The sequence below is a fragment of the Scyliorhinus torazame genome, chromosome 12 (assembly GCF_047496885.1).
Source record: "Scyliorhinus torazame isolate Kashiwa2021f chromosome 12, sScyTor2.1, whole genome shotgun sequence".
NCBI lineage: Eukaryota > Metazoa > Chordata > Chondrichthyes > Carcharhiniformes > Scyliorhinidae > Scyliorhinus > Scyliorhinus torazame.
Genome location: NC_092718.1, coordinates 86,647,375 through 86,719,063, shown reverse-complemented (window position 1 = coordinate 86,719,063; position 71,689 = coordinate 86,647,375). Strand labels below are relative to the sequence as shown.

The 71,689-nt window shown below is 53.6% G+C and overlaps 1 protein-coding gene across 3 annotated transcripts; it reads left to right on the top strand.

The window, feature by feature from the left end:
• The first annotated feature begins 36,844 nt into the window (after positions 1-36,844).
• LOC140386538 (ICOS ligand-like) lies at positions 36,845-56,161 on the top strand. Of its 3 annotated transcripts, XM_072468954.1 has the most exons (6): positions 37,128-40,742; positions 40,901-40,986; positions 41,332-41,384; positions 50,936-51,295; positions 52,072-52,359; positions 54,596-56,161. In XM_072468954.1, exons 3-6 carry the CDS (start codon positions 41,333-41,335, stop codon positions 54,712-54,714), a joined length of 819 nt encoding a protein of 272 aa, XP_072325055.1. In that variant the 5' UTR covers positions 37,128-40,742; positions 40,901-40,986; position 41,332; the 3' UTR covers positions 54,715-56,161. The 3 variants fall into 3 exon arrangements, with proteins under 3 accessions (XP_072325053.1, XP_072325055.1, XP_072325054.1); XM_072468952.1 differs by lacking the exons at positions 37,128-40,742; positions 40,901-40,986 and adding an exon at positions 36,845-37,027; XM_072468953.1 differs by lacking the exons at positions 37,128-40,742; positions 40,901-40,986 and adding an exon at positions 41,017-41,186.
• The last annotated feature ends 15,528 nt before the right edge of the window (positions 56,162-71,689 follow it).

The window sequence follows — 71,689 nt, the reverse complement described above, 5'->3', positions numbered from 1 at the left end:
GGCCCTAACGGACATCACATGCAGGAGGAGACTACGGTTCAGCAGGGAAACGGTCGCACATATATGCCAGCTCGTGGCGCACCTCGCACCACGTGGAATGGGAGGAGGACATGCGATACCAGTCTTTGTCAAGGTGACGGTGGCCCTAAACTTCTATGCCACCGGTTCCTTCCAGGCGCCGAGCGGGGACCTCTCCGGGATATCACAGGCATCGGTCCACAGGTGCATCAGGGCCATCACCGACGCCCTGTACGCCATCGCGGACAGGTGCATTCAATTCCCCGAGGACCGAGCACAGCAGGAAGCACGGGCACGTGGATTCGCCAAGGTGGCTGGGATACCGATGGTCCAGGGTGTCATCGATGGTGTGCATGTCCCCATGCGCCCACCTGCAGACAACAGGGACGTGTTCATGAACAGGAAGGGCGCATACTCCATGAACATTCAGGTGGTGTGCGACCCCCACATGAAGATCATGCACGTGTGTGCAATGTACCCCGGCAGTGTGCATGACGCCTACATTCTGGCACAGTCGTTCATCCCCGCAATGTTCGATGGATGCCCCCCCCCCCCCCCCCCCCCCCCTGGTTGAGGGGCTGGTTGCTGGGCGACAAGGGCTATCCATTGAGGTCATGGCTGCTGACGCCAATACGGAGGCCTCACACCAATGCGGAGAGCCTATACAACGAGGCACATGCAGCAACCAGGGGTGTGGTGGAGCGGTGCTTTGGGCTGCTGAAGATGCGCTTCAGATGCCTGGACCGATCAGGAGGGGCCCTGCAGTACCGGCCCGACAGCGTCGGTCGCATAGTTGTAGTCTGCTGTGCGCTGCACAACATTGCCATGCAGAGGGGAGATGACCTGGTGGAGGAGCCGGAGGGAGGACCCGACGGCACCGGAGCCAACGCAAACGAGGGAGATGGGGAAGAGGAGGATGCGGAGGATGAGGATGATGGGGCACATCAGGGTGGGAGGAGGGGCGCAGGACGCAGACACTGCCCGGCTGCTCGATACGCCCAGGAGGCTGCGCGACGGCACCGCCGCGGACAGCGGGCACGCGACGCGTTGGTGGCCGCACGGTTCACGCACTGTGGGGGTGGGATTCGCTGAACACTGCCACTTGCACCGTCACTCCTGTACACGGGCACCACACAGCGCCCACCACCTCCCCCCCCCCCAACCCCACCCCCCCCCCGCCCCCGCACCCCCGCACCGCGTTCACGGCAACAATTCCACATCAGTGATGATTGGGTAAGCGGGTGTGAACAGTGCCATGTTGAATGATGACAGCCCGCTCTGCGATGAGCTGTGTGCTCAGATTCACCAGCCGAGGTCTGACTCATGGCTGTAGCTGAACCATGCACTCCGGTGCTCACAGCCTTCGTGACGGATATTTCACCACATGCCCGTGGGGTGGCTGGCGTCGGTGTACCGAAGACAACGGTGTCCGATTATGGGGGGGGGGGGGGGGGGGGCGGGTCAGCACATCCGGAACAGACCTTGAACGGCTCGTATACCACTGCGCCAATCGGGCACCCTCACGAGCCCCCTGGCACCGGACATAGCACACAGTCTTACAAGTCAGATTTAACAGTTTGTTTATTCGTGTGGTAAACATAGGTGCCGTACCCACTACAACTAGACTGTGCCCTGCACCCGTGCGAACTTCTTACGTGTCTAACGACTTTGCCTTATGGGCCCTACCACTACGTCTAGGTGTGTTCCCAGATGGTACAGCAGGAGTGGAGGTGGACTGCTGTGAATCACGGCCTTCGACATGGCTCCCCGTCAGCACACGTTTCCTGGGGCGGCCCGGCTTCGATGGGCCAGGCTGCTCTGCGGGCGTGCTGGATGGCGTGGTGCCACCCTGACCTGCCCGCTCCCCACCAGATGCGCCAGGGACGGAACGGGGGGAGGCCAAATGTACCGGGACGTCCCTTGGTGAAGCTACCGGGACGGGCCCCAGAACCTCCTCCTCCCTCGGGGAGCCCGGTGGCCCCCGGGCCTCACTGTGGGACGGAGATGCGCTCGGAGACATGCCCCAACGCACCCCCGACACCTGGCGCTGCCAGTCCTGGAGGCCTGCAGCGGTATCGACCACGGTCCGAATGTTCGCCGAGACGGGGCCCAGGGAGTGCCACATTCCTGCCAAGGACTGTGCGATCTCGACCTGTGAGTGCGCGACGCCATCCATCACGTGCGCCGGGCGGTCAATGCTCTCCTCGACCGACTGCTGGGACTGAGCCATCGCTTGCTGGGACCGGGCCATGACATGGTGAGACTCAGCCAGGGCCCGGAGAGCGGCGGCAAGTCGTGTTGGCTCTGGCGCATGACTACCTGTGAGAGGGCAGCCCGCTCCTGGGCCATGGATGACGCGTGCACAGTAAGCCCAACGCCTTGCAGAACCTGACCTATGGCCAAAACCCCTTCACCCATTGCCTCCACCGCGGACGCCACCCGTGCAGTGTCGGCCTGGGTGACTGCGATGAGCGGCACCACTCCCTGCTCCTGGACGCGGATAGACTCCTCCAGCTGCGTGTGCAGGTCCTGGAAGATGGCCCTCATTCCGTTACTCAGTCCCTGGGTGTCCACACGCATCGGTTGTCCGGGTGGGCCAATTACATCCAGGAACCCGGGAACCGTCTGGGTGGCAGCTGGTTGCTGGGCCTGGGCTGCCCTCCGACCGTCCAGCCCCTCGGCTGCTCCAAACTCCACCTGCTGTACCGGCTCGGCTGTGGGGTGCGCACCAGACAGTGACCCGGGAGCCTCATCACTTATATGCCCAACCGAGGTGAGTGTCTCTGCGATGGTGAACGGTGTGGGAGACAGCAGTGCCGCAAGCTCGAGGTCATCATCTGTACAGAAGTCTGGTGTGTACTGGTCCGCCTCATGGCCCGGCCCAAGCTCCATGCGGGCCATGTCGTCTTGAGTTTGATCCAGCGGGTGTGTGGCCGTGATGTGGGCTTCGGCATTACTGTCCACCCTGTGCCCCTGACTAATGTCTGTCCCGGTGGTCTCAGCGTCCCGGTCCTGTGTCCCAGACTGTGAGGTCTGCCCTCCTGTCCGACCAACTGCCAACCTCTGGCGTGCGTCCCTGGGTGCAGTTGCGGTGGGCGGCGTTGCGCTGCTTTCTGGACGAGACGTCCCTGAAGGTTCGGCGGATGGCCCTGGGGAACATAAAAGATTTGGGGTTCGTTAGACACGGTGGCCCGGGTGTTTGGTGGTGGTGGGTGCACAGTGTGAGGGGGGATGGGATCGGGGGTGCAGTGGACAGAGTGTGGGGGGGATGGGATCGGGGGTGCAGTGGCCAGAGTGTGAAGGGGGCGATGACGGGTTGGAGGTGGGGAGGACATGCAGGGTTCTCTCACTTGCTTCTGCGCCTCCGACCTGGCATGGCGCGACCTCCCGGGTGGCGGATCCCCCAGCGAGGTCCAGGGCCCTCTGCTCGTGAACAGTTAGGGGGTGCAGGACCGGAGAACCCCCTTCACATGCGCTCCCGCTGGTTGTGCGCTGTCTTGTCCTGGGGGGGGGGCGGTTGGATAGAGCATCACCATTAGGCGGGTATCATCAGGGCATGCAGATGTAGACAACATTGTTGCTGGTTCAGGAGACAGCACGCCATGGCTTCGCTCCAGGGGGGTCCCGGGGCTCATGTGGGCCGAGTAGATAGTTGGGCACCGTGACCCCCCCAAAACCCCCCTGACCCCCACAACATCGCCCCTGATGCCCCAGTCCCCCCCAAAACTCCCAACCCCCACCCCCACCCCACTCCCCCCCGTGCTGGGGGGGGAGCCTGGGGGCACCCTCATGGCACTTACCCTGGCAGCCCGGGTGAGGTCGTGCAGCTTCTTGCGGCACTGCTCCCCGTCCGGGGGGTCTGCCCCACAGCACTGACTGCGGTACCCACCTCCCGCCAGCCGCGCCTCACCGCGCTGGATGGCTGGCGCTGCCCACGTCTTGGGCAGAGGGTGTCCCTTCTCCGCTCCACCTCATCCACCAAGGTGTCCAGGTCCGTGTCCCGGAGCCTCGGTGCGGCTCTTCGGGGCTCAGCCATCTCCTCTGTTCTCCTCCGGGTCCTCTGTGCGCAGATCGCGCAATTTATGATGCAGCGCTGCGTCATTCGGGCGTCGCGCAGTGACGACGAGGCCTTCGCGGCACACCCCCCTAAGGTTCTCGCGGCCCCGATCTTGCCCATTTTCGGGCCCTGAATCGGTCGAAATCGGGACCGTTTCACGCCGTCGTAAACCTCGACGGCATTCACGACGGCACGGCCACTTCGGCGTGGGAGTGGAGAATCGCGCCCAGGATCCCTGACAGAGAGACTCCCTCTTTAAACAGGGTCCCTGACAGAGAGACTCCCTCTTTAAACAGGGTCCCTGACAGTGAGACTTCCTCTTTAAACATGGTCCCTGACAGAGAGACAACCTCTTTAAACAGTGTCCCTGACCAAGAGACTCCCTCTTTAAACAGGGTCCCTGACAGAGAGACTCCCTCTTTAAACAGGGTCCCTGACAGAGAGACTCCCTCTTTAAACAGGGTCCCTGACAGTGAGACTACCTCTTTAAACAGGGTCCCTGACAGAGAGACAACCTCTTTAAACAGTGTCCCTGACCAAGAGACTCCCTCTTTAAACAGGGTCCCTGACGGAGAGACTCCCTCTTTAAACAGGGTCCCTGACAGAGAGACAACCTCTTTAAACAGTGTCCCTGACCAAGAGACTCCCTCTTTAAACAGGGTCCCTGACGGAGAGACACCCTCTTTAAACAGGGTCACAGTGTCCCTGACGGAGAGACTCCCTCTTTAAACAGTGTCCCTGACCAAGAAACTCCCTCTTTAAACATGGTCCCTGATGGAGAGACAACCTCTTTAAACAGTGTCCCTGACCAAGAGACTCCCTCTTTAAACTGGGTCCCTGATGGAGAGACTCCCTCTTTAAACAGGGTCCGTGACGGAGAGACAACCTCTTTAAACAGTGTCCCTGACCAAGAGACTCCCTCTTTAAACAGGGTCCCTGACGGAGAGACTCCCTCTTTAAACAGGGTCCCTGACAGAGAGACAACCTCTTTAAACAGTGTCCCTGACCAAGAGACTGCCTCTTTAAACAGGGTCCCTGACGGAGAGACTCCCTCTTTAAACAGGGTCACAGGGTCCCTGACGGAGAGACTCCCTCTTTAAACAGTGTCCCTGACTAAGAAACTCCCTCTTTAAACAGGGTCCCTGACGGAGAGACAACCTCTTTAAACAGTGTCCCTGACCAAGAGACTCCCTCTTTAAACAGGGTCCCTGACGTAGAGACTCCCTCTTTAAACAGGGTCCCTGACGGAGAGACTCCCTCTTTAAACAGGGTCCCTGACGGAGAGGTTCCCTCTTTAAACAGTGTCCCTGAAGGTGAGCCTCTCTCTTGAAACAGGGCACCTTGCGGAGCAACTCCCTCTTTAAACAGGGGCCGGGGTTCTCCCTTGCTCACGCCAGGTCGGAGAATCGGCGGTGACGCCAAAAATTCCCGCCATGCCGTTCCGACGCCGTGATCTCAGGCGTCCAGAGAAGCAGCAGCAGTCGCCCGCGCGCGGTCAACACGGCACCAGTTGGGGGCTGTTGAAATAGGCCCCCGCAACGTTTCTCTTCAGCTGATCGGCCGGGATCCCGCTGAGTTCTGCCGGTGTGGTTCACATATGGTGACACCCGGCGGCAGCTCGGACCTGCGGCCCTGGTGGCCGACCTGCTGGGGGTCGGGGCGGGGGTATCAGACTCCGGGGGTGGCGGACCTCCACGACTGCCAGACCCGTGATCAGGGGCACCGATCGGCGGGTGGACGATCCAGCCCGCTGTGTCGCTACGTCATGATGCGAGCGCCGGCGCGGAAACGGCCTGCGCGCGCATGCATGGACCCGCGCCGGCAGTGCAGGGCCGCGTATCGGCGCCAGATGCTGCATGGAGCACTCCGGCATCGTGCTTGCCCCCTGTGGGTAACTGAATCGCTGGGCCAAGAGACCCGTTGACGCCGGCATGAAACTCTCCGCGGTTTACGCCGGCATCAGCACGTAGCCGGGATTTTGGAGAATCTCGGCCTCCCTCTTTAAACAGTGTCCCTGACAGAGAGACTCCCTCTTTAAACAGGGTCCCTGACGGAGATACTCCCTCTTTAAACAGTGTCCCTGACAGAGAGACTCCCTCTTTAAACAGGTGTAGCGCACAAAGACTCCGTGAGACGAATAGAGTGAAGTCGATGAGGCTTTATTAAGCGTGTCTGTTCCCCCGCAGCTCGATAGTAAACTGGCCTGCGGGGGAAGACTCCGGCTTCTTATACTCCGCCTTCAGGGCGGAGCTAGAGGTCAACGGCCAACCAGGACCCGGGATCTGTCAGCCAATGACATTAGGGCTTCCAGTCCCACATGACCCCCAATACATACTACCACATTCACCCCTTGTCAAAAATGAACCCGGCGGGGTGATGCTTCATATGGTGGTAAGGGTTTACAGGGCTGGTCCTGGGAGGAAAAAAAACATTGACATGGCAATACAGTATTGTACAATTTTGTCCTGTTGCAACTATTTACAGAGGGTATAGGAAGAAAAGCAAAATGTTCTTGTGAAAAGTCCATATTTAGTTTTAGATCGATGCCACGAGTCGGTCGGGTGGTCTGGTCGTCCGTGTCGATCGCCTCGGCCCCGGTGGTGGTGGTGCTTGTACCGGTGTTGTCGCCTCCAGGAGCCTTACGGTTTCAGCTTGGGCTTTATTCTTGGTCGGTGCTGAGGGGAGGGGAACCGATCCTCCTGGGAAGGGGGCGGTCGCGGGGTGCGGCGGTGGCAGGAAGGGAGGGGGTTGGGTTGATGGTGTCGGGGGGGGGGTGCGTGTTGCCGGCGGGCGCCAGATCCCGCAGGGAGACCGTGTCCTGTCGGCCGTCGGGGTACTCCACGTAGGCGTACTGGGGGTTCGCGTGGAGGAGGTGAACCCTTTCGGCCAACGGGTCCGCCTTATGTGCCCGCACATGCTTTCGGAGCAGGATGGGTCCTGGGGCCGCCAGCCAGGTCGGCAGCGACGTTCCAGAGGAGGACCTCCTAGGGAAAACAAGGAGATGCTCATGAGGCGTTTGATTAGTGCTCGTACATAATAACGACCGGATGGAGTGGAGAGCGTCCGGGAGGACCTCCTGCCACCGTGAAACTGGGAGGTCCGTAGGTGACCGTAGGGCCAGTAGGACGGCCTTCCAGACCGTGCCGTTCTCCCTCTCTACTTGCTCGTTCCCCCGGGGGTTGTAGCTGGTCGTCCTGCTTGAGGCTATGCCCTTGCTGAGCAGGAACTGGCGCAGCTCGTCACTCATGAAAGAGGACCCCCTGGCGCTGTGGACGTATGCGGGGTAACCGAACAGTGTGAAGATGCTGTTCAGGGCCTTAATGACTGTGGCCGCGGTCATGTCAGAACAGGGAATGGCAAAAGGGAAGCGGGAGTATTCGTCCACCACATTAAGAAAATATGCGTTGTGGTCGGTGGAGGGGAGGGGCCCTTTGAAATCGAGACTGAGGCGTTCAAAGGGGCGGGAAGCCTTAATCAGGTGCGCTGCATCCGGCCTGAAAAAATGCAGCTTGCATTCCGCACAGATGTGGCAGTCCCTTGTGACTGTACGGACCTCCTCTAAAGAGTATGGGAGATTGCGGGACTTGATGAAGTGGTAAAACCGAGTGACCCCCGGGTGGCAGAGGTCCTCGTGGAGGGTTTGGAGGCGGTTAATTTGTGCGTTGGCACATGTGCCGCGGGATAGGGCATCGGACGGCTCGTTCAGCTTTCCGGGACGATACAAAATCTCATATTTGAAGGTGGAGAGCTCGATCCTCCACCTTAAGATCTTGTCGTTTTTGATTTTGCCCCGCAGTGCATTATCGAACATGAAGGCTACCGAGCGTTGGTCAGTGAGGAGAGTGAATCTCCTGCCGGCCAGGTAATGCCTCCAATGTCGCACAGCTTCCACTATGGCTTGGGCTTCCTTTTCTACTGAAGAGTGGCGAATTTCTGAGGCGTGGAGGGTCCGGGAGAAAAAGGCCACGGGTCTGCCTGCTTGGTTAAGGGTGGCCGAGACCGAGACCCCGTTTGTGACGCCAAAAGGGACCCGTAGGAAATGGTATAATCGCCCGTCTGCCTCGAAGGCTGTATACTTGCGGTCACTTGGGCGGATGGGGAGCTGATGGTAGGCGGACTTGAGGTCCACGGTGGAGAAGACTTTATATTGGGCAATCCGGTTGACCATGTCGGATATGCGGGAGAGAGGTTACGCGTCTAGTTGTGTGTACCTGTTGATGGTCTGGCTATAGTCAATGACCATCCTTTGTTTCTCCCCTGTCTTCACTACTACCACCTGCGCTCTCCAGGGACTATTGCTGGCCTGGATTATGCCCTCCTTTAGTAGCCGCTGGACTTCGGACCGAATGAAGGTCCGGTCCTGGGCGCTGTACCGTCTGCTCCTAGTGGCGACGGGTTTGCAATCCGGGGTGAGGTTCGCAAACAAGGACGGGGGTTGCACCTTGAGGGTTGCGAGGCCGCAGATAGTGAGTGGGGGTATGGGGCCGCCGAATTTGAACGTAAGGCTCTGTAGATTGCATTGGAAATCTAATCCCAGCAAGGTGGGGGCACAGAGTTGGGGAAGGACGTTTAGTTTGTAGTTTTTGAACTCCCTCCCCTGCACCGTTAGGGTAACTATGCAGAATCCCTGGATCTGTACGGAGTGGGATCCTGCAGCTAGGGAAATCTTTTGTGCGCTGGGATAGGTGGTCAAGGAACAGCGTCTTACCGTGTCGGGGTGTATAAAGCTCTCCGTGCTCCCGGAGCCGACTAGGCATGGCGTCTCGTGGCCGTTTATTAGCACCGTTGTCGTCGTCGTCTGGAGTGTCCGGGGCCGAGCTTGATCGAGCGTAGTTGAAGCGAGACGTGGTTGTAGTAGTGGAGTGGGGTCAGTTGTTGCCGTCCAAGATGGCGTCGGGGATGGACAAAATGGCCGCCCCCATACATCGCAAATGGCTGGGGGGTCACAAGATGGCGGCGGGGGTGGACAAAATGGCCGCCCCCATGCGTCGTACAGGTCTGGGGCGGTCCAAGATGGCGGCGCCCCTCCTCCCCTCGTGGTGGCCGGGACCCAAAATGGCGGCGTCTGTGGGTCGCACATGGTGCGCTGGGGGGGCTGGGAGCGCTAGGACCGCGAGCGCTAGGACCGCGAGCGCTAGGACCGCGAGCGCTAGGACCGCGCCGAGCTCCCTCACCGGGGACAGCGGTGGTCGGGGCCCAAGTAGGATGCACCGGCGGGTCAGGCGTGGGGCGCGGGGTGGGGGTTAGGGGGGCGTTAGGGACGCGCAAAACTCCCTCCTCTCCGTGGAGTGTTGGCCGGGACCCAAAGCGGTAGCGCCGGCGGCGGGTCATATATGGGCTGCGGGGAGGGGGTTGGGGAGCGTAAGCGGCGTGCAGGGCTCCCTGTTCTCCCGGGACCGCGGTGGTCGGGAACCAGAGCGGCTGCGCCTGTGGGTCGTACATGGCGTGCTGGGGGGGTTGGGGCGCGTAAACGGCTTGCAGGGCTCCCTGTTCTCCCGGGACAGCGGCGACCTCGCGGGACCGGCACACAACCGCATAATGGCCCTTTTTCCCGCAGCTTTTGCAGATAGCTGCGCGGGCCGGGCAGCGCTGTCGGGGGTGTTTCGCCTGGCCGCAGAAATAACAGCGGGCGCCCCCGGTGCGACTTGGCGTTTGGACCGCGCAAGCCTGTGGGGTGTCCGGGGGGGGGTAGGGGGTTTGCCGCGACGGGTACGTACGGGGCCCAATGGGCTGCCGCGCGGTCGGGGCCGTAGGCGCGGTAATTACGCGCGGCCACGTCTAGGGAGGCTGCTAGGGCCCGTGCCTCTGAGAGTCCTAGCGACTCTTTTTCTAGAAGTCTTTGCCGGATTTGGGAGGATTGCATACCTGCCACAAAAGCATCGCGCATTAACATGTCCGTGTGTTCGTTTGCGTTCACCGACGGGCAGCTGCAGGCTCGTCCCAAAATCAGCAGCGCGGCGTAGAATTCGTCCATCGATTCTCCGGGACCTTGCCGTCTCGTCGCAAGCTGATAGCGAGCGTAGATTTGGTTAACTGGGCGGACATAGAGACTTTTCAGTGCTGCGAACGCCTTCTGGAAATCCTCCGCGTCTTCGATGAGGGAGAAGATCTCCGTGCTTACCCTCGAGTGCAGGACCTGCAGTTTTTGGTCTTCTGTGACCCGGCCGGTGGTCGTTCTGAGGTAGGCCTCGAAGCAAGTCTGCCAGTGCTTGAAGGCTGCTGCCGCATTCACTGCGTGGGGGCTGATCCTCAGGCATTCCGGAATGATCCTGAGCTCCATAGTCCTTTTTAGGCACGCTTAATAAATTGTAGTGCACAAAGACTCCGTGAGACGAATAGAGTGAAGTCGATGAGGCTTTATTAAGCGTGTCTGGTCACCCGCAGCGCGATAGTAAACTGGCCTGCGGGGGAAGACTCCACTTCTTATACTCCGCCTTCAGGGCGGAGCTAGAGGTCAACGGCCAACCAGGACCCGGGATCTGTCAGCCAATGACATTAGGGCTTCCAGTCCCACATGACCCCCAAAACATACTACCACAACAGGGTCCCTGACGGAGAGACTCCCTCTTTAAACAGGGTCCCTGACAGTGAGACTAACTCTTTAAACGGGGTCCCTGACAGAGAGACTCCCTCTTTAAACAGGGTCCCTGACAGAGAGACTCCCTCTTTAAACAGGGTCCCTGACAGAGAGACTCCCTCTTTAAACAGGGTCCCTGACAGAGAGACTCCCTCTTTAAACAGGGTCCCTGACAGAGAGACTCCCTCTTTAAACAGGGTCCCTGACAGAGAGACTCCCTCTTTAAACAGCGTCCGTGACGGAGAGACTACCTCTTTAAACAGGGTCCCTGTCGGAGTGACTCCCTCTTCCCTCTTTAAACAGTGTCCCTGATGGAGAGACGCCCTCTTTAAACAGGGCCCTGTCAGAGAGACTCCCTCTTTAAACAGTGTCCCTGACGGAGAGACTCCCTCTTTAAACAGGGTCCCTGACTGAGAGACTCCCTCTTTAAACAGTGTCCCTGACGGAGAGACTCCCTCTTTAAACAGGGTCCCTGACAGAGAGACTCCCACTTTAAACAGGGTCCCTGACAGAGAGGCTCCCTCTTTAAAAAGCGACCCTGACGGCGAGACTCGCTCTTTAAACAGAATCCCTCACAGAGAGACTCCCTCTTTAAACAGCGACCCTGACGGAGAGACTCCCACGTTAAACAGGATCCCTGACAGAGAGACTCCCTCTTTAAACAGTGTCCCTGACAGAGAGCCTCCCTCTTTAAACAGGGTCCCTGACGGAGAGACTCCCTCTTTAAACAGGGTCCCTGACAGTGAGACTAACTCTTTAAACAGGGTCCCTGACAGAGAGACTCCCTCTTTAAACAGGGTCCCTGACAGAGAGACTCCCTCTTTAAACAGGGTCCCTGACAGAGAGACTCCCTCTTGAAACAGCGTCCCTGACGGAGAGACTCCCTCTTGAAACAGGGTCCCTGTCGGAGCAACTCCCTCTTCCCTCTTTAAACAGTGTCCCTGACGGAGAGACTCCCTCTTTAAACAGGGTCCCTGATGGAGAGACGCCCTCTTTAAACAGGGCCCTGTCAGAGAGACTCACTCTTTAAACAGTGTCCCTGACGGAGAGACTCCCTCTTTAAACAGGGTCCCTGACAGTGAGACTCCCTCTTTAAACAGGGTCCCTGACGAAGAGACTGCCTCTTCCCTCTTTAAACAGTGTCCCTGATGGAGAAAATCCCTCTTTAAACAGCGTCCCTGATGGAGAGACTCCATCTTTAAACAGTGTCCCTGACGGAGAGAATCCCTCTTTAAACAGCGTCCCTGACGGAGAGACTCCATCTTTAAACAGTGTCCCTGACGGAGAGAATCCCTCATTAAACAGGGTCCCTGACAGAGAGACTCCCTCTTTAAACAGGGTCCCTGGCGGAGAGACTCCCTCTTTAAACAGGGTCCCTGACAGTGAGACTAACTCTTTAAACAGGGTCCCTGACAGAGAGACTCCCTCTTTAAACAGGGTCCCTGACAGAGAGACTCACTCTTTAAACAGGGTCCCTGACAGAGAGACTCCCTCTTTAAACAGGGTCCCTGACTGAGAGACTCCCTCTGTAAACAGGGTCCCTGACGGAGAGACTCACTCTTTAAACAGGATCCCTGACAGAGAGACTCCCTCATTAAACAGTGTCCCTGACGGAAAGAATCCCTCTTTAAACAGAATCCCTCACAGAGATACTCCCTCTTTAAACAGCGACCCTGACGGTGTGACTCCCACTTTAAACAGAGTCCCTGACGGAGAGACTTCCTCTTTAAACAGGGTGCCTGACAGTGAGACTAACTCTTTAAACAGGGTCCCTGACAGAGAGACTCCCTCTTTAAACAGGGTCCCTGTCGGAGAGACTCCCTCTTTAAACAGGGTCCCTGACAGAGAGACTCCCTCTTTAAACAGGGTCCCTGACGGAGAGACTCCCACTTTAAACAGGGTCCCTGACAGAGAGACTCCCTCTTTAAACAGGGTCCCTGACAGTGAGACTAACTCTTTAAACAGGGTCCCTGACAGAGAGACTCCCTCTTTAAACAGGGTCCCTGACAGAGAGACTCCCTCTTTAAACAGGGTCCCTGACAGAGAGACTCCCTCTTTAAACAGCGTCCCTGACGGAGAGACTCCCTCTTTAAACAGGGTCCCTGTCGGAGTGACTCCCTCTTCCCTCTTTAAACAGTGTCCCTGACGGAGAGACTCCCTCTTTAAACAGGGTCCCTGATGGAGAGACGCCCTCTTTAAACAGGGCCCTGTCAGAGAGACTAACTCTTTAAACAGGGTCCCTGACAGAGAGACTCCCTCTTTAAACAGGGTCCCTGTCGGAGAGACTCCCTCTTTAAACAGGGTCCCTGACAGAGAGACTCCCTCTTTAAACAGTGTCCCTGACGGAGAGACTCCCTCTTTAAACAGGGTCGCTGACAGAGAGAATCCCTCTTTAAACAGGATCCCTGACAGAGAGACTCCCTCTTTAAACAGGGTCCCTGACGGAGAGACTCCCAACTTAAACAGGGTCCCTGACAGAGAGACTCCCTCTTTAAAAAGCGACCCTGACGGAGAGACTCCCTCTTTAAACAGAATCCCTCACAGAGAGACTCCCTCTTTAAACAGCGACCCTGACGGAGAGACTCCCACGTTAAACAGGATCCCTGACAGAGAGACTCCCTCTTTAAACAGTGTCCCTGACAGAGAGACTCCCTCTTTAAACAGGGTCGCTGACGGAGAGACTCCCTCTTTAAACAGGGTCCCTGACAGAGAGACTCCCTCTTTAAACAGGGTCCCTGGCAGAGAGACTCCCTCTTTAAACAGGGTCCCTGACAGAGAGACTCCCTCTTTCAACAGTGTCCCTGACGGAGAGACTCCCTCTTTAAACAGGGTCCCTGATGGAGAGACGCCCTCTTTAAACAGGGCCCTGTCAGAGAGACTCCCTCTTTAAAAAGTGTCCCTGACGGAGAGACTCCCTCTTTAAACAGGGTCCCTGACGGAGAGACTCCCTCTTTAAACAGGGTCCCTGTCGGAGTGACTCCCTCTTCCCTCTTTAAACAGTGTCCCTGACGGAGAGACTCCCTCTTTAAACAGGGTCCCTGATGGAGAGACGCCCTCTTTAAACAGGGCCCTGTCAGAGAGACTCCCTCTTTAAACAGGGTCCCTGACCGAGAGACTCCCTCTTTAAACAGGGTCCCTGTCGGAGTGACTCCCTCTTCCCTCTTTAAACAGTGTCCCTGACGGAGAGACTCCCTCTTTAAACAGGGTCCCTGATGGAGAGACGCCCTCTTTAGACAGGGCCCTGTCAGAGAGACTCCCTCTTTAAACAGTGTCCCTGACGGAGAGACTCCCTCTTTAAACAGGGTGCCTGACGGAGAGACTCGCTCTTTAAACAGGGTCCCTGACAGAGAGACTCCCTCTTCAGACAGCGTCCCTGACAGAGAGACTCCCTCTTTAAACAGGGTCCCTGACAGTGAGACTCCCTCTTTAAACAGGGTCCCTGACGAAGACCCTCCCTCTTCCCTCTTTAAACAGTGTTCCTGACGGAGAGAATCCCTCTTTAAACAGCGTCCCTGACGGAGAGACTCCATCTTTAAACAGTGTCCCTGACGGAGAGAATCCCTCATTAAACAGGGTCCCTGACAGAGAGACTCCCTCTTTAAACAGGGTCCCTGACGGAGAGACTCCCTCTTTAAACAGTGTCCCTGACGGAGAGACTCCCTCTTCCCTCTTTAAACAGGGTCCCTGATGGAGAGACTCCCTCTTTAAACAGCGTCCCTGACGGAGAGAATCCCTCTTTAAACAGCGTCCCTGATGGAGTGACTCGCCCTTTAATCAGCGTACCTGACAGAGAGACTCTTTCTATAAAAGAGGCCCTGTTGGAGACACTCCCTCTTTCAACCAGGACCCTGATGGAGAGATTCCTTTTTTCAAAGGCTCTCTGACATTATTGCATGTTTAAATTATCTAATTATCTGTGGGCATCATTTGGTAAACAGGTTGTTGGATTAATCTCTGGATCAAACCGTGGTCTTTGAGCACACAACCTTATGAGTACGTCCTTCTTGCTCCTACGCAATGATGTCCTCTGTCAGTGATCAGATCATCATGTGCTGAACTTGTCAATCTCTCCATTTCATTCCGACCCATCAAAGGATTTCGAGCTTTTATTTTTACTGTCACACTCCACTTCCTCTTTCTCAATATCAACAGAATTGATTCAGTATGTGCAGACCCGGAACATACCCAGACACACCCCAGACATACTCCCAGACTCACCCCAGACACACACCAGACATGCACCCAAACACACACCCAGACACACACCCTACAAACACCCAAACACACCCCAGACATACACCCAGACACACACCCAACACACACCCAGAGACATCCCAGACACTCACCCAGACACACGCCCAGACACAACACACAGACACACACCCAGACAAATCCCAGACACACACCCAGACATACACCCAAACACACCCCAGGCATACACCCAGACAAACACCCAGACACACACCCGGACACCCCCCCCAGACACACACCCAGACATACCCTAGACATACACCCAGACAAACACCCAAACACATCCCAGACATACACCCAGACACACACCCAAACACCCAGACACACACCTGGACACACATCCAGACACACACTCAGACACACACCCAGACACACCCCAGACATACACTCAGACACACACCCAGACAAACACCCAGACACACACCTGGACACATATCTAGACACACACCTGGACACACATCCAGACACGCCCCAGATATACATCCAGACACACATCCAGACACACACTCAGACACACACACTGACACACCCCAGACATACACTCAGACACACACCCAGACACACACCCAGACACACACCTGGACACACACCTAGATACACACCTAGACACACACCCAGACACACCCCAGACATACACTCAGCCACACACCCAGACACACCCCAGACAGATACTCAGCCATACACCCAGACACACACCCCAGACGCACACCCAGACACACACCCCAGACACACAGCCAGACATACCCTAGTCATACACCCAGACACACCCCAGACATACACCCAGACACACCCCAGACATGCACCCAAACACACACCCAGACACCCCCCCCAGACACACACCCAGACATACCATAGACATACACCCAAACACATCCCAGACATACACACAGACACACACACAGGCATACACCCAGACACAAAACCAAACAAACACCCAGACACACACCTGGACACACATCCAGACACACACCCAGACACACCCCAGACATACACCCAAACACACATCCAGACACACACTCAGACACACATCCAGACACACCCCAGACATACACTCAGACACACACCCAGAAAAAAACCCAGACACACACATGGACACATATCTAGCACACACCTGGACATACATCCAGACACACATCCAGACACACACTCAGACACACACACTGACACACACCTGGACACACATCTAGACACACACCTAGATACACACCTAGACACACACCTAGATACACACCTAGACACACACCCAGACACAACCCAGACATACACTCAGCCACACACCCAGACAAACACCCAGACACACCCCAGACATACATTCAGACACATACCCAGACAAACACCCAGATACACACCCGGACACACATCCCAGACACACATCCCAGACACACATCCCAGGCACACACACAGACATACCCTAGACATACACTCAGACAAACACCCAAACACATCCCAGACATACACCCAGACACACACCCAGGCATACATCCAGACATACACCCAGACAAACACCCAGACACACACCTGACACACATCCAGACACACACTCAGGCACACACCTGACACACATCCAGACACACACTCAGGCACACACCCAGACACACATCCAGACACACACTCAGGCACACACCCAGACACACATCCAGACACACACTCAGGCACATACCCAGACAAACACCCAGACACATACCTGGACATATATCTAGACATACACCTAGATACATACCAAGACACACACCCAGACACACCCCTGACATACACTCAGACACACACCCAGACAAACACCCAGACACACACCTGGACACACACCTGGACACACACCCAGACACGCCCCAGACATACACCCAAACACACACCCAGACACACATCCAGACACACACTCAGGCACACACCCAGTCACACCCCAGCATACACTCAGGCACACACCCAGACATACACCCAAACACATCCCAGACATACACCCAGACACACACACAGGCATACACCCAGACACAAACCCAAACAAACACCCAGACACACACCTGGACACACGTCCAGACACACACCCAGACACACCCCAGACATACACCCAAACACACATCCAGACACACACTCAGACACACACCCAGACACACCCCAGACATACACTCAGACATACACCCAGAAAAAAACCCAGACACACACCTGGACACATATCTAGCACACACCTGGACACACATCCAGACACGCCCCAGACATACACCCAGACGCACATCCAGACATACACTCAGACACACACCCAGACAAACACCCAGACACACACCTGGACACACATCTAGACACACACCTAGATACACACCTAGACAAACACCCAGACATACCCCAGACATACACTCAGCCACACACCCAGACAAACACCCAGGCATACACCCAGACACACCCCAGACACACACCCAGACACACACCCAGACATACATTCAGACACACACCCAGACAAACACACAGACACACACCTCGACACACATCCAGACACACACCTAGACACACACCCAGACACCCCCGAGAATACACCCAAACACACACCCAGATACACACCCAGACACACATCCCAGAAACACACCCAGACATACCCTAGACATACACTCAGACACACACCCAAACACATCCCAGGCATACACCCAGACACACACCCAGACACACACCCAGACATACACCCAGACAAACACCCAGACACACACCTGACACACATCCAGACACACACTCAGGCACACACCCAGACACACATCCAGACACACACTCAGGCACACACCCAGACACACCCCAGACATACACTCAGCCACACACCTAGATAAACACCCAGACACATACCTGGACATATATCTAGACATACACCTAGATACACACCTAGACACACACCCAGACACACCCCTGACATACACTCAGACACGCACCCAGACAAACACCCAGACACACACCTGGACACACATCTAGACACACACCTGGACACACATCTAGACACACGCCTGGACACACACCCAGACACGCCCCAGACATACACCCAAACACACACCCAGACACACATCCAGACACACACTCAGGCACACACCCAGTCACACCCCAGACATACACTCAGGCACACACCCAGACAAACACCCAGACACAAACCTGGACACACATCTAGACACATACCTAGATACACGCCTGGACACACACCCAGACACGCCCCAGACATACACCCAAACACACACCCAGACACACATCCAGACACACACTCAGGCACACACCCAGTCACACCCCAGACATTCACTCAGCCACACACCCCGACATACACCCAGACAATCACCCAGGCACACACCCGGACATATATAAGAACATAAGAACTTGGAGCAGGAGTAGGCCATCTTGCCCCTCGAGCCTGCTCCACCATTCAATGAGATCATGGCTGATCTTTTGTGGACTCAGCTCCACTTTCCGGCCCGAACACCATAACCCTTAATCCCTTTATTCTTCAAAAAACTATCTATCTTTATCTTAAAAACATTTCATGAAGGAGCCTCTACTGCTTCACTGGGCAAGGAATTCCAGAGATTCACAACCCTTTGGGTGAAGAAGTTCCTCCTAAACTCAGTCCTAAATCTACTTCCCCTTATTTTGAGGCTATGCCCCCTAGTTCTGCTTTCACCCGCCAGTGGAAACAACCTGCCCGCATCTATCCTATCTATTCCCTTCATAATCTGAAATGTTTCTATAACATCTCCCCTCATCCTTCTAAATTCCAACGAGTACAGTCCCAGTCTACTCAACCTCTCCTCGTAATCCAACCCCTTCAGCTCTGGGATTAATTTAGTGAATCTCCTCTGCACACCCTCCAGTGCCAGTACGTCCTTTCTCAAGTAAGGAGACCAAAACTGAACACAATACTCCAGGTGTGGCCTCACTAACACCTTATACAATTGCAGCACAACCTCCCTAGTCTTAAACTCCATCCCTCTAGCAATGAAGGATAAAATTCCATTTGCCTTCTTAATCACCTGTTGCACCTGAAAACCAACTTTTTGCGACTCATGCACTAGCACACCCAGGTCTCTCTGCACAGCAGCATGTTTTAATATTTTATCATTTAAATAATAATCCCTTTTGCCGCGCCGCCAGGTCCTGCCGGTAAGAGACCTACTCTGATTTATGCCTGCGGGACCGGCATAGAACGTGTGGGACTTCGGCCCATCGCGGGCCGGAGAATCCGGACAGCCACAGGACCCATTGAGTCACGCCGGACTCCGCCATGCTCCGAGGCGGGCGGCGCGACTCACACTGGGCCAGTTTTTGGGGGGCCGGAGAATTGGGAGGACGGGGGGGGTCGGGATTCACGCCGACCCCCGGCAATTCTCTCACCCGGCGGGTGGTCTGGAGAATCCCGCCCAATATCCCACACACACGTGCACGCACAAGAACTCACACACGCACTTAGACAAACACACAGGCATTCACACACACAGGTGCGTGCACTTACACATGCATTCACACACAGAAGCATACCGGCATTCATGCACACCCACACTCGCTCATGTGCACTCACACACACTCACACTCATTCACACACACACTCACACACACACTCGTGCACACTCATGCACACACTCACCCATATACACACACACACACTCATACATGCACTCACACTCACTCACTCACACTCTCACATACACACCCTCACACACAAACACACACTCGCATACTCACTTCACTCACACACACATACACTCATTCATACAGACACACACACACGCACTCTCACACACGCACTCTTACACACACACTCACTTACTCACATGCATACTCACTCACAAACTACTCACTCATACACTCTCATACACACTACTCACTCATACTCTCACACATTCACTCACACACACTCACATGCAATAACTCACACACACACTCACTCACACATACTCACCCATTCACTCACTCGCACACTCACCCACACACTCAGTCATCCACCTCACTCTCACACACACTCACTCACTTGCACACTCACTCACTCACACATTCAATCATACACTAACTCACGCACATACAGTCAATATACATTTTATATTCCGCACTGATATCCGCCCTGTCAGTCAGTTTAACCCAGCTGCACTATCAGGAGTTGTGAATACGTTCGCTCAATCTGCCTGGGAGTTGACCCAACTACAGAACATGTTTACGCTAAAACTGTTACTAAACTGAACTTATTGACTCCTTGAGCTTGCTCCCCCTCTCAATACAATCATGGCCGATCTTCTCCCTCGCTCCACTTTCCCATCCTATCCCTCAGCGCCCATAAATCTCTCAATCTTGGTCTTTAATAAAATCAGTGACGGAGCACCCACTTCTCTCTGGGGGAGAGTGTCGTGTTGGGTGCTCTGCTACATAGACGAACCAACACGGTTGCGGATGGTACAACTCAGTTTTATTACTAACAATAACAACATCTGTAAACTGGTTACTGTGGTTCGTTCATTACCCTCTAACCTGTGGACCCAGCCCTAACACTATCTTGGAGAGGCACTCAGCACATGGTGAATGTCTGAGTGGCTTGCTGTGAGCTCTGTGCCCTGAGCTGTCTCCTGCTGGAATGAGCGGGAAGTGTCGTGTTCCTCATTTTAAAGTGTGTATGCTCTTGCCTGTGATTGGCTATGATGTTGCGTGTGTATTGATTGGTCTGTTGATCTGTCCATCAGTGTGTATGAATGAAATGAAATGAAAATCGCTTATTGTCACAAGTAGGCTTCAAATGAAGTTACTGTGAAAAGCCCCTTGTCTCCACATTCCGGCGCCTGTTCGGGGAGGCTGTTACGGGAATTGAACCGTGCTGCTGGCCTGCCTTGGTCTGCTTTCAAAGCCAGCGATTTAGCCCTGTGCTAAACAGCCCCTATGTTTGCATCATGATGTTTATCTGAATATCATGACAGAGAGAATTACAAATATTCCACACCCTCTGAGTGAGCCAAAATGGCCGACTCCTTCCCCTGAGACTGGCCATCCCCACATTCTTGACAATTGCTTCCAATTCTCAATAGCACTCCGATCAATTCAGAGCCGATTCACCTTGAACTGTAATTAACGTGACCACAGAGTTATAATATTTCCCAGGGAGTGCCAACCCAGTTCACAGTGAGTGTCTTACTTCCATTCCATAGAATTTACAGTGCAGAAGGAGGCCATTCGGCCCATCGAGTCTGCACCGGCTCTTGGAAAGAGCACCCTACCCAAGGTCCACACCTCCACCCTATCCCCATAATCCAGTAACCCCACCCAACACTAAGGGCAATTTTGGACACTAAGGGCAATTTATCACGGCCAATCCACCTAACCTGCACATCTTTGGACTGTGGGAGGAAACCGGAGCACCCAGAGGAAACCCACACAGACACGGGGAGGATGTGTAGACTCCGCACAGACAGTGACCCAAGCCGGAATTGAACCTGGGACCTTGGAGCTGTGAAGCAATTGTGCTATCCACAATGCTACCGTGCTGCCCCTTACTCAATAGCTGTGGTGAGATATCGAGGTCCAAGGTCTATTGCAGTCATGTCGGAGCAGGTTCAGAGCAGTTAATCCTCACAGGGCGTCAACAGACGCATTTTCTGCCTTTCTCAAACACTGAAAGTACACAAAGTGCAAAGGATCACGTGTGCGCTGTTGTGTAACATGTGGGCGGTCATGAGGGTTCTGACGTGAACACAACAGAATAATAACAGTGGCAGTGGGCGCGGGATTGTACAATTCCCGAATCATACAGGTCTGCATAGCGCGCTGGGAACCAGTAAACAGGCGAATAACATCAAACGGGCCCCATCGGTGAAAAGCAATACCAAGGGTTTCCCGACCGTTCCACCGGTGGGGGTCTTCCGATCTCACCAGAGGAGACCCCCTCTGTTACCCACCGGCGTTCAAACAACGGGCAACCCCGTTAACAGCGGGACTGGCTGATCCCACTGCCAGCCAATAGCGCTGTTGGAGGGAATACCCCGCCCCTAAACCTATGAACTGATTCCATCCGATTTCATCGTGCCCCCATTTACAAAGTGCCTCACAGAAAGTGAATCCTCCAAATCCAGTTGGTGTTTTTACCTTTACAACGACCAGATAAGTGACCCTGTTTCATCAGCTCCCCTGCCTTACCCTAAAGAAGGAGGTCAAAGGTTCACATACCCAGGTGCCTGTGCGATAACCACTAAGGTAAATTCATCCATGCAGGCGCCACGCTCCCCCTTATCCCCCCAGGCCTGGCCTTGACCACTCAATCCTTTAATTCACACGGAAATATAAAACTATTGTTCCCCATCACCCGGGGGTGGGGGGGTACCCCTCCCTCAGGGGCGCTCACAACATGTGCTAGACACGGATTGGCTGCTCCCTGCCCTGGTCAGTTCTAGGAATGGTCCATGGAATCCCTACAGTGCAGGAGGAGACCATTCAGCCAATCAGGCCTGCACCGATCCTCCGAAACAGCACCCTATCTCAGCACACTCCCCCACCCTGTCCCCGTAACCCCACCAACCTGCATCTCTTCGGACACTAAGGGGCAATGTAACATGGCCAATCCACCGAACATGCTCATCTTTGGACTGTGGGAGGAAACCGAAGCACCCGGAGGAAACCGACAGGGTGGCACGGTGGCACAGTGGTTAGCGCTGCTGCCTTACAGCTCCTGGGACCCGATTCAATTCAGGGTTTGGGTGGGACTGTGTGTGTGGAGTTTGCACTTGCTCCCCATGTCCGCATGGGTCAGTACTGAGGAAGTGCCGCACGGTCAGAGAGCCATACTGAGGGAGTGCCGCATTGTTGTAAGGTCAGTATTGAAGGAGTTTGGAACCATCGGAGGGTCAGTACTGAGGGAGTGCTGCACTGTTGGAGGGACAGTACTGAAATAGTGTGGCACTGTCAGAGAGTCGGTACTGAGGGAGTGCTGCATTGTCAGAGGCTCAGTAAAATTATAGAATCATAGAATTTACAGTGCAGGAGGAGGCCATTCGGCCCATCAAGTCTGCACTGGCCCTTGGAAGGAGCACCCCACTTAAGCCTACACCTCTACTCCATCCCCCCACCCCAGCAACCCCAGGCAACCCTTTTGGACACTAAGGGCAATTTAGCATGGTCAATCCATCTAACCTGCACATCTTTGGACTATGGGAAGAAACCGAAGCACCCGGAGGAAACCCACAGAGACACGGGTAGAACAGGCAGACTCCGCACAGCCATTGACCCAAGCCAGGAATCGAACCTGGGACCCTGGATCTAAAAAGCAACAATTCTAACCACTATGCTACCATGTCCCCCATATTGAAGGAGGGCTGCACTGTCAGAGGTCAGCACTGAGGGAGTGCTGCACTGTCAGAGGGTCAGCACTGAGGAAGCACTGCACTGTCAGAGGGTCAGCACTGAGGAAGCACTGCACTGTCAGAGGGTCAGTGCTGAGGGAGTGCTGCACTGTCAGAGGGTCAGTACTGAGGGAGTGCTGCACTGTCAGAGGGTCAGTACTGAGGGAGTGCTGCACTGTCAGAGGGTCAGTACTGAGGGAGTGTGGCACTGTCAGAGGGTCAATACTGAGGAAGTGCTGCACTGTCAGAGGTCAGTACTGAGGGAGAGCTGCACTGTCAGAGGGTCAGTACTGAGGTAGTGTGGCACTGTCAGAGGGTCAGTACTGAGGGAGTGCTGCACTGTCAGAGGGTCAGTACTGAGGTAGTGTGGCACTGTCAGAGGGTCATTACTGAGGGAATGCTGCACTGTCAGAGGTCAGTACTGAGGGAGAGCTGCACTGTCAGAGGGTCAGTACTGAGGGAGTGCTGCACTGTCAGAGGTCAGTACTGAGGGAGTGCTGCACTGTCAGAGGGTCAGTACTGAGGGAGCGCGGCACTGTCAGAGGGTCAGTACTGAGGGAGTGCTACACTGTCAGAGGATCAGTACTGAGGAAGTGCTGCACTCTCAGAGGGTCAGTACTGAGGGAGCGCGGCACTGTCAGAGGGTCAGTACTGAGGGAGAGCTGCACTGTCAGAGGGTAAGTACTGAGGGAGTGCTGCACTGTCAGAGGATCAGTACTGAGGGAGTGCTGCACTGTCAGAGGGTCAGTACTGAGGGAGAGCTGCACTGTCAGAGGGTCAGTACTGAGGGAGTGCTGCACTGTCAGAGGTCAGTACTGCGGGAGAGCTGCACTGTCAGAGGGTCAGTACTGAGGGAGTGCTGCACTGTCAGAGGTCAGTACTGAGGGAGAGTACAGGTGGAAGTGTAAGGGATGGGTTGGGTTGTGGGGAAGGGGGAGTTCTCCCCGGTGACTTGCGGACAATAATTTTCCCTCAACCCACATCATTAAAAAAAATCAGATGATGGATCATTCTCACATTGCTGTGTGTGGAACTTACTGGGCTCCAATTGGCTGCTGCGGTTCCTACGTTACAGCAGTGAGCGCGCATGGAAAAAAACCCTTCATTGTCTGGGAAAGACCTTGGGATCATAGAATTTACAGTGCAGAAGGAGGCCATTCGGCCCATCGAGTCTGCACCGGCCCTTGTAAAGAGCACCCGACCTAAGCCCGCACCTCCACCCTGTCCCCGTAATCCCATCTAACCATTTTTAGACACTAAGGGTAATTTAGCATGGCCAATCCATCTAACCTGCACATCTTTGGACTGTGGGAGGAAACCAGAGCACCCGGAGGAAACCCACGCAGACATGGGGAGGACGTGCAGACTCCGCACAGGCAGTCACCCAAGCCGGGAATCGAACCTGGGACCATGGAGAGACACAAGGCCTCTCCTTCTGTATCTTTATTACGTCCCCGTTCCTGCCCAGCATTCTCTGCTGGAGGTTAGCGCACATCCTCAGGAAAAGATCCGAGAGAGGAGCAGGCCGAGGACTTTCAGCCCCTCAAGCCTGCTCCTGCTTCCACTCAATGCATCATCGGTGCTGATCCCTCAGCTCAACTCTAATCTCCGGCTGACCTTCCCACCTGCTCCCCACATCGCTGGATCTGTTGTGAGGGCTGGTGGGTGCGAATACCAAAGATTCACCACCTTCCAAAGAGATGAAGAGATTCCGCCTCATCGTGGCCCAAATTACCTTCAGACTCTGACCCACCTCCCCCCCCCCCCCCCCCATCTCTCCCTTACAGGGGTTCAGGACACCCCAGACAGAGAGGGGGGGCGCGGCCTCTCTGTATCGACCTGGTCAATCACTTCTGGATCTGCTGGGAGATGCTGGAAAGGACCCTGGGGGGGAGAGACAGAGTGAGAAGTGATGCAGACCTGTTCCGCGAGATTGGCTCAATGTCGACACAATGTCTGGCACCAGGAGATCACGAGGGCCCCATATTCCTGACAATTGCTTCCAATTCTCAATAGCACCTCGATCGGTTCAGAGCCAATTCGCCTTGAACTGTAATTAACGTGACCACAGAGTTATATTGCCCAGGGAGTGCCAACCCAGTTCACAGTGAGTGCCTTACTCAATAGCTGTGGTGAGATATCAAAGTCGACACTCTATTGCAGTCATGTCAGAGCAGGTTCAGAGCAGTTAATCCTCATCAGTCATCGGATGGTCTCAATGGACAGATTTCATCTATAGTTTGCAGCTAATAGATTAGCTTGCCAGAGTTTAACTCCTTCCTGCTGTGGCTCAGTGTGCAGCAAGCTCAATACTTTGCTCTGATTCAAAAGGCCCAGTGTTCCAGACTCTCTTCCGCAGACTCGGGATCCATAATCTCTGCTCCACGTTCCTGCACAGGACATACCGTCTGTAGCACAATCAATCACTCATGAGACGAGATGAGAAGGAGTCAATCGATGGCTTTATTACGCAGACTTGTTCCCCAGCAGCACAGTTACAGAATGCGGCTGCTGGGAGAACCCAGGGTCTTATATTCCGCCTTACTGGGTGGAGCCAGTAAGCGGCTGATCCAATCGGGACCTGGCGTCTATCCACCAATAGCCTCTCGGCATCACAGGGTACCGTAATACCCCTAAAGCATACCACCATATTCACCCCTTGTTAAAAAGGAACCCGGCGGGGGTAGTGGGCCGTATGGTGGTAGGGGTTTACAGAGTCGGTACCTGGGATGCCACTAACACAGCGGCTATGCTCCGATGTCAAACTACTAGCACTATTTACAATGCCGCTTTTACTGGACAACTGAATTATTTACAGAGGCATTTCTTGCTTTGTTATAATGATTCGATGAGTCGAATGGGTGCCCTGGTCGTCCTCCCTGATCGTCTCAGCCCCGGCGGTGATGCAGGCGCTGGCTCGGGCACCGTCGTCTCTGGGAGCGTAGCGATGTCTCTTCCTGCTTCACTACCTCTAGGTGGGGCCGGGGGAAGGGCCGATCCACCCGGGGCAGTGGGGTACGCCTGTGGGAGGGAGAAGGTGATCGGAGTTGGGGGGGTGTGTGGAGTTCCGGCGGGCGCCAGGTCCCGTAGCGAAACCGTGTCCTGTCGACCGTCGAGGTACGCCACGTAGGCGTACTGAGGGTTCGCATGGAGAAGGTGAACCCTCTCGACCAACGGGTCCGATTTGTGCACCCGCACATGCTTTCAGAGCAGGATGGGTCCCCGGACTGCCAGCCAGGTCGGGTGTGACGTTCCGGAGGAAGACTTCCTCGGGAAGACAAGGAGGCGTTCGTGAGGTTTTTGATTTGTTGTGGTACAAAGCAGCGACCGGATGGAGTGGAGGGCGTCTGGGAGGACTTCCTGCCAGCGGGAGACTGGGAGATTTCTGGACCGTAGGGCCAGTAGGACGGTCTTCCAGCCCGTTCCGTTCTCCCTCTCTACCTGTCCATTACCCCAGGGGTTGTAACTGGTCGTCCTGCTCCAGGCAATGTCTTTGCTGAGCAGGAATTGATGCAGTTCGTCGCTCATGAAGGAGGACCCCCGATCGCTATGTATTTAGGCGGGGAAACCGAACAGTGTAAAGATGGTGCAGAGGGCTTTAATGACTGTGGCCGCGGGCATGTCGGGGCAGGGGATGGTGAATGGGGAACGGGAGTACACGTCAACCATGTTCAGGAAGTACGTGTTGCGGTCGGTGGAGGGGAGGGGGCCTTTGAAGTCCAGACTGAGGCGCTCAAAGGGACGGGAAGCCTTTATCAGGTGCACTTTATCTGGCCTGTAGAAGTGCGTCTTGCACTCTGCGCAGATTTGGCAGTTCCTGGTGGCTGTTCTGACCTCCTCGATGGAGTAGGGCAGGTTGCGGGTCTTCACAAAGTGATAGAACCGAGTGACCCCCGGTGGCAGAAGTCCTCGTGGAGGGTTCGGAGACGGTCCACTTGTGCGTTGGCACATGTGCCACGGGATAGGGCATCGGAAGGCTCGTTCAGCTTTCCGGGATGATACAAGATCTCATAGTTGTAGGTGGAGAGTTTGATCCTCCACCGCAAGATCTTGTCGTTCTTGATCTTGCCCCGCTGTGCATTATCGAACATCAAGGCAACCGACCGTTGGTCAGTGAGGAGAATGAATCTCCTGCCGGCCAGGTAATGCCTCCAATGTCGCACAGCTTCCATTATGGCCTGGGCCTCCCTTTCCACTGAGGAGTGGTGGTTTCTGAGGCGTGGAGGGTGCGTGAGAAAAAGTCCACGGGTCTGCCTGCTTGGTTGAGGGTGGCCGCCAGAGCTACGTCGGACGCGTCGCTCTCGAATTAGAAGGGGAGGGACTCGTCGATGGCGTGCATCGTGGCCTTTGCGATATCCGCTTTGATGCGGCTGAAGGCCTGGCGGGCCTCTGTCGACAGGGGAAAGACAGTGGTCTGAATTAGCGGACGGGCCTTGTCCGCGTAGTTGGGGACCCACTGGGCGTAATAAGAGAAAAAGCCCAGGCGGCGTTTCAGGGCCTTGGAGCAGTGAGGGAGGAGGTACTCCATAAGGGGGCGCATGCGTTCAGGGTCTGGGCCTATAACTCCATTTCGCACTACGTAGCCGAGGATGGCTAGACGGTCGGTGCTAAATACACATTTCTCCCTGTTGTATGTGAGATTCAGGGCGTTTGCGGTCTGGAGGAATTATCCTGGGGCCGTGCAAGCTGCGTCTGCTCCATGCCCGGGTGAGTCACAGAATCTCCGCCACGCTCGAAATGGCGACGACTTATGAAGAGGCGGTCGAGCTACTCCGCAAGCGGTTCGTCAAACCCATCAACGAGGTGCACGCCAGGCATCTGCTCTCTACCTGCCGGCAGCGCTCGGGGCAATCGCAAGACGAATTTGTCGCGAAGCTCACCGCGCTTGCCAGAGACTGTGACCACCAGGATGTGACAGGGGAAGTCCATATGAACCTGCACATCAGAGACGTTTTCGTGTCCGGCATCCGCTCGACCTACATCCGGCAGCGGCTGCTCGAAAACGGGGCAAAAGACCTCCAAGACACGCTAACGCTCGCCTCCTCGCTGGAGGTGGCCCGACATAACTTGGGTACGTACCCCGCGGACCCTGTGAGCCCCCCCCCGGACTTCCTCAGACTCAGCCGTATTACAGGCCTGCGCCACGCGGCGACCCGCTCATCATGGGGGCACACCGTACTACTTCTGCGGGCAGGGCCAGCACCCACGCCCACGCTGCCCAGCCCACTCCGCGATCTGCAGCGACTGCGGGAAGAAGGGGCATTTTGCGAGGGTCTGCCTGGCCAGGCCCAGGGGCCAGAAGAACAACGAGCAGCCGGCCCGAAAATCAGGCCCGCAGGCCTCGCAATGCTGCTGCGCACCAACCCGACACGACCCCTTCTGACACATCATCAGCTTCGTGCGAATCATGGGAGTGGCCATCTTGTCGGTGGCCATCTTCTCGACACACGCAGCCAGCGGCGGCAGCCATTTTACGAGTCCGACTCGGCTGAGGACTCCGACTACCCGCGGGTGGGAGCGATCACCCTCGACCAAACTCGGCCAAAACACCTGCAGAACTCTATGATGCAGGTCCAGGTCAACGGGCGCGACACTGCATGCCTCTTCGACTCCGGGAGCATGGAGAGCTTTATCCATCCTGAAACAGTAAGGCGCTGCTCCCTGCGCACCCATCCCGCATCCCAAACCATAGCCCTCGCATCTGGGTCCCACTCGGTACAAATCAAGGGGTATTATCGCGGATCTCTCGATCCAGGGCGCCAAGTACACCCGTTTCAAATTTTATAACCTTCTCCATCTCTGTGCCCCCTGCTGCTCGGACTGGATTTCCAGTGCAGCCACCGAAGCCTGACACTGAAGTTCGGCGGACCCTTGTCCCCCCTCACGGTATGCTGCCTTGCGACACTGAAAGTCGCACTCCCCTCGCTATTCGCGAACCTCACTCCCGACTATAAGCCAGTTGCCACCAGGAGCCGGCGCTACAGTGCCCAAGATATGACTTTTATCAAGTCAGAGGTCCAGCGTTTACTGGGAGAGAGGGTCATCGAGGCTAGCAACAGCCCTTGGAGAGCGCAAGTGGTGGTAGTCCGGTCCGGGGATAAGAAACGGATGGTCGTGGGTTATAGCCGGACCATTAACCGATTCACGCATCTTGATGCATACCCCCTTCCTCTCATCGCGGAAATGGTAAATCGGATCGCCCAATACCGAGTATTTTCCACGGTCGACCTCAAATCCGCCTACCACCAGGTCCCCATCCGACCAAAAGACCGCCCCTAGACTGCCTTTGAAGCAGCCGGCCGGCTCTTCCACTTCCTCAGGGTCCCCTTCGGTGTCACAAATGGGGTCTCCGTCTTTCAAAGGGTGATGGATCAAATGGTGGACCAGTACGATTTGCGGGCTACATACCCGTACTTGGGCAATGTCACCATCTGCGGCCATGACCAGCAGGACCATGACGCTAACCTCGAAAAGTTCCTCCAGACCGCCCGAGCCCTTAACCTGACCTATAATGAGGAAAAATTAGTTTTCCACACAACCCGACTAGCCATCCTCGGCTATGTCATGGAAGACGGGGTCCTAGGTCCCGACCCCGACCGCATGCGCCCCCTTAAGGAACTCCCCCTCCCCCGCAGCCTCAAGGCCCTCAAACGGTGCTTGGGGCTCTTCTCCTACTACGCCCAGTGGGTCCCCAAGTATGCGGACAAAGCCCGACCCACTCATAAAGACCACCACATTTCCACTCTCGGCAGAGGCTCAATTGGCCTTCAACCACATCAAGGCCGATATCATCAAGGCTGCTATGCATGCGGTGGACGAAACTATCCCCTCCCAGGTAGAGAGCGATGCATCAGACATCGCCCTGGCTGCTACCCTCAATCAGGCAGGCAGACCAGTAGCGTTCTTCTCCCGGACCCTCACCGCCTCCGAGGTTCGACACTCTGCAGTCGAAAAGGAGGCACAAGCCATTGTGGAGGCTGTGCGGCGCTGGAGACACTACCTAGCCGGTATGAGGTTTACCCTCGTCACCGACCAACGGTCAGTCGCCTATATGTTCGATAACACGCAACGGGGCAAAATAAAAAATGATAAAATTTTGAGGTGGAGGATTGATGCACTAAGCGTCAAGAACCACAAAGACATGTGAGACTTTAACTAAGGCTTTAATATACTACATGGGAGGCTTACCCGACACAGACGACCCCAGACAGAATGGGGCCGGTCCCAGAAGAGGGTTCTTATACGTAACTCCCGGGGGAGTGGCTAAGGCGGAGCTCTCCGTGGCCAGGTCGGGTTACCTACCAGTGACCGAACCTCTGCAGAGCTACAGTACAATACACAGTATTACAGGGCCACGTTACACACAACTATTATATACTATGTACAATGGTAGGGAAGTACAGTGGTGTATCACCACAAGGATCGAACTCTCCACCTACACATACGATATCAAGTATCGTCCAGGGGAGCTCAATGAGCCCCCAGATGCCCTGTCCCGCGGCACATGTGCCAACGCGCAGGACGGCCGCCTGCAAGCCATCCACAATGACCTCTGCCACTCCATTTTATCAAGTCCCGCAACCTACCTTACTCAATCAAGGAGGTCAAGGCCATGGTCAGGGCCTGCCAGATCTGTGCGGAATGCAAACCACATTTCTACCGGCCAGACAAGGTTCGGCTCGTGAAGGCCTCGGGCCCCTTTGAACGACTGAGCGTGGAATTCAAAGGGCCCTTCCCGTCCACCAGTCGTTATGCCTATTTCCTCACCGTTATCGATGAGTTCTCCCGTTTCCCATTCGCCATTCCCTGCCCCGACATGACCTCAGCCACCGTGATTAAGGCACTGCACAGCATCTTCACTCTGTTCGGTTTCCCCGCTTATATCCACAGCGACCGGGGTACATCGTTCATGAACGATGAACTGCGTCAGTATCTGTTCAGCAAAGGCATCGCCTCGAGCAGAACGACCAGTTATAACCCGCGGGGAAACGAGCAAGTGGAGAGGGAGAACGCGACGATGTGGAAGGCTGTCCTTCTGGCCCTATGGTCGAGAAGTCTCCCAACTACCCGCTGGCAGGAGGTCCTACCCGAGCCCTACACTCCATTAGGTCGCTCCTCTGCACGGCCACGAATAAGACCCCTCACAACCAATTGTTTGTCTTCCCCAGGAAGTCTACCTCCGGGGTCTCGCTTCCACCTTGGCTGATGGCTCCGGGACCTGTTCTTCTCCGGAGGCACACAAGGAGCCATAAAACGGACAGCCTGGTTGAAAAGGTCCGACTGCTCCACGCCAACCCATTACGCCTACGTTGAGTACCCTGATGGCAGGCACAATACGGTTTCCCTCTGGGATCTGGCACCCGCTGGATTCCCCACTACAGACGCCCCTTCCCGTGCCGCTCCCCTGTAGGACCCGGCGCCCCCTACAACACACCCCCTCCCGGCCCTATCCCCTGTTGGTGAGCACCTACTGCGCGCCCCCCCGAGCACCCCCCCTTTACACACCCCGCCGGCGCCGACACTGCTACCCCCGGCCCTGCCTAGTCTCCCTGCCCCGACCCGGACTGAAGCTCCGACCGCTGTGCTCCCGGATGTACCCTCAACCAGGACGTCCGTGCCCGCCGCACCACCGCCCGAACTGAGGAGGTTGATGAGGACGATCCGGCCACCGAGACGGATGGACCTATGATGGCACTTCACGCCCGCTGGACTCTTTTTTAAACAGGGGGTGAATGTGATGAACAGTTACTGTAACACTGTACCCTTGTCATCATGTAAGGTTCACAATTTACATAGATGATTTGGTTGTTCACAATTTACATACATAGATGATTTGGAGTTGGGGACCAAGTGCAATATGGCAAAGTTTGCAGACGACACTAAGATGAGTGGTAAAGCAAAAAGTGCAGAGGATACCGGAAGTCTGCAGAAGGATTTGGATAGGTTAGGTGAATGGGCTAGGGTCTGGCAGATGGAATTCAATGTTGCCAAGTGTGAGGCTATCCATTTTGGGAGGAATAACAGCAGAATGGATTATTATTTAAACGGTAAGATGTTAAAACATGCTGCTGTGCAGAAGGACCTGGGTGTGCTGGTGCACGAGTCGCAAAAAGTTGGTGTGCAGGTGCAACAGGTGATTAAGAAGGCTAATCGAGTTTTGTCTTTCATTGCTAGAGGGATGGAGTTCAAGACTAGGGAGGTTATGCTGCAATTGTATAAGGTGTTGGTGAGGCCACATCTGGAGTATTGTGTTCAGTTTTGGTCTCCTTACCTGAGAAAGGACATATTGGCACTGGAGGGAGTGCAGAGTAGATTCACTAGGTTGATCCCAGAGTTGAGGGGATTAGATTATGACGAGAGGTTGAGTAGACTGGGACTGTACTCATTGGAGTTTAGAAGGATGCGGGGGGATCTTATTGAAACATATAAAATTATGAAGGGAATTGATAGGATAGATGCGGGCAGGTTGTTTCCAATGGTCGGGGAAAGCAGAACTAGGGGGCATAGCCTCAAAATAAGGGGAAGTAGACTTAGGACCGAGTTTAGGAGGAACTTCTTCACCCAAAGGGTTGTGAATCTCTGGAATTCCTTGCCCAGTGAAGCAGTTGAGTCTCCTTCTTTAAACGTTTTTAATAAAAAGATAGATACCTTTCTAAAGAATAAAGGGATTCGGGGATATGGTGTACGGGCCGGAGAATGGAGCTGAGTCCACAAAGATCAGCCATGATCTCATTGAATGGCGGAGCAGGCTCGAGGGGCCAGATGGCCTACTCCTGTTCCTAGTTCTTATGTTCTTATGATGTCCCCTTTAAGACCAGGCTTGGAACCCTGGGAACTCCGCCTCTGACTCCGCCCATCTGTGAGCCGGATATAAGGGGCCGCCTTGTGGGCAGTGCAGCAGTTAGTGCTCTAGCCTAGTTCTTAGTTTATTAAAGCCTTCTTTACTGTTTACACATTAAGCGTTGTTATTGTGGGTACCGCACGGAGGTTGGCGTTGTGGTCCTGCTGGTCGTGGCTGCAGATGGTGACGTTATCGAGGTACGGAAACGTGGCCCGCAAACCGTACCGGTCAACCATTCGGTCCATCTCCCGTTGGAAGACCGAGACTCCATTAGTGACGCCGAATGGAACCCTTAAAAAGTGGTAGAGCCGCCCATCTGCTCCAAAAGCAGAGTATTTGCGGTCGCTTTGGCGGATGGGGAGCTGGTGATAGGCGGACATAAAGTCCACCGTGGAAAAGACCTTGTACTGTGCAATCCGATTGACCATGTCGGATATGCGGGGGAGAGGGTACGCATCCAGCTGCGTGTACCTATTGATGGTTTGACTATAGTCTATGACCATCCTCTGCTTCTCCCCGGTCTTTACAACTACCACCTGGGCTCTCCAGGGACTATTGCTGGCCTGGATTATGCCTTCCCTCAGCAGCCGCTGGACATCTGACCGGATAAAGGTTCGGTCCTGGGCGCTGTACCGTCTGCTCCTAGTGGCGACAGGTTTGCTATCCGGGGTGAGGTTCGCAAACAGAGAAGGCGGGTCGACCTTGAGGGTCGCAAGGCCGCAGATAGTGAGTGGGGGTATAGGGCCGCCGAATTGAAACATTAAACTCTGGGGGTTGCACTGAAAATCCAACTCCAGGAGTGTGGCAGCGCAGAGGTGGGGGAGGACGTAAAGCCGGTAGTTCTTGAACTCCCTCCCCTGCACCGTGAGGTTCGCGATGCAGAACCCTTTGATCTCTACAGAATGGGATCCTGCTGCCAGGAAAATCTTTTGATTACTCGGGTGGATCGGAAGGGAACAGCGTCTTACCGTATCAGGATGTATAAAACTCTCCATGCTCCCAGAGTCGATAAGGCAGGGCATCTCGTACCCGTTTATGAGTACCGACGTTGTTGCCGTTTGGAGCGTTCGGGGCCGCGACTGGTCCAGTGTCACCGAAGCCAGTCACTGTTGCTGCATCGGGGCGTTTTCCACAGGCCCCGTGGGGCCGTCCATCCCGGGGTCCTTAGCCGTCAGCCAAGATGGCGGCGTCCACGGGTCGCACGTGGTCGGGGGTGGACCAGATGGCGCTGCCCATTGATCGCACGTGGCTGGAGGAGCACAAAATGGCGGCACCATCTCCCCGCATAGAGTCCAGGACCCAAGATGGCGGCGCCCGTTGGCCGCACATGAGTCGTTGGGGGGGTTGAGGTTGGGGTCCTGGTTCTCCCCCGGAGATTGTGGCGACCTCCCGGGCCTGGCACACTGCTGCAAAGTGCCCCTTTTTACCGCACCCTTTACAGAGGGCTGAGCGGACCGGGCAGCGCAGTCGGGGGTGTTTCGCTTGCCCACAAAAGCAGCAGCGGGGCCCCGCCGGGTGATCTGGCGCTCTGGCAGCACAGGCCTGCGGGGGGTGCCGGGGGTTCTGTCGCAGCGGGGGTCCACGGTGCCCAAGGGGCTGCCGCGCGGTCGGGAGCGTAGGCACGGGCGTTCTGCGATGCCACATCGAGCGAGGCAGCGAGGGCCCGTGCCTCCTTGAGGCCTAGTGAGTCTCTTTCCAGTAATCGCTGGCGAATTTGGGACGAGAGCATACCTGCAACGAAAGCATTCGAATTAGTAGCTCCGTATGTTCATTAGCTGAAACCGGTGGCCAGTTGCAATTTCTCCCCAGTATTAACAGCGCACTGTAGAATTCGTCCAGCGATTCCTCGGGGATTGGCCGTCTCGTCGCGAGCTGGTGGCGTGCATCGACCTGGTTGACGGGCCGAACGTAGTTTCCTCTCAGCATGGCGACCGCCGCCTGGAAATCGTCCGCGTCCTGTGTGAGAGTGTAGATTTCCGGACTCACCCTGGAATGCAGGACCTGCATTTTCTGGTCTTCTGTAGATACGCAGGTGGCCGTTCGGAGGTATCCTTAAAAACACGCTAACCAGTGTTTAAAAGTGGCAGCTGAGTTTGCCGCGTGGGGGCTGATTCCCAGACACTCCAGCGTGATTCGGAGCTCCGTGTTCTTTAAAGTCTGCATAATAAATTGTAGCACAATCAATCACTCATGAGATGAGATGAGAAGGAGTCAATCGATGGCTTTATTACGCAGACTTGTTCCCCAGCAGCACAGTTACAGACTGCGGCTGCTGGGAGAAGCCGGGCTCTTATACTCCGCCTTACTGGGTGGAGCCAGTAGGTAGCTGATCCAATCGGGACCCGGCGTCTATCGACCAATAGCCCCTCGGCATCACAGGGTACCGTAATACCCCGAATGCATACCACCACACCGTCCCCTTAAGGGTTCAGTACTGAGGGAACACAGTCCTGTCGGAGGGTCAGTACTGAAAGAGTATTGCACTGTCAGAGGGCAAGTACTGAGTGAACACCACCCTGTCAGAGGAACAATACTACACTGTCAGAGGGTCAGTACTGAGTGAATGCTGCACTGTCTGAGGGTCAGTACTGAATGAATGCTGCACTGTCAGAGGGTCAGTACTGGGGGAGCGCATCATTGTCAGAGGGTCAGTTCTGAGGGAGCGCTGTACTGTCAGAGGGTCAGTACTGAGGGAGTGCTGCACTGTCAGAGAGCCACTACTGAGGGAGAGCTGCACTGTCAGAGGGTCAGTACTGAGGGATCGCTGCACTGTCAGAGGGTCAGTACTGAGTGAGTGCTGCACTGTTGGAGGGTCAGTACTGAGGGAGTGCTGCATTGTCAGAGTGTAAGTACTGAGGGAGAGTTGCACTGTCGGATGGTCAGTACTGAGAAAGTGCTGCACTGTTGGAGGGCCTGTACTGAGGGAGTGCTGCACTGTCAGAGGGCCAGTAGTGAGGGAGTGCTGCTCTGAAGGACGGTCAGTACTGAGGGAGTGCTGCACTGTCGGAGCGTCAGTACTGAGGGAGTGCTGCCCTGTTGGTGGGTCAGTACTGAGGGAGTGCTGTACTTTTGGAGGGTCAGTACTGAGGGAGTTCTGTACTGTTGAAGGGTCAGTACTGAGGGAGTGCTGCATTGTCAGAGGGTCAGTACTGAGGGAGTGCTGCACTGTCAGAGGGTCAGTGCTGAGGGAGTGCTGCACTGTTGGAGGGTCAGTACTGAGGGAGCGCTGCATTGTCAGAGTGTAAGTACTGAGGGAGAGTTGCACTGTCGGATGGTCAGTACTGAGAAAGTGCTGCACTGTTGGAGGGTCAGTACTGAGGGAATGCTGCACTGTAGGAGGGTCAGTACTGATGGAGTGCTGCACTGTCAGAGGGTCAGTACTGAGGGAGTGCTGCACTGTCAGAGGGTCAGTACTGAGGGACTGCTGCGCTGTCAGAGGGTCAGAACTGAGGGAGTGCTGAATGAATTGATGGGAGATTTACCCTGTATCTTACCCTGTGGTGTACCTATGCTGGTATTGTTTATTGGTGGAATAATTTTACCGTGATATTTTATGATGTGTCGACACAGAGAATTGAGTGAACTTGCACGTTACTTGGATCAGAATTGGAAACTTGTGGTCTGATTATTTTGGGAAGGATTTTGGCTGGAGTGTGGGAGGAGTTGTGAATTCTCCTCTGTGTCTGGAATGTTGGGACACAAGATGTTAAGTAGGGGTGAAAGGGTTAACAGTGTGGCTGCACTGGGCAGAGTGACTGAATCACGCCTCCATTTGTGTAAGAAGCTCAGATCTCCGGCGGTTTGGCTCCACTCGGGAATGTGGTGTGTGAAGCTTGTGATTTGATTCTGGCAGTATATGTTTCTGTCAGAGCTGATGTGACAGCTCTCTGCTGACCCTACGTTTGTGTGTACTTGGCTTTCACTCTCTCTCGCACAGCGATCTGGTGTTCCCAGTCCTCAGGGTAAGTTTCTGCCACTTTCTAATCCTGCATTTCCTGGCTAGTGGCAGCTTTTGCTGCTGAGGCATTTCAGAACTGTTCCATCACTTTCTGTTTCTCACTCTCTCTCTCTCTGTCTCTCATGTCCCTATCTGTATGTTTCTCTCTCTCGCTTTGTTTGTTTCTCTATCTGTCTCTCTCTCTTTCTGTCTCTCTCTCCTCTCTTTTTTTTGTACCTCTCTCTCTCTCTCACACATCTCTATCTGTTTCTCTCTCTGTCTCTGGCTGTCTGTCTGTCTCTCTGTTTCTTTTTATCCTTGTCTCACAATCTCTCTCTGCCTCTCCCTCCATCCCTCTCGCTGTATTTGCCCCTCTTTCTTATATCTCTATTTCTCTCTCTCTGTCCCTCTCTGTTTGTCTCTCTGCCTGTCTCCCTAGCTGTCTCTCTATCTGTCTTTTTCTCTGTCTGTTTCCCTCTGTCCCTCTTTCTTTCTATTTCTGTCCCTCTCTCTCTATCTGTTTCTCTGTGTCTAGGTTTCCAGATCTGTCTCTGTTTCGTTTTCTGCCTTTTCGCTCACCCTGTTTCTCTCTCTCTCTCTCTCTCACCCTCTCTCTGGTTCTTTCTCTCTCTGTCTCTGGGTTTCTCCCTCTTTGTATCTCTTTCTCTCGCATTGTCTCTCTGTCCCTCTATCTCTATGTCTATGTCTCACCTCATTCTTTCTCTCCCTGCCTCACTCACTCTCTGCTTCTGCTTGTCTTTCTCTGCCCCTCTCCCTTATGAACTCTCTCTTTCTATCTCCATCTCACTTCATCTCTAGCTCTCTCTTGCTCCCACTCTTTTATCTCCCTTTCTTTCTTTCACTCTCTGCTGCTTGGTCCACTTCTCTCTCTCTCTCTCTCTGTATCTTCTTCAGAATTTCTGTCTTTGTTGCTATTTCTCTCTCCGTCTCTCTCTCTCTGGTTCTCTATCACACACTCTATCTCTCTCTCTGTCTCACTCTCACTCTGTCTGTCTCTGTCTCACTCTCTCTGTCTGTCTCTTTCTCTCTGTCTCACTCTCATGCTGTCTGCCTCTCTCTGCGTCTCACTCTAATGCTGTCTCTCTGTCTCACTCTCATGCTGTCTGTCGGTCTCATTCTCATGCTGTCTGTCTCTCTCTGTCTCACTCTCACTCTGTCTGTCTCTCGCTCTCACTCTCTTGCTGTCTGCCTCTCTCTGTCTCACTCTCATGCTGTCTCTCTGTCTCACTCTCATGATGTCTGTCGGTCTCATTCTCATGCTGTCTGTCTCTCTCTGTCTCACTCTCACTCTGTCTGTCTCTCTCTCTCACTCTCTTGCTGTCTGCCTCTCTCTGTTTCACTCTCATTCTGTCTCTCTGTCTCACTCTCACGCTGTCTGTCTCTCTCTGTCTCACTCTCACTCTGTCTCACTCTCTCTGTCTGTCTTTTTCTCCTTGTCTGACTCTGTCTCTCTCTATGTCTCACTCTCTCTGTCTGTCTCTTTCTCTCTGTCTCACTCTCATGCTGTCTGTCTCCCTCTCACTCACTCTCTGTCTCGCTCTCTGTCTCCCTCTGTCTCACTCTCTCTGCATGTCTGTCTCTGTCTATCTCACTCTTATGCTGCCTGTCTTTCTCTTTGTCTCACTCTCACTCTGTCTCTCTCTCTCTTTGTCTCACTCTCACTCTGTCTGTCTGTCTCTCTCTCTGTCTCACTCTCACTCTGTATGTCTGTCTCTCTCTTCGCCTCACTCTCACTCTCTCTGTCTGTGCTCTCTCTGTCTCTCTGGAACAAGAGGAAGCCATTCAACAGAGGTGTAGTGATATTGTCACTGGACTAGTGGTCACAGTGACACAGTGTACTGCTCTGAGGAACCAGGGTTCGAATCCCACCACAGCAGATGGTGAAATTTGAATTAAAGGTCCTTGGCCATGAAACAAACCATTATTGATTGTCGTAAAACCCCACCTGGCTCAAATCTGGTCTCCATGACCCACAGCGTTGACGTGATGGGCAATAATTGCTGGCTCAGCTAGTGACACCTACATCCCAAATGAAAAGAAAAGCCCCTCGAGGCTATTCCTCCACTCAATGAGATCAGGCTGTTCCGTGATCTCTCTTCATTTCCCTGCCTTCACCCCACATCCCTGAATACCTTTGGATAACTAAAATCTCACAGATTGAAAATGAACGATTGGATCAATCTCCGTTTCAGGGAGAGAATTCCAAACATCCCAAACCCTTTGTGTGTGGAAGTCTTTCTGGAATTTCACTCCCGAAAGGTTGGCGTCTCGTTTTAGATTCTGTTATCCTCATCCCAGACTCCCGCCAACAGGTGTAAATAGTTTTTCTCTATCTACCCCTATCTGTTCCTCTCAATATCCCCAAAATTTTGATCAAATCCCACCCCCCTTAATCTTCAAAATTCCATTTTTTGATTAATCGCTCCTCGTAATTTAACCCCTGGAGCGCCAGTATCCAGACGCCAGCTGTGATTATATCTGCAGTTGTGATTTCATCAGGGATTGCTATTGTAGCTGATTGGCGGCTGCTCATTTTGGAATTTCAAACTGCCATTGGGATGTTTGTTGAATGTCGACACAAGTCTTTTTTTGGTCAAAATTATAACCAAGTATTTTGAGAAACAGGACATTGAGTCCTGTGGTACCTCGTTGGTGTTTTTTTTTTAATTGTTCAGTGCCTGGATGTGGGAGTCGTTGGCCAGTTCATTATTTATTGCCCATCTGTAATTGCCTCTTGAGAAGGTGGTGGTGAGTTGCCTTCTTGAACCGCTACAGTCCCTGAGGTGTAGGTACACCCACAGTGCTGTTAGGGAGTGAAGTCCAGGATTTTGACCCAGCGACAGTGAAGGAACAGCTGATATATTTCCAAGTCAGGGTGGTGAGTGACTTGGAGAAGAACCTCCAGGGTGGTGGAATTTCCAGGTATCTGCTGCCCTTGTCCTCCTAGATGGTAATGGTTGTGGATTTGGAAGGTGCGGCCTAAGGAACCTTGGTGAGTTACTGCAATGCATCTTGTAGATGTTGCACACGGCTGCCACTGTGTGTCAGTGGTGGAGGGAGTGAATGTTTGTGAAAGGGACACCAATCAAACAGGATTGTTTTGTCCTGGATGGTGTTGATCTTCTTGAGTGTTGTTGGAATTGCACTTATCCAGGCAGGCGGGGATTATTCCATTACACTCCTGACTTGTGCCTTGTAGATGATGGACAGGCTTTGGGAGGTCAGGAGGTGAGTTACTTGCCGTAGGATTCCCAGCCTCAGATCTGCTCTTGTAGCCACAGTATTAATGTGGCTAGTCCAGTTCAGTTTCTGATCAATGGTAACCCCCAGGATATTGATTGTGGGGAATTCAGCGATGGAAATGCCATTGAATGTCAAGGGGAGATGGTTCGATCCTTTCTTGTAGGAGATGGTCATTGCCTGGCACTTGTGTGGCATGAATGTAACCTACCACTTGTCAGCCCAAGCCAGGATAGTGTGCAGGTCTTGCTGCATTTGGACTTGGACTGCTTCATTATCTGCAGAGTAGTGAATAGTGCTGAACATTGTGCAGTCATCCGCAAACATCCCCACTTCTGACCTTATGATGGAAGGGAGCTCTTTGATGAAGCAGGTAAAGATGGTTGGGCCTTGGACACTACCCTGAGGAACTCCTGCAGTGATGTCCTGGAGCTGGATAATTGACCTTTAATCACCGCACCCAGCTTCCTTTGTGCCAGGTATGACTCCATCAAATTCTCCCAAAGTTCAGTTCGATCTCATTCCGTTTAATCAGTCACTGTGACATGTGGAACTGACTACAACTGTGATTACAATACACATTCTTCCCCTCTCCCTCTCTCTCTTTCTCTCTTCCTCACTTGCTGTTTTGATCTAGTATACCGTGCATCGCTGCCGTTTATCCCAGAATAGGGACACAATCTGACCTCTCCCCTCCCTTGTTGTAAGGGGAGAGGTGAATGGGTAAGTGCTGAGGACAGGTGGGCAGAAGGGGTGAAGGGGGCAACTACTGGAGTTATATTCCAGCCAGTGGGGCTGGCAGAGAACAGCCACTATGATGCCCTTCCAGGTCGAAAAGTTGACTGGCTCTTCCCAAGGGGAAATTCACATTGGGAAGCATAAAGTGTTCGCTGGCTCGAGGATCTGGTACCTTAGATCAGGAGGTAAGGGGATATTGAAGATTTGGGATTGGGATAGGTCGGGGGGTGGGTGCGGGGGGGGGCAGTGGTGTTGTACAGAGTGGGGAAGAGTTGAACCTGCACTGTTCAAAACCCCAACATTAACGGAAACAATCCTTTTCCCTTTCAGGATGGAGCTGTTTTTCCCTGGGCTATGGCTATCGGTTTTCGCTGCTGTAACAGGTGGGTGTTATCCTGTTTGGAATGGAGGATGTTACGTGGAGGGACTGGAGAAGCCGGGATTGTTCTCCTCGGAGCGGAGAAGGTTAAGGGGGAGATTGAATTGAAGCGTTCAAAATCATGAGGCAGTTTGGATAGAGTAAATGGTGAGATAGTATTCCCAGTTGGCAGGAGGCTTCGTAACCAGAAAGGACACAGATTGAACAGAATTGGGAAAAGAACCAGAGTGGGGTAAATCTTTCAAAGAGCCAGTACAGGCAGGGTGGGCCAAATGGTTCACCCTTTGCTGTGTGATTCTCAGAAGCCCAAAATCTTGACTGTTCTTGAGTGGCTATCATGGGGTTGCTTTGGTTGGGGGTATCAATAGAGAGAAATACCCGGAGTGGGGGTTTTTCTGACAGTTTTCCACCCTCCTCCTACGATTTGTTTGTTTTGAGGACAGTCTGAGTTTAATTGCCTTAGTAGCTTTACCTTCAGGACAATTAAGAGGTCAATTGCTGTAACGTTTAGATCTGGGCAGGTCATGTAGAGCCCAATTGCTCTTGAGGACAGTAAGAGACTACTAACTGTGAATGGCACATGTTGAGGACAGTTAGAGGTTAACTGTTATCAGTCACATCATGAGGACAGTCAGAGACTAATTGCTTTGTGACACAGTCTAACAAAATCAGAGGCTAAGTCATGTATCTGACATATCTTAAGGATAGTTAGAGGCTAACTGTTGTAAGGCACATTGTGAGGACAGTCAAAGGCTAATTGCTGTGACAGACATATATTCAGGACAGTTAGAGATTAATTGCTTTCTTTGTGCAGTGGCACAAAGGTGAGCGATGGCAAATCAGCTGCCTATTTCGCACACCTCACGTGCGCTCACCAGTGCCTGTGCCCATACTAGGCCCTGAGGTCCGGTCAGAAATTCAGCCATGAGAGCATCGCAGTTGAGGACAAGTCGCAGTTGTTGTAAATTGTGACAATCCAACATTATTTACAACTAGCCGTCAGCCGTCATCTTTGCTGAGACCAACTTTATCTACCAGATTTATTTAATTAATTGAATTTAAGTTTCCGCTTTCCATGGTGGGATCCATATTGCTGGACAACACGTTGAAGTGTCCGGATTACTAACCAGATAACGTAACCACCACCATACTCTGATTCCATAACTGAAACTCTGGCCTGCGTGCGACTCCAGACCCACAGCAAAATGTGGCTGACTTACCACAACTGTCTGTAATGCAATACAATTTAAGTCTCCGTCTTTACATAAGAACTTTGAGCAGGAGTTGGCAATTCAGCCCCTCGAGCCTGTTCCGCCATTCAACACGACCATGGCTGATCTCCTCTTGGCCTCAACTCAACTTTCCTGCCCGTTCCCCATTACCCTTCAGCCCATAACTAATTAAAAATCTGTCTATCTGCTCCTTAAATTTACTCAATGTCCTGGCAGCCACTGTATTCTGGGGTGGGTAATTCACGACCCTTTGAGAAGTAATTTCTCCTCATCTGTTTCATCTGCTGCCTCTTATTCTGAGACTGTGATGTCTCACTCTAGATTGCCCCACAAGAGGCAACATCTGCTCTACGTCTACTTTGTCAATACCTTTTATCATCTTATATATCTCAATTAGATCTTCTTTCATTCTTCTAAACTCGAGAGAGTATCGGCCAAAACTGCTCGATCTCTTCAATTAGATAAGAAGAAATATATTTGCATTGGAGCTAGTTCAGACTGAGTGTAAGTTCCTGGAATAATTCCTGGGCTGGCAAGTTGTAACGAGTGGAGTGTCACAGCGACGATTGTTGGAGTCTCACGTATTTACAATCTGTATCAGTGACTTGGATGAGGTCATCAACGGCACTGAGCCAAATTTGCTGATGACACAAAAATTGGTGGGAAAGTGAGATACGAGGAGGATTCACAGGACCTGCCGAGGGATAGAGATAAGTTAAGTGAGCGGACAAAGCAAATTGGCTGATGGAATACAAGACGGGAAAATGTAAGCAGCATATTAGTTACACTCCCATTCGAATTCTCTTCCTGTAGCAGGTGGTACCCCAAGGCAGGCTCTCATCTCTTCCTGGAGCTAGTTATTCCTGGAAGAGGTCGTTAGTCTGTCGCCAGTGGGGGAGCACGATGGCACAGTGGTTAGCGCTGCTGCCTCACAGCGCCCAGGGACCCAGGTTCAATTCAGGCTTTGGGTGACAGTCTGTGTGGAGTTTGCACATTCTCCCTGTGTCTGCGTGGGTTTCCTCCGTGTGCTCCAGTTTCCACCCATGGTCCAAAGATGTGCAAGTTAGGATTGGTCCTTAGTGTCTAAAGGTTAGGTGGGTTACGGGGATATGGTGGGGTAGTGGGCCGAGATAGGGTGCTCTTTCAGAGGGTCAGTGCAGACTTGGTGAGCTGAATGGCCCCCTGCACTGTAAGGATTCTATGGTTCTATGGTTTTTTAGCTTGATGGGTCCATTCCACATCAAGTGTGACTGACCAGCAGTCTCTCCCACTCTTACCACCAGCCATTGATGTGTTTGGAAGGATTTTGCAGGTTGACACTCAACCTGTCTTGGCCACATTATGAACGCACCTTCCTTGGTCATCATGTCCTGGGGTGGCACTTGAATCCGGAGCTTCTGGCTCAGAGGCAGGGACGGGAACCCACTACCCCACAAGACTGGCCATTTTATTTAAATGGAGAGAGATTACAGAATGCAGCAGTGCAGAGGAATCTGGGTGTCTTTGTATGAGAATCACAAGAAGTCAGTATGCAGGTATAGCCAGCGTTGATAAGAAGGCAAATGGAATGTTGTCCTTTATTTATTTATTTATTTTTTGCACTGAGTGCTGAATTTGGTGCATTTGAGTGCGATAGTGAGAGTTTGGTGACCGAGGGAGTATAAGGCTTCATTTTTATCTAAAGTTTAGTCTTTCTTTTATTTAGTTAATTAACTTAAAAGTTGCTGTTTGGTTTAGAAGAAGGTGAATTTTCAATAAGCTTTAAACAGGCTTCTACTTGTAGGCACTTGCAGCTGGAGCTTGTTAATTAGTTAATTGGATTAGGCCAGGTTTTCAGAGGCATGGGGCGTCATTCTCCGACCCCCCGCCGGGTCGGAGAATGGCCGTTGGCCGCCGTGAATCCCGCCCCCACCCCCGCCGAAGTCTCCGCTCCCGGAGATTGGGCGGGGGCGGGAATCCGGCCGCGCTGGTTGGCGGGACCCCCCGCTGGATTCTCCGGCCCGCATGGGCCGAAGTCCCGCCCAGGAATTGCCTGTCCCGCCGACGTAAATCAAACCTGGTATTTACCGGCGGGACCAGGCGGCGTGGGCGGGCTCTGGGGTCCTGGGGGGGGGGGGGGGGGGCGCGAGGCGATCTGACCCCGGGGGGTGCCCCCACGGTGGCCTGGCCCGCGATCGGGGCCCACCGATCCGCGGGCGGGCCTGTGCCGCGGGGGCACTCTTTCCCTTCCGCCTCCGCCACGGCCTCCACCATGGCGGAGGCGGAAGAGACTCTCCCCACTGCGCATGCGCGGGAAACTGACAGCGGCCGCTGAAGCTCCCGCGCATGCTCTGGGGAACTGACAGCAGACGCGGACGCTCCCGCGCATGCGCCGCATTTCCGCGCCAGCTGGCGGGGAAACAAACGCCATTTCCGCCAGCTGGCGGGGCGGAAATCCCTCCGGCGTCGGCCTAGCCCCTCAATGTTGGGGCTAGGCCGCCAAAGATGCGGAGCCTTCCGCACCTTTGGGCCGGCGCGATGCCCGTCTGATTGGCGCCGGCTTTGGCGCCAGTCGGCGGGCATCCCGCCGTTGGGGGAGAATTTCGCCCTAGATTCACAGTATAAATGTGATCCCCTACAGTGCAGACTTTGTTTGCACTGAGTGCTGAATTTGGTGCATTTGAGTGCGATAGTGAGAGTTTGGTGACCGAGGGAGTGCTGAATTTGGTGCATTTGAGTGCGATAGTGAGAGTTTGGTGACTGAGGGAGTTTGGTGAGGAGGGAGTAAGGCGCTCCTTTCATTTTGTTTCCGACATTTCCGCAAAGAGTGCGAAGAGAGCCAGGAGTTTACAGAAAGTGTAGCTGACTGGGAGCAGGGTCGGAGGGCGGAGATCTAGTTAGTCCACAGGGCAGCTATATTCTGTCAGGTAAGAGGGGATGAAGGCTAGGCCAGTTACATGCTCCTCCTGTAGGATGTGGGTGGTGAGGGATACCACCGGTGTCCCCACTGACTATACCTGCGGGAAGTGCACCCAACTTCAGCTCCTCAAAGACCGTGTTAGGGAACTGGAGCTGAAGCTGGATGAACTTCGGATCATCCGGGAGGCAGAGGGGGTGATTGAGAAGAGTTACAAGGAGGTAACCACACCCAAGGTACAGGACAAGAATAGCTGGGTTACAGTCAGGGGGAGAAAAACAAACAGGCAGAAAGTGCAGGGATCCCTCGTGGCCGTTCCCCTTCAAAACAGGTATACCGTTTTGGATGCTGTTGGGGGGGATGACCTACCGGGGGAAGGCCCTAGCGGCCAGGTCTCTGGCACTGAGTCTGGCTCTGGGGCTCAGAAGGGAAGGGGGGAGAATAGAAAAGCAATAGTTGTAGGAGATTCAATGGTTAGGGGAATAGATAGGAGATTCTGTGGTCGCGAGCGAGACTCCCGGAAGGTATGTTGCCTCCCGGGTGCCAGGGCCAGGGATGTCTCGGATCGTGTCTTCAGGATCCTTAAGGGGGAGGGTGAGCAGCCAGAAGTCGTGGTGCACATTGGTACCAACGACATAGGTAGGAAAAGGGGTGTGGAGGTAATAAACAAGTTTAGGAAGTTAGGCTGGAAATTAAAAGCCAGGACAGACAGAGTTGTCATCTCTGGTTTGTTGCCGGTGCCACGTGATAGTGAGGCTAGGAATAGGGAGAGAGTGCAGTTGAACACATGGCTGCAGGAATGGTGTAGGAGGGAGGGCTTCAGGTATTTGGATAATTGGAGCGCATTCTGGGGAAGGTGGGACCTGTACAAGCAGGACGGGTTGCATCTGAACCAGAGGGGCACCAATATCCTGGGAGGGAGGTTTTCTAGTACTCTTCGGGAGGGTTTAAACTAATTTGGCAGGGGAATGGGAACCGGATTTGTAGTCCAGCAACTAAGGTAGCCGATATTCAGGACGCCAAAGCGTGTAATGAGGCAGTGGGGAAGGGAACACTGACAAAGGAGAGTACTTGCAGGCACGGAGAGGGGTTGAAGTGTGTATACTTCAACGCAAGAAGCATCAGGAATAAGGTGGGTGAACTTAAGGCATGGATCGGTACTTGGGACTACGATGTGGTGGCCATCACGGAAACTTGGATAGAAGAGGGGCAGAAATGGTTGTTGGAGGTCCCTGGTTATAGATGTTTCAATAAGATTAGGGAGGGTGGTAAAAGAGGTGGGGGGGTGGCATTATTAATTAGAGATAGTATAACAGCTGCAGAAAGGCAGTTCGAGGAGTATCAGCCTACTGAGGTAGTATGGGTTGAAGTCAGAAATAGGAAAGGAGCAGTCACCTTGTTAGGAATTTTCTATAGGCCCCCCAATAGTAGCAGAGATGTGGAAGAACAGATTGGGAAACAGATTTTGGAAAGGTACAGAAGTCATAGGGTAGTAGTCATGGGCGACTCTAACTTCCCAAATATTGAGTGGAAACTCTTTAGATCAAATAGTTTGGATGGGGTGGTGTTTGTGCAGTGTGTCCAGGAAGCTTTTCTAACGCAGTATGTAGATTGTCCGACCAGAGGAGGGGCAATATTGGATTTAGTACTTGGTAATGAGCCAGGGCAAGTGATAGATTTGTTAGTGGGGGAGCATTTTGGAGATAGTGACCACAATTCTGTGACTTTCACTTTAGTAATGGAGAGGGATAGGTACGTGCAACAGGGCAAGGTTTACAATTGGGGGAAGGGTAAATACGATGTTGTCAGACAAGGATTGAAGTGCATAAGTTGGGAACATAGGCTGGCAGGGAAGGACACAAGTGAAATGTGGAACTTGTCCAAGGAACAGGTGCTACGTGTCCTTGATATGTATGTCCCTGTCAGGCAGGGAAGAGATGGTCGAGTGAGGGAACCATGGTTGACAAGAGAGGTTGAATGTCTTGTTAAGAGGAAAAAGGTGACTTATGTAAGGCTGAGGGAACAAGGTTCAGACAGGGCATTGGAGGGATACAAGATAGCCAGGAGGGAACTGAAGAAAGGGATTAGGAGAGCTAAGAGAGGGCATGAACAATCTTTGGCGGGTAGGATCAAGGAAAACCCCAAGGCCTTTTACACATATGTGAGAAATATGAGAATGACTAGAGCGAGGGTAGGTCCGATCAAGGACAGTAGCGGGAGATTGTGTATTGAGTCTGAAGAGATAGGAGAGGTCTTGAACGAGTACTTTTCCTCTGTATTTACAAATGAGAGGGGCGATATTGTTGGAGAGGACAGTGTGAAACAGATTGGTAAGCTCGAGGAAATACTTGTTAGGAAGGAAGATGTGTTGGGCATTTTGAAAAACCTGAGGATAGACAAGTCCCCCGGGCCTGACGGGATATATCCAAGGATTCTATGGGAAGCAAGAGATTAAATTGCAGAGCCGTTGGCAATGATCTTTTCGTCCTCACTGTCAACAGGGGTGGTACCAGGGGATTGGAGAGTGGCGAATGTCGTGCCCCTGTTCAAAAAAGGGACTAGGGATAACCCTGGGAATTACAGGCCAGTTAGTCTTACTTCGGTGGTAGGCAAAGTAATGGAAAGGGTGCTGAAGGATAGGATTTCTGAGCATCTGGAAAGACACTGCTTGATTAGGGATAGTCAGCACGGATTTGTGAGGTGTAGGTCATGCCTTACAAATCTTATTGAATTCTTTGAGGAGGTGACCAAGCATGTGGATGAAGGTAAAGCAGTGGATGTAGTGTACATGGATTTTAGTAAGGCATTTGATAAAGTTCCCCATGGTAGGCTTATGCAGAAAGTAAGGAGGCATGGGATAGTGGGAAATTTGGCCAGTTGGATAACGAACTGGCTAACCGATAGAAGTCAGAGAGTGGTGGTGGATGGCAAATATTCAGCCTGGATCCCAGTTACCAGTGGCGTACCGCAGGGATCAGTTCTGGGTCCTCTGCTGTTTGTGATTTTCATTAATGACTTGGATGAGGGAGTTGAAGGGTGGGTCAGTAAATTTGCAGACGATACGAAGATTGGTGGAGTTGTGGATAGTAAGGAGGGCTGTTGTCGGCTGCAAAGAGACATAGATAGGATGCAGAGCTGGGCTGAGAAGTGGCAGATGGAGTTTAACCCTGAAAAGTGTGAGGTTGTCCATTTTGGAAGGACAAATATGAATGCGGAATACAGGGTTAACGGTAGAGTTCTTGGCAATGTGGAGGAGCAGAGAGATCTTGGGGTCTATGTTCATACATCTTTGAAAGTTGCCACTCAAGTGGATAGAGCTGTGAAGAAGGCCTATGGTGTGCTCGCGTTCATTAACAGAGGGATTGAATTTAAGAGCCGTGAGGTGATGATGCAGCTGTACAAAACTTTGGTGAGGCCACATTTGGAGTACTGTGTACAGTTCTGGTCGCCTCATTTTAGGAAGGATGTGGAAGCTTTGGAAAAGGTGCAAAGAAGATTTACCAGGATGTTGCCTGGAATGGAGAGTAGGTCTTACGAGGAAAGGTTGAGGGTCTAGGCCTTTTCTCATTAGAACGGAGAAGGATGAGGGGCGACTTGATAGAGGTTTATAAGATGATCAGGGGAATAGATAGAGTAGACAGTCAGAGACTTTTTCCCCGGGTGGAACAAACCATTACAAGGGGACATAAATTTATGGTGAAAGGTGGAAGATATAGGAGGGATATCAGAGGTAGGTTCTTTACCCAGAGAGTAGTGGGGGCATGGAATGCACTGCCTGTGGAAGTAGTTGAGTCGGAAACATTAGGGACCTTCAAGCAGCTATTGGATAGGTACATGGATTATGGTTAAATGATATAGTGTAGATTTATTTGTTCTCAAGGGCAGCACGGTAGCATTGTGGATAGCACAATTGCTTCACAGCTCCAGGGTCCCAGGTTCGATTCCGGCTTGGGTCACTGACTGTGCGGAGTCTGCACGTCCTCCCCGTGTCTGCGTGGGTTTCCTCCGGGTGCTCCGGTTTCCTCCCACAATCCAAAGATGTGCGGGTTAGGTGAATTGGCCAATGATAAATTGCCCTTAATGTCCAAATTGCCCTTGGTGTTGGGTGAAGGTGTTGAGTTTGGGTAGGGTGCTCTTTCCAAGAGCCAGTGCAGACTCAAAGGGCCGAATGGCCTCCTTCTGCACTGTAAATTCAATGATAATCTATGATTAATCTAGGACAAAGGTTCGGCACAACATCGTGGGCCGAAGGGCCTGTTCTGTGCTGTATTTTCTATGTTCTATGTTCTATTGCAAAGGGGAGGATGGGGTATAAGAGTCGGGGTATTGGTGAGACCACACCTGGAGCACTGTGGTCTCCATATCCCTTGGTTAGACCACACATGGAGCATTGTGCACAGTTCTCGTCTCCATAGATCTCTGGTCAGACCACACCTGAAGCACTGTGCACAGTTCTGGTCTCCATGTCCCTTAGTCAGACCACACCTGGAGCACTGTGCAGTTTTTGGACGGGATTCTCCGTCACACCAGCCCAGTTTTCCAGCGTGGTGCGCCCCTGCCAGCAGCAGGATTCTCCTTTCCCGCAGCCGGCCAATGGGGCTTCCCACTGTGGTCACCCCACGCCATCGTGTGGGTGCCCTGCTGGCAAAGCGGAGGATCCCGCCAACAGAGAATCCCGCAGCTGGTCTCCATATCCCTTGGTTAGGCCACACTGGGAGCACCGTGCACAGTTCTGGTCTCCTCACTTGGGGAGGATGACACTGGAATTGGAGGCAGTTCAGACAGGGTTCACTGGGCCAATCCTTGGGATGAAGGGGGTTTGTCTGATGAGGAAAGTTTGAGCAGGTTGGAAGGATGTGAAGACATTGGAGAGAGAAAGAGTGCAGAGAAAGATTCACAAGAATGGAGGGATAAGGAACTTCATTGTCGTGGATCGATCGGAGAATCTGGGACCGTCCTTCTCCAGGACGAAAAGGCCAAGAGGGAGATTTGATTGAGGTGTCCAAAATCTTGAGGGGGCGGTGGGGGTGGTGGGTTGATCTGGACAGAGTGCGTAGAGGGAGAAAACATTCCCATTGGTCGAGAACCAGCGGGGCTGAAGATTTAAGATGATTGGTGAGAGGGACAGCGACATGGGGAGGAACCATTTGACCGGCAAGGGGTTAGGATCCGGAACTCGCTGCCGGAGAGTGTGCAGGGAGGGAGGGGGGGCGGGCAGATTCAATCGAGGATTTCAGAGGGGAGTCGAATTGTTATACAGAAAGGGGAAAATGTGCAGCGTAAGGGGGAGAAGGTGGGGCGTGGGGGAAGATTAGGACTGGGTAAGTTGCTCTTCCAAGAGGGCCAGTACAGTCACGACAGCCACAATGACCTCATTCTGCGGCAGACCAATCCCGTGATGCTCTGATTTTTTTTTTTGCTGCTCAGGACCGATCGATTCCTCTTGCGCACAAGGCTCAAGCATTAACGTTGTGGCGACTCACGGGGGGGGAGCCGTCCTCCCCTGCAGCTCTGGTGGCGGCCTGATCGAGAGGGTTTACTGGCAGAGGGAGCAGGTCGAGGGTGGTGATCCGGAAATGGTGAACGCCTATTGCGCGATTTGGAGTGACTGCAACCCCACCGACACCAGGCGAACGGACTTCATTGGCAACTCGACACTGGGCAATTTCTCCCTCCGTCTTCGCCAGGTGAACCTCAGAGACGAAGGTTGCTACCACTGCGTGATACAAGTGAAGCGGAAGGACCTACTGATCATTGAGCACTGTTACATTCAGCTGAATATTGTCGGTAAGAGAGATTCGAGCCGCTCCGCTCCCCCCCCCCCCCCCCCCCCCCCCCCCCGCTCCCCCTCCCCTCCACCCTCCGCCAGCCCCACCCCACTGTGACTGGAAATGTTAGGGTTAAATGAGGTCACACAGAACACAGGCCTGTGATCCTCACCACCCCCCCCAAAACTAAACACTGGGCTAGATTCTGCGATTCCCCCAGCCGCGTGTTTCTGGGCGGCCAGCCGTGATACTTGACTCTAGCCGCTTGTCAATGGGATTTCCCATTGAAGCCGCCCCGCCTTCGCTGGGAAACCCATGGGCGGGGGTGCGCTGCCGGCGGGAGAAAGAATCCCAATAATCAGAGAATCCCGGGCAACTGTCAAGGCTTGGAGGCAAACGCCCAAACCATAAACTTTTTTGGGGTGTTTTGCTGTTGGATGAATGGTTTGAGGAAACGAGTTGGGTTTTCGAGGGGATTTTAAGATGCGGGGTGGATGAACTACGACTCATCGCAAACGGCTTCCGGGGATGAATCGCCTCCTCCTCTTGCTTTTCCCACATCCCTCTGTCTCCCCCCCGCCCAATTGCCAAGGCCGCAGCCACCAAGGCATGGTGTTTGCAGGTGGCTTCACGCAGTCAAAGAGCCCGTCGCCAATTAAATCAATGCGGGATTCAGGAGAGCTTCCGGAGGTTGGGGAGGGTTAGTTGTCGGGGCATTGGGGCTGGAGGGGGTGGGGGCAGATTGTGTTGAATCGGCCAACGTTACTGACTCTGTTTCCTTTATCGAACTGGCAGCCCAGTACAGTAAGCCGCTGATCGAGCTCAATCAACTCGGAGATGTGGCTCTGGGTGAGATGGAGCTCAACTGTTCTAGCAGCGGCGGGTACCCAGAGGCAGGAGTGCGCTGGGTGAATAAATCAGACAACAGCACCTTTCCTGAGGAGCTGGTGCAGACGGAGAGCAGCATCGACAAGCTTGGACTGTACATTGTGACCAGTGTCCTGAGGTTCCACGTCGCTGATGGCACCATCGCATGTCACATCGTCAACAACAGAACCAAAGACGTCACAGAATCCGAAAAGGGTAAGCCAGGGGGCAGTATTCCTGCAGGAAGTGCAGAGTTTAATTGTCACACAGCCCGACAATTCATCCAGGAGAGATGTGAGGCAGCCATCACCAGAGACGTTGTTGGCAGCACTCCCATCATCCTCTAAGTTCACTGCTTGTGGCATGGACTCTCTACCATAGACAATTAAACCCATTATCCAGACAGTCAGTTCCACGACAGTACTGACAGACCACTACAGGGTCATAGTGCCAGTTCTGAGGGAGCACTAGCAGCACCTTCCAGATCGCAACTTGCTGCGTAAAAAGTAAATTCATCTCCACACAAACCCCCACCACCACCACCACCGAGGCCCTGAAATCTTTGCGAAAGTTTGCAGAGAGCAGGATTGGGAAGCACACAATGCTCCTGCTGAGACAGTGAATTGCAAAGTCTCGGCAGTAATGTGTTTGTTTTGGGAATCCAGGCCTCTGTTATTCATGCCACAAAATTCACAAATGTCTTCTTGGGAAAGAATTCACCATGTCCACATCCTTCATAGATATCAATACATTCAACCCCTCAGATCACTGTGCCCCCAAACCCATTTTAAAATTGTCCTTTAAATGAAGAAAAAAATCTCTAAATTCTTCACTGCACTTCCTGTATTCCCTCCCTTCAATGTGCTGTGTGATCGGTTAACCGCATCAGCTAACAGCACGAGACAGACTTCCTACCTGCGCTGTTTGAATTCAAACCAACTAGTTAAAGTTGCCGGTTCTGTAGCTGAGGGGAAAGAAGGAATAAACAGAAAGACAGAAAATTGGGGAACAGCCTCCGACTCGAGGGTTCAGCATGTGGTTCGTCACAGGTACACGCCTTCTGCAGTACTGAGGGAGCGTTGCACCAACAGAGGGTCAGTACTGAGGGAATGCTGCACTGTCAGAGGGTCAGTACTGAGGGACTGCTGCACTGTCAGAGGATCAGTACTGAGGGAGCGCTGCACCAACAGAGGGTCAGTACTGAGGGAATGCTGCACTGTCAGAGATTCAGGACTGAGGGAGTGCTGCACTGTCAGAGGGTCAGTACTGAGGGAGTGCTGCACTGTCAGAGATTCAGGACTGAGGGAGTGCTGCACTGTCAGAGGGTCAGTACTGAGGGAGTGCTGCACTGTCAGAGGATCAGGACTGAATCTCTGAATTCTTCACTGCACTTCCTGAATTCCTTCCCTTCAATGTGCTGTGTGATCGGTTAACCGCATCAGCTAACAGTACGAGGCAGACTTCCTACCTACGCTATTAGAACTAGTTAAAGTTGCAAGTTCTGTAGCTGAGGGGAATGAAGGGATAGACAGAAAGACAGAAAATTGGGGAACAGCCTCCGACTCGAGGATTCAGCATGTGGTTCGACACAGGTACATGCCTTCTGCAGTACCGATGGAGCGCTGCACCGTCAGAGGGTCAGTACTGAGGGAGTGCCGCACTGTCGGAGGGTCAATACTGAGGGACTGCTGCACTGTCAGAGGGTCAGTACTGAGGGAGTGCTGCACTGTCAGAGGGTCAGTACTGAGGGAGTGCTGCACTGTCAGAGGGTCAGTACTGAGGGAGTGCTGCACTGTCAGACGGTCAGTACTGAGGGACTGCTGCACTGTCAGAGGGTCAGTACTGAGGGAGCGCTGCACTGTCAGAGTGTCAGTACTGAGGGAGTGCTGCACCGTCAGAGGGTCAGTACTGAGGGAATGCTGCACTGTCAGAGGGTCAGTACTGAGGGAGTGCTGCACTGTCGGAGGGTCAGGACTGAGGGAGTGCTGCACTGCCAGAGGGTCAGTACTGAATGAATGCTGCACTGTCAGATGGTCAGGACTGAGGGAGTGCTGCACTGTCAGAGGGTCAGGACTGAGGGAGTACTGAACTCTCAGAGGGTCAGTACTGAGGGAGTGCTGCACTGTCAGTGGGCCAGGACTGAGGGAGCGCTGCACTGTCAGGGGGTCAGGACTGAGGGAGTGCTGAACTGCAGAAGAGTCAGCACTAAGGGAGCACTGCACTGTTGGTGGGTCAGTACTGAGGGAGCGCTGCACTGTCGGTGGGTCCGTACTGAGGGAGTGCTGCAATGTTGGAGGGTCCCAGTGCTGAGGGAGCGCTACACTGTCGAGTGCAGAGCAAGTTGGTCGCAGTGATTCGCGAGTGGAATGTCTGTTAAACGGGTGAAGTTAGAATAAAAGGACACGCTTAATCTGACCTCGATTTTCATTCCGTCTTCTTCTTCCTCTCTCAGTGTTACCCGAAAGTCCTGGATCAACGAATTACCGTATTGTTTCTGGAGCAGCCAATCAGACAATGCTGTCGTATATTTTGTGCTTCCTGTTTGTGTCTCTGTCGTTCTTCCTGGACTAAATTGTTTCGGTTCCCTCGTCAACTGTGAGTGTCCCTCAGCTGAGGGCAATGAACAGGCACAGATTGGAAATCTCCTCGTCTTGACTTCCTCTCCCTCTTGGTGAAACATCATCGTGCGTGCACATCATGGTCGCACAGTTCTTCTGACAAGAACCAATTCAGTTCACAACCACTAGTTGTAAAAGGTTTTGTTGCACATAAGGATGCTTTGTACTGTGTGGGTGGGTGTGTGGGTATCTGTGTGGGTATGTGTGTGAGTGTGGCTATGAGTGTGTGTGAGTGGACATATGTGTTGGGGGGGTGAGTGCGGTGGGTGAGTGCGTGTGTGGGTGTAGCTGGGTGGGAGTGTGTGGGTGAGTGTGTGTGGGGGTGTGTGAGTGTGTGCGAGTGTGTGTGTTGGTGGGAAGGAGTTGGGCCAGGATACTTGATGGAATTGTTTGTGTGCTGAACACACACACAGCTGCAATCCAGATTGGGACCTGTTGCGAACGGCATGAACAAACAGGCTTGTGTCATGGCCGGTGTTTCGGGGGGGGCGGGAATCAGAGATGGGCTACCCTGACCTGAAAATGTTGACATGGTGTTCGGCGTTCAGTGTGCCCAATTCATTCCACTAGGATCTGATATCCAGAGTTCCAATTCAGAACAAATCTAAAATCAATTTTGGGATGTTTTAATGGGTCAAAGATGCTGCACAACTCCAGGATGTTGTTGTTGCCAATGGTCAGGACTGAGGCAGTACTGAACTGCAGAAGGGTCAGTACTGAGGGAGCACTGCACTGTTGGAGGGTCAGTACTGAGGGAGTGCTGCACTGTCAGAGGGTCAGTACTGAGGGAGTGCTGCACTGTTGGAGCATCAGTACTGAGGAAGTGCTGCACTGTCGGAGTGTCAGTACTGAGGGAGTGCTGCACTGTCAGAGGGTCAGTACTGAGGGAGTGCTGCACTGTCAGAGGGTCAGTACTGAGGGAGTGCTGCACTGTCAGAGGGTCAGTACTGAGGGAGTGCTGCACTGTCAGAGGGTCAGTACTGAGGGAGTGCTGCACTGTCAGAGGGTCAGTACTGAGGGAGTGCTGCACTGTTGGAGCATCAGTACTGAGGAAGTGCTGCACTGTCGGAGCGTCAGTACTGAGGGAGTGCTGCACTGTCAGAGGGTCAGTACTAAGGGAGTGCTGCACTGTCAGCGGGTCAGTACAGAGGGAGTGCTGCACTGTCGGAGGGTCAGTACTGAGGGAGTGCTGCACTGTTGGAGCATCAGTACTGAGGAAGTGCTGCACTGTCGGAGCGTCAGTACTGAGGGAGTGCTGCATTGTTGGAGGGTCAGTACTGAGGGAGCTCTTCACTGTCGAGTGCAGAGCAAGATGGTCATGGTGATTCAGTCCATGAAAGCGACTCCCCGAGGTCGGGGATGGTTTAGTTCTGCCAATGAAGCAGCCCGAATGTAGTGTGGGGGGGTGGGGGTGGGTGGGGGGGGGGGGGGTTGCGGAGAGGAGGGTGGGTTGGGAAGCCTGAAGTGTAGGCCCAAAAAGGTAGCAAAGTACAAGAATCAGATACAGTCGTAGAACGGTGCTGATTTTTCCGGCTTGGATATTGGGAACAGTTCCTGTGTTTCCTCCACCAACAGCACCACCCCTCTCCCACACTCACCCCGCCCGGTGCAGGCCAACGGGGCCACATTTAACCTCAGGATGAGCCCGTAGGAAACGGCGCCTCTGCTCCAAGTCCCCGGGATGGAATCGGAGGTTAGCGAATGGAGAAAAGTTGTTGTTAAAACGTAAGGTGGGCAGGATTGTGAATTCTAAGGGCCTCCCCCGCTCGAGTCTGGATCACTGGAAGTGACTAGTCCGCAGGCGGCGATTCTGTAAACATTAAAGCCACAATTTTCAAACGTTTGCTCATTAATTTCGAATGCTTTTTTTAAAAAGTATTTTATTCCAAACTTGTACTAAAGATTTGAAAACATAAACAATTCGGGGAGCAAACTCCCCAACACACAACTATACAGTTTGTACAAATTTTCCCTTTTTCACCCCCCTCTCTCCCCTCACCCCCTCCAACGAACAGCTCCTCAAACACGGCCACCAACATTCCCCACATTGCCTCTGATGCACGATCAATTGCACAAAGACTAAAGTTGGGTACAACTGTGGCTTTATTACAGTCAGATGCGTGGTCTCCTGCTGCAGCTGGCGAAATGGCAGGGCACTGGTGGTCATGCATATTTATACAGTTCTCCGTGGGCAGAGCCAGCCGGCAGGAGCTACCGGCGAACCTGTAGTGCAGGTCCTACCTTACATCTCCTATTACAGTGGTTCATCACACCGGGTGACAAAGGCTGTTGTGTAGGGCTCGAAATTGGTCCACTGGCACATGTACCTCGGGAGAGGGCGTCTGGGGGCTCGTTGAGTTTACCGGGGCGATACAAGATCTCGTAATTATAGGTGGAGAGCTCGATTCTCCACCTCAAGATTTTATCATTCTTGATCTTGCCCCGCTGTGTGTTATTGAATATGAAGGCTACCGACCGTTGGTCCATAAGGAGAGTGAATCTCAGGTAATGCCTCCAATGTCGCACAGCTTCAACGATAGCTTGTGACTCCTTTTCGACGGATGAGTGTCAAATTTCAGGGGCATGAAGGCTGCGGAAAAGAATGCCACGGGTCTGCCTGCCTGGTTTAGAGTGGCGGCAAGGGCGACGTCTGAAGCGTCGCTTTCTACTTGGAAAGGCAGTGACTCGTCCACTATGCGCATCCCGGCCTTGGCGATGTCTGCTCTGATGCGGGCGAAAGCGTGTTGTGCCTCGGCCGCAAGGGGGAATTTGGTGGACTGAATGAGTGGGCGGGCCTTGGCCGCATAGTTTGGGACCCACTGGGCATAGTAGGAAAAGAACTTTTGTAAGGGCCACGAAGAATCCAGCACGAGTTTTAAGGATACAAAATAATAACATTTATTTACTATAACAATATATACATAACAGTAGCAGTAACTTCCCTTGCTACCTTCTCCTTCCTGCTGGTTCCTGAACTGGCCAGCTTATTTATGCTAGGAGTTTCTCTGCCCCCCTCATTGGGGAAGTTCATACTCCCATAGGATTGTGGGATAGTCATTAGTCCCCAGCCAATCGTAAGTAGGCAGGTTATAACATCCCTCCCCCCCAAAGTCCAAGGAATCCACCGAAGACCCTGGCGAAGGAAGGCGTCGAACTCGTTTTTCCGCAGGCCGGACGCCATTTGCACGCGGCGCTGGTTCAGGCGGCGTATAACGAGACGGAGACCGGCGCTTCCGTGATGAACGGCGCGGTTGTACATCCACGGCCTGTGGACCCGAGGATTGCCCCTCTGATTCATCCTGTGTCTCCATCTCGGAGTCAGAGTCTGCTGCCTCCGTCATGTCAGCGTCTCTATCTCCATTCGGTCCCGTAACGACCTGCGCAGGCTTCGCGTGAGGCACCAGTGGAAGATTTTGAGGACTACCTTCCCTTGTCTCTGGTCTTTGCGGCTGTTGAACTGAGCTCTGGGGGCGGGGAATCTTTTGAGGGGATGATCTTCATGACCGGACGTGGTCTACATGTTTTCGCTGGAGGCGACCCTGGGCTTGCACTTGGTAAGATATAGGGCCCGTTTGGCGAAAGATTACACCAGGAACCCATTGGGCACCACCAGCAAAATTCCGCACGAATACTGGGTCACCGGGCGCAAACTGCCGAATCGGACGATGCCGAGACAATCCCTGTCCCTGCTGTTCTTGTGTGCGGCGTACTTTTGCGCCAATGTCCGGGAAGACCATACTAAGGCGGGTGCGAAGTCTTCGGCCCATTAGGAGTTCTGCGGGAGCTACCCCAGTCACTGCATGGGGGGTGGTCCTGTACGTAAACAAAAAGCGAGCCAGTCTCGTGTCCATTGATCCGGAAGACTGCTTCTTTAGGCCTCTTTTGAATGTTTGCACTGCACGCTCTGCCAACCCATTTGAAGCCGAGTGGTAAGGGGCAGTGTGGATATGGCGGATGCCGTTCATCTTTGTAAACCTAGCAAACTCCTCACTCGTGAATGGAGTGCCATTATCCGTGACCAGCACCTCGGGGAGGCCATGCGTACGAAATGATAAACGCATCTTTTCAATTGTTGCGCAGGACGTTGTCCCCTGCATCTTATGCACCTCCAGCCATTTGGACTGGGCGTCAATTAGTAGAAGGAACATGGATCCCTGAAAAGGGCCTGCGAAATCTGCATGTAAGTGTGCCCAAGGCCGCCCTGGCCATTCCCAGTGATGTAAGGGCGCGGCCGGCGGTAGCTTCTGATGCTCCTGGCAAATGGAGCAGTTTTGGGCCACCTTCTCAATGTCGGTGTCGAGGCCTAGCCACCAGACATAACTCCGGGCCAACATTTTCATCTTGGTCACGCCCGGATGCCCATTGTGCAAGTCTGATAATATCAGCTCCTGGCCTTTTTCCGGGACAACCACACGCGTCCCCCACAAGAGGATGCCGTCTTCCACGCTGAACTCTGACAGCTTGGAGGAAAATGCCCGCAACTCGCCTGGGAGCTGTCTATGCTGCCCACCATACAGGACTATGTGCCGAACCTTTGACAAGACTGGCTCCGTCTAGGTCCACTCACGAATCTGTGATGCCGTGACAGGCAAGGTGTCCATAAAATTTAGGGTTGCAACCACCTCACCGGTCGTGGGGGTTGACATGGGGCCGGTCGATAAAGGCAATCGGCTCAGTGCGTCGGCATTTGCTATCTGCGTACCTGCTTTGTGCTCCAGAGAATACTCATATGCAGCAAGCAACAAAGCCCAGCGCTGGATCCGTGCAGAAGCAATGGGCGGTATTGGCTTATCCTCTCTGAAGAGTCCCAGCAGGGGCTTATGATCAGTCATGATAGTGAAATGGCGACCGTACACATACTGGTGGAAGCGTTTCACCGCGAAAACCACTGCCAGGCCCTCCTTCTCGATCTGCGCGTACTTTTTCTCCACTGCAGTCAATGTGCGGGAGGCGAAAGCTATCGGTCGCTCGGCCCCGTTCTCCATCTTGTGGGACAGGACAGCCCCAATACCATACGGGGATGCATCACATGTGACGAGCAAAGGCTTTCCCGGATCATAGTGGGTTAGTAACCCAGACGACGACAATTGTTGCTTTACCCGCAGGAAAGCGGTTTCTTGCGGCTGACCCCAAACCCAGGTGTGATTTTTCTTTAGCAGCAGGTGCAAGGGGGCCAGCGTAGTTGCCAGATTGGGGAGGAACTTCCCGTAATAGTTTACGAGACCGAGAAAAGAACGAAGATGCGAAGTGTCAGTCGGGGTGGGGGCATGTTGAATTGCACGCACCTTCTCTGCGACGGGGTGCAGACCCTCGCGGTCCACCCGATAACCTAGGTAGACTACTTCTTTTGCCTGAAATACGCACTTTGTGTGACGTAAACGGACTCCAGCCTCCGAAAGGCGTCGGACAGCCTCCAGATTTTCCAAATGCCCTTGCTCCGACGTCCCTGTAATCAACACGTCATCTAGGTAGACAGCCACACGTGGTAAACCTCTCAAAATGCCCTCCATAACACGTTGAAAAATTGTGCAGGCAGAGGATACTCCAAAGGGCAACCGTGTATATTCATACAGGCCCCGGTGTGTGTTAATTGTTACATATGGTCGGGAGGCAGGGTCCAGCTCCAACTGCAGGTAGGCGTGACTCATATCTAATTTTGTGAATGAGAGTCCACCTGCAAGTTTCGCGTAGAGATCCTCTATGCGAGGCATTGGGTATCGATCGAGTCGGGAAACTGTATTCACTGTAAGTTTATAGTCGCCACACAAGCGAACTGTGGCATCGGGCTTCATTACTGGTACAATTGGTGCTGCCCAGTCAGCAAAACGGACGTGCCTGATAATACCCAAACGAGTGAGCTCCCCTTCTACCTTCTCGAGCAAAGCGTAAGGCACTGGGCGCGCCCGGAAATAGCGCGGCGTGGCTCCTGGTTCAACTTGGATACGGGCTACGGCCCCTTTTATTTTCCCCAAACCAGGCTGGAATACCTCTGGGTATCATCCTAGCACCTCAGTCAACCCTCCAGAAACTGTTTGGAGGATGTGCTGCCATTGCAACCGCAAATGGCGCAACCAGTCCCGACCCAACAGGCTGGGCCCATGGCCACGCACTACGATAAGTGGGAAACGCCCCTCCTGGCATCCATAGACAACAGGGGTCATTGTAGTTCCTGCAATGTCCAGTGGTTCCCCCGTGTAGGTGGCCAACCTGGCCTGTGAGTCAGTTAATGTAAGGGTCTGTATACCCTGCTTGATGCGGTCGAATGTCCTCTGGGCGATCACGGAGACCGCTGCGCCAGTATCCAACTCCATCTCCAGCGGGTGGCCATTGACCCGTACTGTCACCTTAATGGGGGCCACGCGGGGAGCTGCCACACAATGCAGCTGCAGGCAGTCGTCCTCCGTCTCCACGTCCTCAGGAGTGGTCGCCGCAGGTTCATCCACATGGAAGGTACGGCCTCTGGGCTGGTCCCAGTTACGGCCCCTGGGCTGGTCCCAGTTTCGGTCGGAACGACAGCGCCTCTGGCGTCCCCAGGACCGCCGTCCGCGACGGGGTCGGCGCCTACAAGTCTGACACGGACATGGCTCCTCATCCATTGGCTCTGGAGAAGGCTCCCTTCGGGGAGGAATGTCCAATGGCCACTGGCGTCGGTCCGGTCGTTGCCTCGCCCAAGGTACCGCAGGAGTGCGGGGGGAGTTTTTGGGCGGAAAGGGTTGCGCCCCAAGGCATGCACTTCCATTCCCTGTAGCTCCTGTACTCCTCGCTCTGCGCTCTCTCGGGACAAGACTATTTGTATTGCCTGTTGAAAAGTCAATGTTGGCTCCGCTAACAACTTTCTCTGGGTAGCCGCATTGTTAATACCGCAAACCAAACGGTCGCGTAACATTTCTGACAAGGTCTCACCATAGTCACAGTATTCCGCAATCCCGCGTAGCCTGGATAAAAAATCGGCAAGGGATTCTCCAGGGGTCCTCTCAGCGGTATTAAACCGGTAATGCTGGACTATCGTGGACGGGGTTGGGTTAAAGTGTTGCCCCACTATATTCACAAGTTCGTCAAACGTTTTGGTGTCCGGCGCAGCTGGGTACGTAAGGCTCCTAATCACCCCAAACGTATGCGGCCCGCAGGCGGTGAGCAATATGACCACCTGCCGCTCGTTTTCAGTGATATTGTTTGCCCGGAAATAGTACCGCATCCGTTGTGTGTACTGGTTCCAGCTTTTCAGCGCAGTATCGAAAACATCCAAATGTCCGTACAGAGACATGGTATAATAGAAAACAACTTCCAACCTGTATCCAACAAAAATCCAGAAGGTGGCTTCAGCAGTGTAGACAGCTATTCACTTTTACCTTCGTCGCCAGTTTTTCACGAAGAATCCGGCACGAGTTTTAAGGATACAAAATAATAACATTTATTTACTATAACAATATATACATAACAGTAGCAGTAACTTCCCTTGCTACCTTCTCCTTCCTGCTGGTTCCTGAACTGGCCAGCTTATTTATGCTAGGAGTTTCTCCGCCCCCCTCATTGGGGAAGTTCATACTCCCATAGGATTGTGGGATAGTCATTAGTCCCCAGCCAATCGTAAGTAGGCAGGTTATAACAAGAACCTCAGCAGCGTTTGAGGGCCTTGGGGCAGTGGGGGAGGGGACGTTCCATGAGGAGGCGCATGCGGTCGGGGTCGGGCCCGAGAAGTCCGTTTTGGACTATATAGCCGAGAATGGCTAACCGGGTCGTGCTGAACACACACTTCTCTGTTTATAGGTCAGGTTGAGGGAAGAGTGGCAGCGCGGAGGAATTTATCGAGGTTGGCATCGTGGTCCTGCTGGTCATGGCCGCAGATGGTGACATTATATAAGTACGAAAAGGTGGCCCGCAAACCGTACTGGTCGACCATTCGGTCCATCACTCTTTGGAAGACCCCGACCCCATTTGTGACACCGAAAGGGACCCTAAGGAAGTGGTAGAGGCGGCCATCCGCCTCGAAAGCCGTGTATGGCCGGTCAGACTTCCGGATGGGGAGCTGGTGATAGGCGGATTTCAGGTCAATTGTTGAGAAGACCGGGTACTGCGCAATCTGATTGACCATAACAGATATGCATGGGAGGGGGTACGCGTCGAGCTGCGTGTACCGATTGATGGTCTGGCTGTAGTCCACGCCCATCCTGAGTTTCTCCCCAGTTTTAACCACTACCACTTGGGCTCTCCAGGGGCTGTTGCTGGCCTCGATAATACCCTCCTTAAGCAGCCGCTGGACTTCGGACCTGATGAAGGTCTTGTCCTGGGTGCTGTACCGTCTGCTCCTAGTGGCAACGGGCTTGCAATCCGCAGTTAGATTGGCAAAAAGGGGGGATTGACCTTGAGGGTCGCGAGGCCACAAACGGTAAGGGGGGGTAAGGGCCCGCCAAATTTGAGGGTGAGGCTCTGGAGGTAGCACTGGAAGTCCAGGCCCAACAGGAGTGCAGTGCAGAGATTAGGAAGGACATAGAGGCGGAAGTTACTATATTCTACGCCCTGGACCGTGAGGTTGACTGTACAAAAGCCTCGGATCGGGACGGAGTGGGATCCAGAAGCTAGGAAGATCCTTTGATTGGCAGGGTGGACCGCGAGGGAGCAGCGCCTTACCGTATCTGGGTGAACGAAGCTTTCGGTGCTCCCGGAGTCCAGCAGGCACGAGGTCGCGTGGCCGTTGATTTTCACCATCGTCGACGCGGTGGCCAGGTTGTGCGGGCGAGATTGGTCCAGCGTCATCGAAGCGAGCTGCGGATAGCCGTCGGATGCTTCAGGTGGCGAGCGTGTGCGGTTCCGATGTCGGGATGTCCGGAGACCCTGTGGGGGACAAGATGGCAGCGCCCATGGTGCGCACATTGCGCGGTCGGGGCAAGATGGCGGCGCCCATGGGGCGCACGTGGCCGAAGAGGGACAAGATGGCGGCGGCCATTGGTCGCATATGGACCCGGGAGGAGAAGATGGCGGCTCCCATTGTGCGTCTGGCGTGGGGAGGGAGCGATAGTGGGCGCGATCGCAGCGACTGCGCGGGCCAGGCACACAGCCGCGAAATGGCCCTTTTTACTGCAGGCTTTACAAACGACAGTGCGGGCCGGACAGTTTTGGGGGGGGTGCTTCTGCTGACCGCAGAAGTAGCAGCGGGGACCCCCGGGGTGCGCGGATCGGCGTATGGCGCAGGTGTATTGGGAAGGCAGGGCCCCAGCTGAGGAGGTCGCCGGCGGGGTCCAGGAGGGGTAGGAAGGAGTAGAAGGGTGGGCAGCGCGGCGGGAGGGGTACGATTGCACGTTACGGGATGCGATCGTCATGGAAAGCGCCAAGGTTTTCGTCTCTGCCAGTTCAAGCATGGCCCCTTCCAGTAATCGTTCTCGGATGCGGTCCAACGCAATCCCCGTCATGAAAGCATCGCACATGAGGAGGTTCGAGTGTTCAGCGGCCGTAACGGCCTGACAGTCACAGTCCCGGACGAGTGGAATTAGGGCCCGCCAGAAGTCTTCGATGGACTCACCAGGTAGTTGTGAGCGGGTGGCGAGTACATGCCTGGCGAAGAGTGTGTTCGCCTTCTGCGTGTAGTGTTTCTTAAGGAGTTCCATTGCTTTTGTGTAATTCGTGGCGTCTTGGATCAACGGGAACACACTGGAACTCAATCTGGAATACAGGGCGTTTATCTTCTGAGCCTCCGTTGGCGCGGGGTCCGCTGCGTTGATGTAGGCCTCAAAACATGCTAGCCAGTGAGTAAAGTCTTTTCTGGCGTCGGGCGAGTGCGGATCCAGCTGCAGGCGATCGGGCTTAATTCTGACATCCATTCTGTGGAAAATCTGACTGTAATAAATTGATGCACGATCAATTGCACAAAGACTAAAGTTGGGTACAACTGTAGCTTTATTATAGTCAGATGCGTGGCCTCCTGCTGCAACTGGCGAAATGGCAGGGCACTGGAGGTCGTGCACATTTATATAGTTCTCCGTGGGCGGAGCCAGCCGGCAGGAGCTACCGGCGAACCTGTAGTGCAGGTCCTACCTTACATCTCCTAACACAGTGGTTCACCACAGCCTCGAAGCCCTCTGCTGTACCCCTTAATTCATACTTAATCTTTTCTAACCGAAGGAAGTCATATATGTCCCCCAGCCAGGCCGCCACCCCCAATGGCGTTCCTGAGCGCCATCCATCAGAATTCTTCACCGGACAATCAGAGAGGTGAAGGCCACAACATCGGCCCTCCACCCCACATCAGCTCCGACTTCTCCAATATCCCAAATATCGCCACCAAAGGGTCCAGCTCAACTCTTCCCCCACTGTCCTTGATAGCGCCGCAAACACTCCCGGCCAGAATCTCCCCAACTTTCCGCAGCCCCAGAGCATATGTGTGTGATTCGCTGTCTCACACTCGTCTGTCACTCCCTGGAAGAACCCACTCATTCTTGCCTGAGTCATGTGTAACCTGTGTACCAGCTTGAACTGTATCAGGCTCATCCTTGCGCACGAGGAGGTCGCATTTACCATTTGTAGCGCCATACGCCTCCAGTTTATCTCCCCACCCAGATACCCCTCCCATTTCTTATTTTTCACCACCTGCTCACCTCCTTGCTCTCCCAGCCACCCATATATGTGTCCGATCCTGTCCTCCCCTTCCACATCTGGAAGCAGCAGTCGGTCTAACAGGGTGCACCTTGGCAACCTTGGGAACTCTTTCCAAACTTTCCGCGCAAAGTCCCTTACCTGCAGGTACCGATACTCACTTTTTCTCGGGAGCTCTAACCACTCCTTCAGTTCCTCTATACTCGCAAACCCCTTTTCCAGGTACAGATCCCTCACTTTAACCAGCCTCACTTCTCTCCACTTCCTGTACATACCATCTATCCCCCGGCTCGAAACCGTGGTTTTCGCACCGCGGCGCCAGCACCGACATCCCTACTTTAACCAGCCTCACTTCTCTCCACCTCCCCAATTGGAACTCCATCCCACTCCATCAGTTCCTTGTATATTTCCGAGACCCTCCCCTCCCCAACATCTGTTTTTGACATCACCTTATCCTGTAGTCCTCACAGTGGGAGGTGAGGGAAGCTCGATACCTGCCTCTGAACAAAATCCCGTACCTGCAGGTACCATTCCCCCCGGCAACTCAAACACCCCACTCGTTCCTCCAGGCTCGGGAACCCCTCCTCAATGAAGAGATCCCCAAATCTCTCAATCCCTGCCCGCTGCCACCTCCTAAAGTCCCCATCCAGCCCCCCGGAGCGAACGAGTGATTATCACAGATCGGTGACATCGATGACCCCTCCAGTCCCATGTGCTGCCTCCATTGCCCCCACACTCTCCTTCAAACCTGTGCCCTTGCAAGATGCCGTCTCCACTCGCTCCCACACCGACCCCTCCCCCAATACCCATTATCTAACCATCGACATATTAGCCGCCCAGTAGTAATTAATAACGTTCGAAAGGGCCAGGCCCCCCCCCCCCCCTCTCCGTGCCCCGCTTAAGAAGGACCTTCTTCACCCTCGAGGCTTTCCCAGCCCACATAAAACCCGAGATCGCCGCGTTCATCTTCCTGAAAAATGCCTTGGGGATGAATATTGGAAGGCACTGAAACACGAACAGCAATCTCGGGAGGACTGTCATTGTCACAGTCTGTACCCTCCTCGCCAGTGACAGCGGGAGCACGTCCCACCTACGGAAGTCCCCTTTCATTTGCTCAATCTACCTGCCCAAATTTAGTTTATGAAGCTGACCCCAGTCTCTTGCCACCTGAATCCCCAGGCACCTAAAACTCCCTCCCACCACCTTGAACAGCATCTCGCTCAGTCTCCTCTCCTGCCCCCTTGCCTGGATCACAAAAACCTCCCTCTTGCCCACATTCAGTTTGTAACCTGAGAACCGGCCAAATTCCCGCAGTATCCCCATAATTCCTGCAATTCCCCTCAACAGGTCTGTTATATAAAGGAGCAGATCGTCCGCATAGAGCGAGACCCTATGTTCCACCCCCCCCCCCCTCTCACTATCCCCCGCCAAATGTTCGATGCTCTCAGCACCATTGCCAAAGACTCTATGGCCAGGGCAAACAGTAGTGGGGAGAGTGGGCACTCCTGCCTTGTCCCCCTGCACAGACTAAAATATTCCGATCAAACCCGGTTTGTCCTTACGTTCGCCACCGGTGCCTGATATAGCAACCGGACCCAATCCACAAATCCCTGCCCAAATCCAAACCTTCCCAGGACATCCCACAAATACTTCCACTCCACCCGATCAAAGGCCACCACCACCTCGACTTTTCGCCCCTCATTATTACATTTAGGAGCCGCCTAATGTTACCAAATCCTGTCTGGTCCTCCCCTATTACCCCCGGAACACAATCCTCTATACGTGTGGCCAAGACCTTTGCCAGCAATTTTGCATCCACATTTAGCAGGGAGATTGGCCTATATGAACCACAGCTTTCCGGATCCTTACCCCGCTTCAAAATAAAGGAAATCGATGCCCGCGATAACGTTGGGGGGCGCACTCCCAGCTCCTTTCACCAATTAAAGACGGGCCCAACAGCCTGGAAAACTTAACTGGGTACTCGTCTGATCCGGGGGTTTTACCCAATTGCATCGCCCCAACCTGTCTATAACCTCCCCAAGCCCAATTGGGGCTCCCAAACCCTCCAGCAACTCCTCATCTATCCTCGGGAACTCCAGCCCTCCCAGAAATTGCTTCATACCCTCCTCACCGGCTGGGGTTCCAATTTAATTTACTATAAAACTCCTGAAACAAATCATTCACCCCGGCGGATCCAGAATCACCTTCTCTCCCCGTATCTCTCACTTTCCCAATCCCTCTCGCTGCCTCCTGTTTCCTTATCTGGTGCGCGAGCATCCTGCTGGCTTTTTCCCCATATTCATACACCGCCCCCTTTACCCTCCTCAGCTGTCCCTCCACCTTACCTGTGGACAGGAGCCCAAATTCCAGCTGCAGTCTCTGACCCTCCTTCAAATGCCCGTCATCCGGAGACTCCGCGTACCTCCTGTCCACCTGTAAACTTCGCCTACCAATCTGTCCAACTCCACCCGCTCAGCCGTCTCCTTGTGGGCCCGAATTGAGATGAATATCCTCCCCCCTAATAACCACCTTCAGTGCCTCCCAAATCACCCCCGCCGAAACCTCACCCGTGTCATTGATCTTTATATATCGCCGAATGGCCTCCTCCTCCGAGAACAGTCCCACATCCAACTTCCATTGTGGGCACTGAGCCTTTCCTTTGCTAACCTGCAAGACCACCCAGTGTGGGATGTGATCTGACACCACTATTGCTGAATATTCATCAGCTACCAACTTAGCCAGCAGCGTCTTATCCACAACAAAGAAGTCTATCTGGAAATACACCTTATGCACATGGGAGGAGAGCAAAAACTTCTTACTCCTCGGTCTCCCAAACCTCCACGGATCGACCACCCCAACTACCCCCCATGCGCTCCATGAACCTCCGGAGCTCCTTTGCCATAGCTGATACCTTCCCAGACCTAGAACTCGACCGGTCCAGCCTTAGATCCAGGACAGTATTGAAATCTCCCCCCCCCCCCATAATCAGTCAATGTGAATCTAGGTCTGGGATCTTCCCCAGTACCAATCTAACAAACTCACCGTCATCTCAGTTCGGGGCATATATATTTACCAATACCACGGTCATTCCCTCCTGCTTCCCACCAGCCATAACATATCTATCCCCCGGGTCCGCTTCTATATTCCCCATATTGAATGCCACCTGCTTATTAATCAAGATCGCCAACTCCCATCGTTTTAAATTCTAACCCCAAATGGAACACCTGTCCAACCCATCCCTTCCTCAACCTAATCTGATCCCCCACCTTCTGACGTGTCTGCTGCAACATGGCCACGTCCGCCTTCAGTTGCTTCAAGTACGTGAACACACGGGCCCTTTTGACTGGCCCATTCAGTCCTCGAATGTTCCACATGACCAGCCTGCTGGGGGGGCATCCCGCCCCTACCCAGCTAATCAACCATAACCTCTCCTAGGCCAGTATGCGGTGCATGCCCCGCAATTCCCCTGGCCTGCTCTCGGGCAACTACCGTCATCAACCCCCCTCCTCCTCCACTTTGAAAGTCCCCTCCCTGTCAGCAGTATAATCCTCCCTGCCGCACCCAACCCCCCCACTCCCACACCCCCTCCCACCCCCACCCCCCATATCGATCTTCAGCTCACCCCCCACTTTGCTTCCGTGGACTAACCCGCCCAGCTAGCCTGGCAGCCCCCGCCCATGGCGCCTAGCATCCTGCCCCCCACCGATTTCCCTCCTCCTGCGCTTAGTGCAAACAGTCAAAACAAAGTCAAAAAGTAAAAACCAACAAACAATCCCTCCCAAGGTCCGAACACAGAGGCCGACCCCTCATCGCTTAACAAAGCACAGTAAACCGGCCTAACCCCAAACAAAACCCCCAGAAAACGGAAAAGATGAAAGAAACCCAAACAACAAAAACCCAAAGTTTTTCAAATCAGTTCTCGTCAATCAAAGTTCAAGGTCCTCCTTCCCCTGCCAATCCATTCTCCTTCATGAAGTCCGCTGCCTTCGCCGCCGAGCCAAAGTACAGCTCCCGGCCCCCACAGGTCACCCATAGGCGAGCCGGGTACAGTAAACCAAACTTAACACCCTTCTTGTACAGGGCCGACTTGAACTTATTAAAGCTCGATCTCCTCTTCGCAAGCTCTGCTCCCAGGTCTTGGTACACTCAAATCTTGACGCCTTCCCAAGTGCATCACCTCTGCCTGGCCCACCTCAAGATGCGTTCCTTATCCAGGAACTGATGCAATCGTACCATCGGCGGCTCGTCCCCCTGGGGCTTGCGTATCAGTGCCCTGAGGGCCCAATCCACCTCCAATGGCCGGTCAAACGCACCTTCCCCAAGCAGCTTCTCCATCAACTTCCTAACATTCACATCCACATCCAATCCTTCGATTCCCTTTGGCAGACCCACAATCCGGATGTTCTGCCTCCGAGAAAGGTTCTCCAGGTCCTCCACTTTCTCCAGCAGTCGCTTCTGCTGGTGACGCATCAGGCCAATCTCGGCTGCCATCGAGGTGGATTGTTCCTCATGCTTCCCCGCCAGCTCCTCCAACCTCTGGATCACCTGTCCCTAGACTGCCAGTCTCGACTCCACATGGTCAACCACCGCCTTGATCGAGTCCACTGCCCGGGCCAGGTCCTCCGAACCTACCTTCCACTGTTGGGTGAACTTCTCATTCAGGAAGCTCACCAACTGGTCCATCGAACACTGAGCCGACAGGGCCAGACCCTGCGTGTCTGTCATCTCCACGTGCGTTGTCCGCTCCTCACTCGCCTCAACCAACTGGTTCACTTTTTTCCGAGCACTTCTGGTCCGCAGCCCCATGAACTAGGGGTCAACAAAGAACAAAGAACAAAGAAATGTACAGCACAGGAACAGGCTCTTTGGCCCTCCAAGCCCGTGCCGACCATGCTGCCCGACTGAACTACAATCTTCGACACTTCCTGGGTCCATATCCCTCTATTCCCATCCTATTCATGTATTTGTCAAGATGCCCCTTAAATATCACTATCGTCCCTGCTTCCACCACCTCCTCCGGTAGCGAGTTCCAGGCACCCACTACCCTCTGCGTAAAAAACTTGCCTCGTACATCTACTCTAAACCTTGCCCCTCTCACCTCAAACCTATGCCCCCTAGTAATTGACCCCTCTACCCTGGGGAAAAGCCTCTGACTATCCACTCTGTCTATGCCCCTCATAATTTTGTAGACCTCTATCAGGTCTCCCCTCAACCTCCTTCGTTCCAGTGAGAACAAACCGAGTTTATTCAACCGCTCCTCATAGCTAATGCCCTCCATACCAGGCAACATTCTGGTAAATCTCTTCCACACCCTCTCTAAAGCCTCCACATCCTTCTGGTAGTGTGGCGACCAGAATTGAACACTATACTCCAAGTGTGGCCTAACTAAGGTTCTATACAGCTGCAACACTCTCTTCTGCTCTCACTTCTGCACCTTTATCATACAAAATTCCTGCGACAAACCAGGGTAAAGGCCACAAAAAGACCACCATGAGCGGGAGCTGCCAAATCTGCGACCACTCACTCCATGGCCGCCACCAGAAGTCTTATCCTTCACTCTTCCTATCTCCCTGGCCATCTCCCATTTCCAGAGCTGGTGTGCTAACATCCTACTGGCCTTCTACCCATATTCATACACTGCGCCTCTCGCCTTCCTAACTGCCCCACCGCCTTCCCTGTGGATAGCACACCAAACTCCATCTGCAACTTCTGCCATTCCTTCAACAACCCCGCCTCCGGGCCTCCGAGTACCTCCTGTCTACCTGGAGAATTTCCCTGACCAGCCTATCCACCTCTGCCTGCTCCAACTTCTCCCGATGAGTCCAGGCCAAAATCAGCTCCCGACTAACTACTGCCTTCAATACCTCCCATACAGTTGCTGCCAAAACCTCCCCTGTGTCATTTACCTCCACATAATTCTGTATGGCCTCCTTCACATGCCTGCACAACTCCTCATCCGCTAATAGTCCTACATCCAATCTCCAGTGTGGGCACTGGCCCCCCTCCTTGCTAACCCGTAAATCCTCCCAGTGTGGGGCATGGTCCGACACATCAATCGCCGAATACTCTGTATCCACCATCCCGCCAGGTCCGGGATCTTCCCCAACACCCGCCTCATAAACTCTGCGTCGTCCCAGTTTGGGGCATAAATATTCACTAATACCACTGGCGTCCCCTCCAACTTCCCATTCACCATAACGTACCTTCCCCCGATTCCGCCACTCTGCTCCCTACCTCAAATGCTTATTGATCAAAATCGTAACCCCCTCCTAGTTTTAGAGTCTAGTCCCAAATGAAATACCTGCCCAAGCCACCCATTCCTCAGCCTAGTCTGATCCACC

Excerpts from the sequence above, each read along its gene's own strand:
- LOC140386538 (XM_072468952.1), top strand. The coding sequence starts at position 41,333 with ATGGAGCTGTTTTTCCCTGGGCTATGGCTATCGGTTTTCGCTGCTGTA. Across the intron at positions 41,385-50,935 it reads GGTTTTCGCTGCTGTAACAG|GACCGATCGATTCCTCTTGC; the intron begins GTGGGTGTTATC and ends TTTGCTGCTCAG. Across the intron at positions 52,360-54,595 it reads CGTCACAGAATCCGAAAAGG|TGTTACCCGAAAGTCCTGGA; the intron begins GTAAGCCAGGGG and ends TTCCTCTCTCAG.